We start from the raw sequence: 72,089 nt of genomic DNA on the forward strand, positions 1-72,089 counted from the left end.
TACATCTTGCTTCTTAAGCCCCATTGATCCTCTAATGAACAATTGATTTGTGATCCAATCACTAAATTGAGTCCCTCTCGGGCAAATGAGAGGGTAAAGCCCCTTCTTTAAGACCCAGAGTCAACATTTAAGCGAACAACCTCTCTACTATTCCTAAAAGCGGGTAGGAGTGAATTCCATCTTGCACCTTATGTCCCCAGCTATCTACCCGGTCTTACCCCTGAAATGGGAGGCTTGTTAAGCCAACCCTCACCCATGCAAATTTAAGGATAATCCTGAATAAACAGGAGTTCATAGTTAGCTCAGGATTAAGGTCAAGTTACCTAGGTCATCACTTTGAAATAGCCAATCTTAAATAGTAAATAACGTTATAAAGTAAGAGTGACTTAATTCTTGGTCCGATCTTATGTAAACTCATTGCATAGGTCGCCTCCGCTTCTCATGTCAATACATGAACAATTCATTTGTAGCACTTTACAACCAATTGTAACAACTACAGAGTGGGTCGCATCCGATAGTGTTACCAGAATAAGGTACCCAGCCTTATTCGTATACTATAGACCATTTTGGCTATTTACTGAACTTGATCCACTCTTATGTCTCCACATAAAGTTCATGTATTCATATAATAGTCATGGATCTTTAGTTTATTGGATTTAGACTTTACAAGTGCAATTCACATATTCAATGTCAGTTTTATTGAATAAACTTCAATAACATCTTTATTGATAATAAAATATGCATTACAAACTGTGAGTTTTATAACATACAACCCAATAGATACAATATTAAAACTATAAGTGTGTTATATTTGATATAGCATATAGTTTAATATATACTATATGATAAGGTATAATTTTTTATTTATTAAATTATTTTGAATTAAATTAATTTAATTTTTTTAATTAATTCTCCCCCTATTTTTCTCTCAGTTTTTTATCGTGGTGTGGGAGTGGTTTTTATCATCTTCTTCATCTTCTTCACAGAAGGGTGATCACAGTGTGTGTTAATGTGATTTCGAAGAAGTATTCTTCTGTAAAATTCCTTTCCTCTAAAAAATTCTCTCTCTTTTCCCAAAATATAAAAGAGCCCACACACTCCTGCCAATTCTCAACTCTTACAGAGAATATAGGAGGTTCTCTTATGGTGGTGGTCATTTGGATTGTTGCAGGTTTTTTGGAGATCAAAGTGTTCGTGATTGGATCGATGAGGGTTTTTCGTGAAGGCTTATTTGGCTTCAAGGGTAAGTGTGACTGGGCTCTTTTTCTCTTTTCTATACTGTTTTAAGTATGTTGTAAAATTCCTCCTAATATGCATAATGTGAGTTCTATATTTTAATTACTGTGAAATTTGAAAATTGGGAACGTTGCCCGCTTCTGCATTGGACCTCATGGTTTCTTCATACTTTTATATCCTTAAGTACCAATTCTCCTCTAAGGAACAACTTATTTATGGCCCAACCATCAAACAAAAATCCCTCTCAAGCCAGTGAGAGAATAGGGCCCTTTATTCAAGTTCTAAAGACACCACTTAAGGGAACACTCATCTACTTACCCTGAAGTCGGAAAGAAGTGAAATCCATCTTATATTATTATGTTCCAGCTCCCCACTCATTCTAATCTTCAAAATTATAGGTATATTGAGTCGGCAAATCGGCCACTCTCACCTGTAAAATCAAAGGATAGTCTCTTGTGAACAAGAGTTCATAATATACTTAAGATTAAGACTAAGTTGTCTAGGTCATCCCATTGAAATAGAAACCTAACTAGTCAACAGAGTTACATCTAGTGGTTACTATTTCGTGGTCCGGTCTTATACAAACTCGTTGTATAAGATACCCCCACTCGCATGTCTCCTATAAACGCGTGTGATCATTGTGTTTGTATCAAATACAAATTAGATCGCATCAAGTTTCACCAGGATAAGGTACCCAACCGTATCCCTATACTATAGACCCTTTAGGTTGTATCTTGAACATTGATCTCTGCATGTCTCTACATACTGTTCAAGCCTTATAAGACAACCTAAGATGTTAGCTTATTGGGTTTTAGGGTTAAGAAGACAAAATAAATACAAAACAATCAATAACACTTATTGAGATAACATCAATAACTTTTTATTAATGACGGTCAATTATTTACATTTAATATCAACAAGTTTTATGGCATAAAACCCAACCGACCATTTACTGGAAAAGGTTATAGAACCAAAGATACTTTGGAGCTTATACATTCAGATCTCTATATTCCGATTAATGTAAAAGCAAGAGAAGGGTATGAATATTTCATCTTTTTCATAGATGATTATTCAAGATACGAGTATCTTTACCTAATGCAACATAAGTTTAAACCACTTGAAAAGTTCAAGGAGTATAAGACTGAGGTTGAAAACTTGTTAGGTAAAAAGATAAAAACACTACGATCTGATCGTGGTGGAGAGTGGATGGACTTAAGATTCCAAAACTATTTGGTAGACCATGGAATTACGTCCCAACTCTCAGCCTCTGGTACACCTCATCTAAATGGTGTATTGAAAAGGAGAAATAGAACCTTGTTAGACTTGGTTCGGACTATGATGAGCTACGTTTTGTTGGGGTTGATGCCCTAAATCTCATGGTCCTATAGTTTGTAAAGCTTGAATGAACAAACATATCTGTGATTAATAATATTTGATATTTTATTCACTCTGTCTATGAAATCTATGATATTTTAGTTACATTAACCACAAACCAATTATCATTGTAACTTAAACATGTATGTGGAGACATACAGGTAGATCATATTTAAGTGATAACCTAAATGGTCTGTAGTATATGGATAAGGCCGAGTACCTTATCCTGGTAACACTACGAGTATGGCCCACTTTATAGATGTTACAAATATTGTAAAGTACTACAAATGATCTGATCCTGATCATTCATATATTAGAAATGCGTGCGGGGATATTCTATACAAAAGAGTTTGTATAAGATCGGATCACGAAATTCCTAGTCTGATTATATAACGTCGTTTATAATATAGACTTTTATTTCACTAGGATGACCATAGATAACATGACTTTAATCCTGAGTGAGTTGTGAACTCCTGCCTATGAGGGTGGTCCTTTGATTTGTATGGGTGAGAATGGCCAAATCTTTGACTCAACAAGCCTATCATTTTGGGGATTCGTCTGATTGGGGAGCTAGGAACACAGCTACATAAGAAGGAATTCACTCTTTTCCCGAAGTTGGGGTAAGTAGATAAATTACTCCCTTAAGGGCTGATTCCAGAGCTTGAACAATGTGGTGTCACACCCTCTCCTGACCCGAGAGGGGTTTAGTCATAGTTATGGTGGAACTCGTTTGACAGAGGACCTATGAGCGGAAGTGGATCGTCCAAATCCCATTTCGATTGAACGCATACATTTACAATAAATAGAATAGATTATGCATAAAACTAAATTACAACATGTTTTCTAATAATAAACAAAGTTCAAGAGATTATACCTTTGAAGAACTCTTCTTCACATTAATCCCTCGAACTGTACGAACACTTCGAACAAGTCACGAACACTCCAAACAACAGCAAACAATAACAAAACTCTCAAACCAAAAGAAGACACAACCACTTGGTGACCTTGGTATTCTCGGTGTGAGAACCCAGGAGTGGTGGACTCTGGCTATTTTGGTTAGGAGGGTGTTTTGGAGTTGGAGGAGGAAGACGATCAACAAGGACAACTCTATCGCATAGATAAGTCTCTTGATCGTTTAGAGAATTGAGTCTATCGTATAGGCTCTCCAAGCAATTGTGTGGTAGATCTCAATCGTGTGCCTCTGATCTTGAATAATAAAAAGTCATGTTTTTATTTATCCCATTTTACCATAAAAACTAAATAACTTCCCATTAAGATGATTAGAGAGAAAAATGGAGTTAATTATCAAATAATTAATAATAAATAAATAAATATGATAACCAACTTAACATATTATATTTATAACCTATAGTTTTAATATTGCATCATATACAATATATAAATCATTGTTCATTTTTCCTATTTTATGGTATTTAATATAAATCATATTTATATTAAATTTAACAACTATGATCTTATTCATAGAAAATATATTTGAATCATATTCAACTATTTGTTTCTCCAATTAAACTATAATATATCAAATACATTATCTCAATTATATCATATATGATTGAATTAATTTAATTATATCATATATAATTAAATTCCCTCTTATTAATTTGAATATTTCAAATTAACCCAAAAACTGATTCTCAACTTTATCCATTGAGCTACCAAGGGGACCTTATGGATATGTATCTTGAAGCTCCAACAATACGTAAATAAATAATTAATCTTTAATTACTTTATCCACCATCCGTTAACTGTCGGGCACTCCATTAAAGACCGACAGCTACACTCTTCTCACTATAGATATATTTTTGTGTCCATTAGATATAACCAATCAAAGTACGATGATCCTTCACAAATTGTTCGTAAGTACAGCTAGGCTATTGTTTTGCCCCTGTAGTTACATCTAACTCCATGAGGTCCCCTTTATAGCTCAATAAGATTAATTGAGAATCGGTTTTTTTATTAATTTGATATGTTCAAATTAATATAGGAATTTAATTATATATGATATAATTAAGTTATTTTAATTATATGTGATATAATTATTATAATGTATTTGATACATTATAGCTTAATTGAGAGGACATAAATATTTGAATAAGACTCAAATATTATTAATATGAATTGGATTCATAATTTTAAATTTAATATAAATGTGATTTATATTAAATTCCATATAAGAGAAAAAAGAAACTATAGGTTATATTGTATGTGATACAATATTAAATCTATAGGTTATATGTTATATTTGATATAACATATAATTTTATATATAATAATAAAAGTTAATTATCATATTTGTATTTATATATATTAAATATCATTTTTTTAATTTTAAATAAAAATGAGGGTGGAAGTTACAACTCCTTCCCCCTCTTTTCTCTCCACCCACGTAAGTGGGTGGTTGTGCTATTTTATTTTTAGAAAGACATGAGAGAGTCTCCTTCTTCAAGATTCTATTCTTCGTTTTTGACAGTGGAGAAAACAACAGAAGAGTTCTGTGTGTGAGTTTGAGTTATTGGTGAACAATTTCAAACCTTCTTCCTTACGACTAAAATTTCCTCATTCCAAAATAGCCAAAGCCCATCACTCCTAGGTTCTCTACCTGAGAATACCAAGGAAGCCTTTGTGGTAGTGTTCGTGCTCTTGATTGAAGTTTTCTTGAAGAGAATCTTCAAGACGTTCGTGTGTTGTTCGAGGGATTCTTGAAGAAAAGTCTTCAAATGTAAGGTTTCTAAAACTTTTTAATAGCATGCTATAATTTATATAAATGCATATCTAGTTCTTTATTTACTTTAAAATTTACATCCAATGAGAAATGGGATTTGGGACGATCTATCTTCCACTCACAATTCCCTTCAAGGATCCTTCAATTGGTATCAAAGCCAAGTTGCTGGTTTGTTGATCCCAAATTCCTTTTTTTTTTTTTTTTGTTGAATTGATTTTACAGTGATGGTGGGTTTTACACTCTCTACATTCTATTTAAAGTTTATACGCTGAATGGTTTTGAATATGATTTTGTTGATGGATGTTACAAGATAGGATACTTAGGTTTAATACTTTTTTTCGTTTACAAATTTGGTTTGTAAAAGCCCATGTTTTGGGCATAATTTTTGCTATAGAGTTTGTAATTCATTGTTTTGAGTCGCTCGTGTTGTTCCTGGGAAGCTTTAAAGAAGAAAAGAAGAAGACAAAGCATTTCTATAAGATCATGTAGGTTTTGCTACACGATTGTGTAGCATTTGCTAAAAGATCGCACAACAAATTTTTCTACACGATCACTACAGAAAGTTCGTTGAAGTGTAGTTCGGTTCGAGCGATTCAAGGCCTGGTTCACCTATTTAGAACCGGATGACTCTTACTCATGTAACAATTAGCCTTTTAGTTTTTCTTTTAGGTGTTCTATCTTGGTCCATCAACTTTTTATATTAAATATACATGTGATGTATGTTTTATTAATTTATATGTCATATTGTATGTCACATAGATTTAAAATCTCACCATAGGTTTTGCATTTATATTCATGCATCATTTTATGTTATAAGTGTTATAATATATATGAATATGCATGGTTTAAATTATAAAGCATGCTCATGCATCATATAGTATAAATATTATAGTATATGTATGCTTGCATTATAGCATTTTCATGCATCATTTATATTATAATTGTTATAATATACGGTTGAATGAATGTATGGAAATTGCTATAGTATGATTCGTTACCTAGTTATATAATTGTTATATATATTAGTAATGAATGGAGATTGCATGAAGCATGACATTATCTTAGGTTAATTTATAAATGTTATGATTAACTGAAGTATGTCAAGCATGCAATGGATGTTTGAATTGTTTCATTTATTTATAAACGAAACTAAATGAAATTAGAATTAAAATCAATAATTAAGAGTTGCATGCAAACCTTAGGCTATAATCATTTTTTAAAGTTGTTTTAAAATATGATTGAGATAGACCTAAGATCACATTTCTAATGAGATTAGAAATCTTAGTTTAATCTTTTAATCGATTTAATAGGGTTAAAATGATTCTTAATAAAAGATTAAATATGTAACAAATGTATCTATAAGAGACCTTTTGTCTAAGGCAGGTTCTGGCTAGGTTGGGGTACTTAAGTTGATGGAAACGTCGCATCCCTACCTGGGAACCTTCCTGGAAAGGTGAATTAGATAGATTTGTTACATGCATGCAAGTTTGATCAATGTCTATTAAAGAATTTAATGAGACTTCAATTAAAATTGTTTAATCATCAAAGACAAGCGTTGTCTTTTAGCAAATTAAACAAACACTTAGATAAAATCAGTAGCCAAATTTTTCCTAAGTTAATTAACCCTAGATAAAACACTCAGTGGGAGGAAAATGGGGATGATACTTCATTTTATCTTCTACATGTTCCTCCCTATAAGTTCACAACGTGAGATCTACTCTCGGTCTCGAGGCACCATGGGTGTCCCCCTATGGGTGGCATTTGGGTAGATCAATACAAGGTGAATGGAGAGAGTGTTTATAGTAAGTGGGAGCAGGGCGTGTGACAGCACATCGCTCGGTCTCTCTCATTAGGTTAAATAAAGTTTCATGCAACGTCTCGTGGCATCGTGGGTGTCTCCCTAAAGGATGGCAATATCGCATGACGCTTTATCAATCTCTAGAAATGGATAGGGTTTTTTTAGTTTCATGACGCAATCGGTTTTTTTCCTATGGTTGGCTCATTGGGGCAGAACTCTAGAACCTAAAATGAGGGGTTACACTTATACATAATTGTTAAGGATGTTAACAAATTTTGGACCAAACAATGGTGACTGTTAGTTGCAGTGACAATATGTTATTTCTGTCTAATGGTTGAGAATGTCTCATTTCAGTGAAGGGGCACTTGATCACCCTACGGTGACTTTTGTCCTACCTCACTGAAATATCATTTTAAAATAGATGTAACTTGGGGTACACTAGACTATTTTGCTAAAAATCTGATTGGTTGTCATAAGTGGTTTAATGCAAGTTGACTAAATGTAAATAGTTTGTTCTTTTTCAACAAATTCTTAAACATGACTACCGCTACTTTAAGTTTACGTTGTGGATAAGTTAATGGGAGAGAATTACGCTAGTTGGAAAATATAATCAATACAATACTGATCACCAATGATCTTCGTTTTGTCCTGATGGAGGATCATCCTCCCATTCTAGCTCACAATGCTCATCAAAACGTTCGAAAAGCATACAAACATTGGACACAGGCAAACAAAAAGACTCGAGTGTATATCTTGGCTAGTCTTAACGAAGTCTTGGCCAAGAAGTATGAGCCCATGCTCACAGCTCATGAGATCATGGAGTCCCTAAGGGGAATGTTCAGACAACCGTCTACACAGCTCAGGCATGACGCTCTTAAACATATCTTCGGCCCGCATGCAAGAAGGGGCATCTTTCATATTTGGCATTTTTCTAATATTTTCCATATGTGGCGTTTCATATTCCCTTTATTGTTAAAAAAAATAATCAAAATTATGCAGGGTTGTTTTAACAATTATAATAATAATAAGGGCAAAATACACTTTTAATTCCTGAGGTTTGAAGTTGAATTCTATTTGGTACTTGAAGTTTCAGAAGTTACATTTTTAGTCCCAAGATTTGGAAATTAGTTCTAAATGGTTCTTGAATACAAATTGACCGTTATTCAACTAATAAAAAATTGATGTGGGAGTTGCTTATTGATAGGACTTGATGATTGGGCAAATTATATGAATATTATATTAAATTTTGATGACTGGATAACATTTCAACTTTTTCTTGCTTTTGTTGTTCTTCCTTATTCGTCTCTCCTTGTCTGGCTATTCATCCACGTCACCTTCTCCTCGCAACGCTCTTGTTTTCTCAAAAAGTTTGAACCTAATCCTTTAGAGGACTAAAATTTGACCATGCCCTCCAATTTTCTTGTCTAACCCCTAAATTTCTAGATTTTTTTTTTTTAATTTCCAACAACCAAATAGGAATATAGTCTCCCATTCAAGCCTTTTCTCTTCGTTCATCCGACTTTATCGTGGTCTTCTGGATTTTCCGTTCAGTTTGAATGGTCTGCTTTGTGCATACGTATGCACATTACTTATAAATTGCATCGAGTACTTCAGAAGAGAGGCTGAAAACCATAGTTGCAGTCCTTCCCTCCTTATTTTCTTTTATCCTTTCCTTTCACGTTTTTCGAGCACATTTTTTAGGGGTGTGACATTTTCGATTGACTTTTAATGCCGTTTCAATAGAGAAAGGTTTTTATCTGGATTATTTTTTCTTAAGGATGATGTGGCATCCTCGACGAACTGCCTGCATAAAAAGGCAAAACCCTATTAATAATTCCTCAACTTTGAGGGGCCTTACATCCTCAATCCTAGTCGAACTCGTATCATTCACAAACTTCATTAGTTAATAACAACAGTGAAACCAAGATCATCATTGTTAAACTGCAAGACCTGAAGGAACTCTAAACAGAGATCCAGTGAGCGGAAGCGGATCATTTCAAATTTCATTAAGAAATAACACAAACAATTACAGTCTAAAAGAACAGATTATGCATAATAAGTAAATTACAAGCATGCTTCTTAAAAAAATGGACAAGGGAATCGAAAAAAATACCTTTGAAGAACTCCTTCTTCTAGTATTCCCTCGATCAATCTCCAACGCGTCCAAAGAAGAACTCAAATGCAACTATCAGAATAGTCAACAACACAAACTGAAGAATCCTCGATCACTATCGAGTGCAACTCGATCCTCGACCCTCGAACGGAACAAGAACACCGCCGCAAGAGTTACCTTGGTATTCTCGGTGTGAGAATCCATGAGTTGTGGGCTCTATGTGACATTGGATAGAGGAATGAAGGAGGTAGACGATCGAGTAAGTGGGAGATGGAAGAAGTCTATCGTATAGACTAGATACTCGATCGTGTAGTAAGAAGAAGCCTATCGTATAGACTTGCTACTCGATCGGTTAGCAACGAATAAATGAGTAACTATCGTATAGTAAACTCAGTATTCGATCGTGTAGTCTCTCTATGCTATCGTTTCATAAAACACTTTTACTCGATAACCTTTCTATGAGATCAATCCGAATGAATACATCAACCTCTTAATTTTGGAAAACCATTTTCCTTTTCTCTCACAATTACCATAAAACTTTCAATAACCTCCATTCAATTCGGTTATTAAAGAAAAATATTAATTAATTATCACATAATTAATATATTATAAATAAATACAATAACCAACTTATCATATTATATTTATAACATAGAATTTTAATATTTCATCATATGAAACATATAAACTATAGTTCTTTTTTCATTTTATGGTATTTAATATAAATCATATTTATCTTAATTAATGTATCTAATAAATCAAATCAATTATATCACATATAATTGAATCAATTTAATTATATCACATATAATCAAATTTCCTTTTGTTAATTTGAATACTTTAAACTAACCCAAAATTTGATTCTCAACTTGAATCCATTGAGCTACCAAGGGAACCTTATGAACCTGTAGCTTGAAGCTTCAGCGCTACGTGAATAACTGACTAAACTCTTTAATCACGAGATTCACCATCCGTTAACTGTTGGTCACTCCACTAAAGACCGATAGTTGCACTCTTCGCACTACAGATATATTTCCATGTCCATTAAATATAACCAATCAACAGTGTGATGAACCTTCACAAATTGCTCGTAAGTATAGCTGGGCTAATTTACCGTTTTGCCTCTAGTTACATCTAACTCACTAATTCCTTTAATGAACAATAAGTCATGGTCCTACTATAACTCAGTCCTTTCTTCCCAAGAGAGGATAAGAGAGGGTGTGACCATTATGTTCAAGACCCAAAATCAGCCCTTAAGGGAGCAATTTATCTACTTACCCCTGCTTCAGGGAATGAGTGAATTCCGTCTGGTGTAGCTGAGTTCCCAGCTCCCCAATCAGACGAATCCTCAAAATGGCAGGCTTGTAGAATTGGCAATCTGCCCACTCTCACCCATACAAATCAAAGGACCGCCCTTATGAGCAAGAATTCCCAACTCACTCAGAATTAAGGTCATGTCACTTATGGTCATCCTAGTAAAATGTAAGCCACAATTATGAATAGCGTTATATAAAGAGACTCATCATTTCGCAGTCCGGTCTTATACAAACTCTTTGTATAGGATACCCCTGCTCACATGTCTCCATATGAATGGTCAGGATCAGACCATTTGTTACACTTTACAACACTTGTAACATCTACAAAGCGGGTCGTATCCGTAGTGTCACCAGGATAAGATATCCTTCCTTTATCCTTATACTACAGACCATTTAGGTTATTACTTATGGCATGATCCACTTGTATGTCTCCACATACATGCTTAAGTTACATAAAATAACCACGGATCTTAGTTTATTGGATTGAGTAAATGCTTATAAAATAACACTTATTTTATTAATAACAATATGTTTATAGAGTGTTTATAAACTACAAGACTACCAGGAGAATTAGGACACCAATTTCAATAAGATCCTGTTATTACAGCTAAATACAGTACCCTTAAGAAGTAAAATAATAATATAATAATATAATAATATAATCGTAAGAAAATATGGTGGCACCCATGAAGGTCACGAAAGAATGAGAAGAATAAAAGAAGTAGAGGAGAGAGCAAAATGGAGAAAGCTAACTTTTTTGATCGGGTGAAGGTCAGGAGAACCCGTTATCCCCTCCTCCATCGCCGGAAGCGTGAAGGTCAAGCTGCTCTGTTAAAAAGCCAGCTAACTTTTTTGGGCTTTTGCTCAAAGCTCAATCCCAACTTCTTTAATGTTGGAAGGGGAGGGTCCTGGTCAGTTTGAAGTACTTTTAATAAACGCCCGTTGGGCCGGCCGAGAGCTCAAAAAAAAAAAGAAAAAGGTGTTTGTTAAGCTGAGGCCTACCCAGTGGGTAAAGACTGAAACACAGGAGAACCGGACCGTCATCCTTCCACCGACAGAAGTGGGAGGTAACCGCTGTGCTCTGTGATACCAGCCTTACGCGGTGTCCTCCAACCATTAGCATCACAACCAAGAATCTCAGCAAGTAAGTGGAGCAGAATCTCTTAGTTGAAATTGAAGCATTTCAGATGTTCTTTCTTCTAAAGAATTACAAGCTGTTACTTTGCCAAAGGTGAATTGATGAATCTTTTACCTCATTGAAGAGCGTAACTAAATTAAAAAATGCAAGCTTTAGTGGCTAAAAGAAGGGATGCCAATTCTGGTTTCTTTCATCGTTATTTGGCAACAAAGAAATGGCAAGTCTTGCTCTCTGAACTTCAATTAGTTTTGGGTGCACCTTTATCAACTTATGATGATATAGAGGAAGAGATACTAGGTTTTTTCTCAACATTATACACAAGAATTCCAAGGTCATCGAGCTTTTCCTTTCAACCTTTGCTGGTCTTGGTCTCTCACAGTGATAACAGAATGTTAGTGGTAGGTTCTTTGTCCAATTAACACTCGGCTTTCGCCGAGAGTCAAAGGCCCAACTTCCTACTTCGAACGGGCGGCCCGGTGGAATTCTCTAGTTGTTCAACCCACTCGGTCGGGCCCAATTTCAACCACTTTAATGCCCTCATTTGAGTTACAAGCCCACATTAACGAGCTCAGCGGCGGTTGGTGTTGCCAGCCGCATTATCAATGCTATGCTCAATATTAATTCTAGCAATGTGGGACTGGGATTTCGTTAATTTGAATTCTACGAAAAATCTATTGCGTATTATTATGCACATACCTCTTTAAGATTTTTTTTACTTTAATGCTCTTCTTCCATATCCTGTTTATGAGCATACGTTGAAACTTAAATCATTAATCAAATTTGTTATTTGTGTGTATATATATATATTTTCTTTTTTTATACCCATGAGTATTGGAAATTAGTTACACTCATCTCAATTAATCTCACAGGCAATCTGCATTTCCCTATAACATTTGGTTTCCAAAGAAACTTGTAGGATATTAAATCCTATAGGTATTCGCCATGAAATTTAATCTTATTTATAAGATATTGTAGATGAAATTTTATTTATAAAGAATAATATGGGGAAAATTCAAATTTTAATATAAAACTTTGGGATTGTATTACTCAAAATTCCAGACTGAAAATTATATCAGACCTAAATTTTTATAATTGAATCGATTACTGCAAATTTTAGGAGTTTTAAGTAATACTGACGGAGTTGGGGTGTATTATTTGGAACTCCAACAAATTCTAGTTGGGATAACCATTAATATATTATTATTACACATAAGACCCTTTTTTTTATTAAAAAAAAAAAAAAAATGAAGTGGTGTCTATTAGATAGGAAATGTTGAAATCAAATGTACACTAGCAACTGTTAATGTTTTTCATCTTTGTGTCTCCGATATTTTTTTTCTCAAGTTATTTAAGAATTAAATAAATATGTAATAACTTTTTTCGTCGCAACTTTGATTGAATTGTTTAGAGAATAATAATTTAATCATATGATTTTGGGTTGATTTACCTAAAAGAATAAAGCAAAAATAGTTATAAATCAATATCAAATTATCTAAATTGATTAATTATAGATAATGAAGACTAAATTCTAATTTTCTTCTTACAATTTGTTAGCAGTCCATTTTTTTTTAAAATTAAAGTTCCCAGAGATGTTTTCAAGATTCTTTTACAAATTTATTAAAATTCCTCAAGAGAACTAATACCAATTACCATCCATTGCACACTATTTAAAAAATACTATGTAAAAATGTAGATTAGAAAATGAAGAAATCAGTAGAGCCAACCACTAATAATATTCAACTGAAAATAATATCCCCTCTTTAAAGCTCTTTTTGGGAGGTTCCCATTTATATTGTGATTACAACTACAAACATAAGAGTACAGAGCAATGAAACTGGAAAATCTAAGATCTGAGTACCAAATTTTAACTTGGATTTCCTAACACTGATGGTCTTAGTAATATGAGTTTGAAGAAAATTGTATAAAAGGTCAAGGAAGAAGATTGAAAAAAAAAAAAGAAGCGAATCTGTACAATAAACATCACATTCAAATTCACATTAAAAACAGGCGCAGTGTAATAAACCGGGGACTCGAGGTGCCAGATTATCATGTTCTTAGCCGCTTTTTTGCTTGTTCTGAGTCATCTCCGCTGCCTAAGTCCCCTACATTTGCCATTGCTGGGTGGCTGGAGGGAGGATTCCCAGTTTCCTGGTAAGAAATTGAAGAGCTTAGAACAATACAAAAGACACAACATTTGGTGGTTTAAGGTTCTATGTTTTCAAAATCATGGGTGATTGTTTTCATGTCAACAATTTTTGTGACAGCAAGTTTCTCAGATTGAATTTTAGTTTATTTTTCCTGCATTTGAAGTTATTACTATGATCTCTAATCTTTTGCTCAATTCTACTAGGATGAGGAAAATATTAAAAAAAAATATGCAAAACAAGAATAGTCTACCTAATCATCATGGGTTGGCCTAATGGTAAATAAAGGTTATGGATTTGATAAAAGGGCTAAGAGGGAATGAATTCAATCCATGGGTGACCTACCTAGGATTTAATATCCCATAAGTTTCCTTGCACTCAAATGTAGTAAGGTCAAGTGAATTGTTCCGCGAGATTATTTGAGGTGACACATAAGTTCGCCCCAATACTCACGGATATAAAAATATATAAAAATAGAAATAGCCCGCCTTATCAACCATACACCAGAAAAATAACTGAGATTTCAACTTCATACCTTAAAAATAGGCGTTCCAAACGGCATTCCCTTATTTGCTCTCTTGCCCAGATCAATCTGAACGGAGATACTAGCTTGTGACAAATCCAGTCCAGTACTCTGCAGAGCTTGAGCCAAGCTGTTCATAAACCTGCTCAGCACCAAGGTCCAGAGCTGTTACCAAATCCTAGGAAGAGACCATGCAAATGAACGCCTCCAAAAGAAACTATGCAGACATCCTATACATGCTGGGACTTGAACAAGCTCTACTAAAGGTTAAATCATTATTGTTACTATATTTATAAAATAGGAAGAAGAATAAAACCTTCAGCTCATTGAATCTCCATAGCCTACCAAAATACTTGAAGCAAAAATAAGTATTAAATATCTTACAACTGACCCTTCTGAATAAACACTTGAAACGCTTATTGTCCCCCCTTCAATAGCCATCTCTTCCGGTTGGTTTGATGCATTGTTGGTGATGGGACATTCTGTTGTCTGTGCATCAGAAATTGGAATGTGGAGCGATTGATCGAGAACGGTGTCACTACGGATAGAAGCATGCATATTTCCTTCCAGAGACATGGGATGTGGAACTTTATTTGTTATGTCGGCGTCCTGTAGAATATCTCTGCCTGAGTGGGAGTCAAGAGGATTTTGTGAGCTTGCAAGCATGGCTGGTGAAATCGAAATGTTGTTATCATCAAACTTCCCAGAATACGTTGGTCCTGAAGCAGAACCATTTTTTACAGATTGTGGATGGCCAACAAAAGTCTGCATGCGCCAATGACTATTTCTCTGCATGATACAGTAAAGTTTAAAATACTAAATAGAGAAGATCCTCAGCAGAACAAAATTCCTGATTCAAGGAAATATACAAATCCTATAAGAGATTAAGAATCCACCATTCTCCAAAGCAAGCAAATAAGGTCGAAAAAGGTAAGATCATAATCAAGCAATCTGTTAAAATTTATTAACTTGCGTTATAAATGTTGAACTCAAATCCTAGAGTAGAAACAAATATTACTGCATCAAAAAGAAAAAGGAAAAACAAAAAACAAAAACTACTAAGACCTTAGTGTAGTTAGGGAGCCCCGAATTCCCCTCTGATGTAGCATTTAGTTGGTTTAATAGGTTTCCAGTTGCTTTGTTTAGTCACTGTGGGAGTTCTTGGTAATTCTTGCAGCAATCTTGTCGATTCTTGAATGGGTCTTTGATGAAGATGTTGCTCCTCTTCTCTGTAGTAATTTGGAATTGGTTGGTTAGGAGGTGGTTGAAGGTTTCTTGCTCGTTCTTGTTGTCTTCTTGGATTGTGCAGTTGCTGTCTTTCAGTGTGCAAGCAGGTACTGCTGCGTCAGAGCCTTGCTGTGGGATATAAATTGGCTGAGTGAACATTCTGTCCATCTTCTTGGATAAAGCCAGCACCATTTCGTGAACCACCAATAGGTTATTTCCCAATTTTAACATGGATTCTTCCATACAATGGAATCCTTGAGAGATTTCTTGTGGGGTGAGAGTTTCAGCCCCTTCGCAGGTCTGATCTGCGCCACTGCTGGAGATGGTGAGATTCTTTTGCTCAGCCATGACAGTCCCTTCATCAAAGGGCTCTGATATCCCAGTCTGATCTGCACCACTGCTGGAGGTGGTGAGATTCTTTTGCTCAGCCATGATAGTCCCTTCGTCAAGGGGCTCTGATACCCCAGTCTGATCTGCACCACTGCTGGAGGTGGTGAGATTCTTTTGATCGGCCATGATAGTCCCTTCGTCAAGGGGCTCTAATACCAAAACTAGTGTATAACAAATCTTGGAGAAATCTTGAAATGAAATTTGATTGAATAATACCTCTTACAACCTAGATACCACTAATAAAGGCTACAAACAAGCCTTGAAAAACAAAGTAACCCATGGTAAAATGGGTTTACCAAAAGGTAACTATTTATAGACAAAATAAACAGCCACGGTAAAACTAATACAATCACCACAGTGACTACTATAAAAATAAAGAACTCCCACGGTGAATAAACAAAGCAACTGGAAACCAATTAAACCAAGTAATGCTACATCACTCTCAACATTTTTATTGATTTCCCAGAAATCATCCAAACTATTCTAGGTCAAAAGGGAGCCTACTATCTAATATGACTAAGGGGACGTTTGACGTGCAGAGTTGAGTTGAGTTAAGTTGATAATTATTATAGGAGAAGAGTAATTGGGAGAGTTGATGCGAATAACGAGGTAATAAACCTCTTTAATAATTGGTGAACCAAATAGTGGGTGGATTTTTTTTATTCACCCAACCCAACCCAACCCAACTTGGGGGGGCCAAACACCCCCTAACAGTTTATCGCCGAGATATAGGCAAGATATTTGCAGTTTAATGGCTTTGAAGGATTTTGAACCCAGTGACCCCTAGGCATGCATAGTACGAAGTCTTTTAGCTTTATACCCAAACTTCTTTTTCCCTAGAAGTTTATGAGATATCAAAATTCCAGTTCACCCCACTAGAAGTTTATGAGCAGGTCCTCCAGACTGAATTAAATGGGGTATAAAGTATATCTATTTCTCTAATAAAAGTTACTGAGAAGCATTAACTCTAGACTTCTCTACCCTACCACCTTGGTCTCCATCCAAGGCCTTACCGTTAAATATCCTATGATATCTTTACAACCACAGCTCCCACGTCACTGTGGATAGGTTGACACCAACCATCTCTGTCTTCCGACTTAAATCACCTCCATACAGTAATGATGGGACACTCCGTCTAATAGAGGGATGAAAGACCCATTGTAGATTAGATGATCCTATAACTACATCTACATTCAAATACTCTTTTACCATCATTGCAGTGAAAGCACATGCGGATAAATCTCATTCATTTTCTTGCATAGAACTAACCTAATCAAAGAAATTATCCAGTGGGGTCATCGCCTTCGCAAATTCACCCACCCCACCAAAACAACCTCCACAGACAACATTTAATGCTTCAAACTTCAAAATTCGATTCAGGTGGTCCAAGGGAAAGTTTTAGTTTTCTTCTAGATTTTTTCCTTTGGCACCAACTTAATTGCATTCTTATCAAGATCAAACTCTATATTTGTGAGCTTAATAAGTAAAACTTTTGGTTGAGAAAGTTCCATAATGGCATATCGTCCAAACCTTTACATCTTCAATATCTCTGGTCATTGGGGGTAGATAGTTTTTACTAAGACTAACATAATTAATTTCCTCTTCGACAGACTTCTTTGGCAACTCTCCACCTCCTTATATATTCATCCCCAAAATCCTTCTCACAACCAACTTAGTCCATATTTTATGAGCTGAGGAATGTGCTTTTTAGAGGATAATCATCTACCAATGCATCATCCCAAAACAACATTTTGCTTCCATTTCCCACCTCCAGTTACAATCTAGTGAATGTGGCTTATGCCCAGCCCCAGCCTAACACTGGAAACTAAGTTATAGGAAGAGAATAGAACAGAACAGGTCATATGAAATATATAGGAACAGAGAGGAATAAAGTGAGTTACAAGTAGCTCCACAATTTAAGATATGAGGGACACAGCTCCCATGTCTAATCTTATGCAATGTTATTACACAAATAAAGCTGACAACCAAGTTAGTGAATGATAACTCCTAAACAAAATAAAGGAAGAGCATTTGGTACTCACCCATGGGATTAACTTAGTAGGTTCCCCACTCCAATTCTGATATGAACCCTCGTATTTCTGCACCTTCTCCTGTAAATACTGAACATACTCAATCACCTGCATCAAAAAACTAATTTTAGTCAATGGATGGTGAAAAATTTTACCATGTAGCACAAGAAGAATAGATACTTTACAGATTCGATTCAACATTGTCTCATTTTCAATAAGCGACAGTATACCTCCAATAAAAATGAAGCAGTATCTCTCTTTTGATCGCTATGAGGTATAAGATCTCTCAAAATCTGGAATCTGAAATGAGATAGAGGTTGGTCAGGGGCTACACATTTAATGTTGACAGATGTAAGACAGAAATTTAATTGCATCATTCAGGCGGGGGGACTGGTTCCTTTAAGGCTTAAGAACAAATGACACCCATAACGCAAAACTCCAGTTATAAAGGAAAATCCTTCTCAGATCATAGATAGGATGTTCATATTCTCTACAATATGTTAATAACCAGAGAGAAAAAAATCATTATGCAGCATGGTTCACGAACAATAGAACAAATGGACCTGCAAGTTGTGATCACAATAAGCTCTCTAACAATCTTGAAACTCCTGAATGACTTTTTGTGGACATTACCTCTCATTTATTTTGCTTCTTCTGCGCTGCTCCGTGACAGAGTGCTTCGACCGTATGGCATTAGCCTTATCGTTGTTCTTCGCATCTGGTTCCATGTTCAGTTGCATTTAAAATAAATAAATAACTTAAATAAAAATAAATCAATCCCTTGAAACGAAGCTTCCCTGATGATCAAAATTCTAAATAACAGATGCTAGAATAAGAAGTTGCTAATTGATTTACCCGTTGGAGTTTCATAGATATGATCAAAGGATAGAACTTGTATACAGGGAGAACAAAATGGTCAACTGAAATTCACAGCTGATAACAGAATCGAAACCAGAACACGAGGTAGCAGCATAAGAAATAAACACCGAAATAAGAAGCGCAAACTATGGGCATGTCAGCATGATATCGCACTGCATCAGTAATGGGAAAATTGGATCTAGTATAGAAAGAAATAGGTCAGCGAGCAAAAAACAAGATACCTTTGCTGTTTCCGATGTTACTAATAGCGTTGGAAGTAGAAGAAGGCCCCTCTCTTTTGGCAACTAGCTCATCCTCCTCGTACTCTTCGTCTTCCTGATTGCTTTTTCCCGTTCTCATACTTAGATTTTATTCAGGTCGGCCGGTCCAAGCCTCCAATCCTTCTGTACGGAGACTTCAACTTCCTGTACAGCTCCGGAAACAGAATACTTACGGAATTGCACCAATTCGAAGACGCTGCCAAGCACCAAAATCGAAGTGCAATGTTGTTTGAGGAGGTCGAACGAAAAGAGTAGGGAAGCGAAGGGAAGGTTGTGGAACTTGGCTGATATTTGATGTTAAGGAATGGCAGATGTAAAAGCCATGGCTGAGCAGCAGAGCTGCCGCCGCACAGGGGCAGTTATCGGTGAACGGAGCCGCCGTGGGGGCGCTTTAGACGGCCGGATTGCCTGGTGCCGAACACGAGCGAGTTTCAGTGGGATGCATCCGTCAGAAGAATCCCATACGACTGACCTCATGCTTTGCTCGTGACTTCATTCATTTTAGGCCGATCCATTTTGAGGAATTTATTGGGCCGGCCCAAATTAATGAGTTCGGGCTCTCTATTGGGCCTTTGTTTTGTCCATGAAACCCGTATTCTCATCCTTCCATCTGATAGGGTGTTTATGGTTGAATTGGGCTGGGTTGAAACATTTTTTACACTTAACTCAATTGTTTGAGTTGTAAGTTTTTTCAACTCAATTGTTTGAGTTGTAAGTTTTTTCAACTCAAATAAACTTATCAAATAATGAACTCAATCCAACTATGAAACATTTAGATTTGATTGGTTCAGGTTGTTCGGGTTTTTTATTTAAATTTTTGTTTTAAAGATAACTAAAATTTTTAAATGTAAAAATTTTATTTAATTATTTTCATATATTGCATTAAGATTAACGACTTGCTTCCAATTTATAATATGAATTTTTTTTCGAAATGCTACAAAATTATTTTGAGGAGTTGTTATAGAATAAATCATCCAAGAAAAACATGAAATTAAATAAATTAAAATAAATATATGCATATAATGGTATCATAAGTAAAAAAAAATACTTTTTTGAAAATTATAAGTTCGGGCTGGTTTGAGTTATTTTATGTAAACTCATGAACCAGTCCAACTCATAAAATTTGCATTTATTTGAACCCAACCCAAATTGTGCGAGTTGGATTGGGTTGATCCTATTTGTTTGGGTCAACAGGTTTTTTGAACACTCCTACCATCAGAGCCATCTACATATATTGCATCTACATAAGAGAGAAGTCACGTTAGAATAATTAGATAACCTACACGGCCGAGGCCAAACATCTCTTCTTAGACCCATTATACTTTGGGTTAGGGCATGCCCCTTTAGTTACTTTGTTAAAAGATATTGTCCACGGCGTGATTTTGTTTTTGGTTTTTTTTTTAAAAGTTTCATATTGATGTGGATAATTGTGCTCACTTGTATATTCATGATCACTTCATTTTTAACCAATATGAGACTTTGTTTGCACTTCTGACAATACCTATGCTATAATCCCAATTATAAGGATGTTTGGTTTTTATTTTTATTTTGGAGGGGAAAAAGTCATTTTGAAAGGAAAAAATGGAGTATTGGACAACCATACAAAATAACATTTTGAAAAAATGTGTATATGAAATAAGTTGTTTTAGAATAAATACCTAAAATCAACTTTTAGAAAGATTGAATTTTGAATATTTAATAATTAATCTCTCCATAATTTGTACATTTCTTAAAATTATCAAAATACCCTCGAAAGTCGTTTACTCACTTCCATTATGTTGTCGTGGCAACCACCACCCTCTACCAACCAACTCCGACCACCATCACTACTCAGCTTCGAAAACCACCTCTTACTACTGTCGCTAACCAACTTTGGCCACCAGCTCTGATAACCACCTCACGTCACCATCAGTCACCTCCAACGGCCACCTCCGCCCATTAACACTGACGATCACCACCAATTATCTTGACAACCATTATTTTAAATTACTAGTTTACGTTATTTTATAGTCATTCTTTATTGTAATTCGACATTAATTAAAAAATATTTTTAATATATAAAAAATTATAAAAAAAAGGTTGCAAAACACATGAGAATTTTCATTTTAAATAGTTTTTATCAAAAGTATTTTGATGGGAATGAATTAAAAATAATAATAATAAGCGAATCTAAACAACCCTTAAAAATTATGTCAAATTAGGTTTAGTGTTGTTTCCTCTTTCCACAAGAAAAACCATTGTTTGTATTTGTGTTTCCTTATTTAATAAAACCACTAATTCTCTCCTCATTCCACCATTTCTTTCTTCACTATACTCTCTTCCCATTCTTATATTTTTAGCTATCACTCTTCAAAAGCTTACAACCGATATTTTCACCTTTAGCTCTCCTCTTATTTCATGTCCATCAAGTTTGGGCACTATTCGAATTACCATTAAAATTCATAGTGAGTTTTAGAATTAAAATTTAGGTAGGTTCCAAATTGTCAAGAATTTTTCCCAAAATCCAAATTATTTAAATTTGGATTTTTATTCTCAAGTCAAATTAAATTGTAAACAACATCTCAAACTCTTCCGAAATTAAACTTTGAACATATTCAAATTTGTCTCTTATCTAAATCATCCAAGTTTGGATTTTTATCCTCAAACCAAATAAAGTTATGATAACATTCCAAATTTATTTCGGCATATTTTAATTTTTTATCCTAAATAAATTTATGGTACATTTGATTTATGTCTCAAATAATAAAGTTTTGGAGTATATTTCCAAATTTTATTTCAAATTCAAGCCGTACATCAAAACTTATGCCAAGAAAATAAAATCAAAACTTTGACACCAAATTCATGTTTTGAGAAGCTGGCATAAAAAATGTGTGTCGAATATGTAAAGTTCAAAACAACAAATTTATAATTTGATTAAATCCATACATTAAATCGAGTCAAAATCAATAACATATCACTTGTATTTTGATTGTTAGTCTATCTTTTTCAAAATTCATCCATCCATGCATATATGTACATAAATCTAAAACCTGATGCATTTGTTGAATACGAAATTTTAATCAATCATAAATTGTCACGTCAGTTCTTAAATTGACGACGAAATTACAAATGAACTAATTTGGTTAAATTTGAGATTAATATTTGGGTCATATTCAATTGAGTCAAAAAAAAAAGTTTAATTTGGACCAAGGTCTAACTGGACCAAAAAATCTAATTAGTTAAACATAAGGGTCGGATCCATGGACAAATCAAACCAAGTCCACATGATCCTGCGGGACGCTATAGATACAGATGTTTCTCTTCAATTTAGGGTTCATAAATTAGAAGTCTAAAGACAGCCTAGAGACAATTCTCCAACTATCATAGGTCGTTTGATTTGAGGGAATAAATAGTGGGAATGGACATGAATATATAAAATACTTATTTGGTTGGAAAATTTGATGTATTTACTTGAGAAAATATTTCGCTGTTTTTTATTCCCACCATAATTGATGAGTTTTTTTAATAAATCTCCACTTTTGTTTCTTCTTTTTTCTTTCATTTTTATTAATTTTTCCATATGTTTTTTCTCTTCTTTTATTTGTTATTTTTCTCTTCTTTTTATATTTATTATTTGAACTTTTTTTAATCATTGTTGTACTTTATGTGATATTTTTACATGTTTTCCTTTTCTATTTTTTATTTAATATATTTATTTTTCCTTCTTCATTCTATTTATTATTCAACTTTTTATATTTTATTTTTCTTTTCTTTTATTATTTTATTTCCTTTCATTCTTATCATTTTATTCTCATACTTTTCCGTTCAATGAATTAAGATTAAATTAAATTATTTTGTTTTAAATTATTATGGTATAAATTAATTATTGAAATGTAAATTTGGTTTAATTTAATACTTGATAATTGCCTGTTATTCTAATAACTTTAGTTATAAATTACTCATTTTACAAATACTTGTAATTAATAATTTTATTATTATTATTATTTGATTGTTAAATAAATATTTTTATCAAAATTTTGAATTGAATTTATTGTATATCAACTAATATATAAAATTTTAATTTATCAATTAAATACAAAAATAATTTGTTCTCATAAAATTCAAATAGCATGTTTATGCACAACCAAACACAATCATCATTGATTCTCATCAATCTTATTTTCAGGTTTATAATTCTTAATTATCCTTAATTCCTGGACATCTAAAAACTTTAGATCAAACGACCCCTCAAAAGGCTCCCTAAACTTCTAAAGAGTCAATAATCCTTGAAGACTCAAACTCAAGACTTCGATCTAGTGTACAAGATCAACAAACCAAAGGTTGATTTAACGTACAAGATCTAAAATACGAGATTAACTAATCAAGTTTCATCGTACAAGATCAACATAACGTACTTTGCTCTAAAATAAATGTTTTCCATCGAGTCAAGTACATGTATGAGAGAGAGAATTGGATGATAAATATTAGAGATTATTCAACACTCACATACAAATAAGTAAAATTCAAGTTCATTCCACGTACTAATTTATTTATGAAAATTTTGTGTGAACAAATTTAATGAGTATTATTAGTTACATTATTTTAAAATATTTATCTCTATAAAAATGAATTAAGAAAATATTTTAATTAAAAACTATATGAATATTTATTTACTAATGACATATTATTTAATTGTATTATAAATATAATCTAAATTTAATATAAACCAATATTAATTAAATAGTATGAGGAAATATATTTTAATAAATAAGATAAAAAAAAATGATTATACGTTGACAATGAATCTGTTGGATTTTATGTCCTAAAACTCGTCGTTTGTAAAATGATAAACATTTTCTATAATTAATAAACTTATTATTGATTTCATAAATTTTATGAAAGTTCAATAAACTAAGACCCATGACTATTGCATGAGTACTTGGATTTTATGTGGAGACATAAAAATGGATCATGTTTGAGTAAATTGTCAGAATGATTCATGGTCGGTGAATAAGGTTGGATACCTTATTCTGGTAACATTATTGGATGCGGCCTACTCTATAGTTGTTACAAAGAGTTGTAAAGTACTATATACGATGTGATCCTGATTTGTATATGTTATAAAATGAGGAGTGGGGGCGTCCTATGCAATGAGTTTGCATAAGATCATACCAGAAATAAGTCACTCTTACTTTATAACGCTATTTACTATATAAGACTGACTATTTCAACTAGATGACCTAGGTAACTCGATCTTAATCCTCAGTTAACCACAAACTTCTGTTTATTCGGGATTATCCTTATTAAATAGGTGAGGGTTAGCTCAACAGCGCTGACTCAATAAGACTCCCATTTCAGGGGAAATACCGAATAGATAGCTGGGGAATAGGGTGTAAGACGGAGTTCACGCCTACCCGATTTAGGGATAGGAGAAAGGTTGTTCTCTCAAGTACTGAATCCAGGTCTTGAACAAGGGCCTCGCCCTCTCACTGGGCTGAGAGAGTTTGGTTTAGTGATTAGATCACGAACCAATTGTTCATTAGAGGATCAGTAGGAACTTGAGGAATAAGACGTAATCTTGGGGGTAAAACAAATATTTGACCCAACCGTTATTACAAACAACCTGTGAATGGTCGACTTGCTGAATATGGTTAAATCATGTGGACACGATATATGTACGGGGAGTGCAACTATGGGCTTTAGTGAAGTGACTCATTAGTTAACTAATCAGGATTAATTTGGTCTAATGAGTTTAGCCAATTAATCTTGCATTATTAGAGCCCAGGATTTGTAGGTTCACGAGGTCTTCCTACTAGCTCGTAATGGACTAGCTCTAGAATAAGGTGATAAATTAATTTGAAACGTTCAAATTAGAATTAAGGGAATTAGTAATTATATGAGATATAATTACGTGTTTAATTTGAAAATTAAATGGAATAGGATAATTTATATTTAAACATGATTTAAATATATAAGGATGGATATGTCATATGTGTAAAAATTAATTTAATATTTGATATAAATTAATTAAGTTTTATTTAAAAATTAATTTATGAAATTAATTTTATTTTTCAGTTTTTAAAATCAAAATAGACTTTGGAGATATCAAATTTTGATTTTGAGATAAAGTTAGAAAATTGGAAAATGCAAAACACAAATGGAAATACATGATATTCCATTATTCATCTTCTATTTCCTCACACAAAAGCCATCATTATTGCCTTGTGATGGTCGGCAATATATTGAAGAGTTTGGAGTGAATTTCGGGCATGCAATCAAGAGAGAATTTTAGAGAAAATTCGTGCGGAAGAAAGAGTTCTTCAACCAGATTGCTGCTGTGAGCAATTCTCCTTCATCTCCTGATTCAAGCTTGTTTTGAATCCCACAACTCAATCTAGAGCACAAAGTAGGGAAGATCTTGAGGTAGTCTACAACAAGATTTGGAGAAGATTGCAACTGGAGATTAAGCTTTGAAGAGATTCTACAAAGGTATGTCATGAAACTCATTGTTTTTTACAAGAACATACTTCATATTTTGTCAGAATTAATGAATTAGAGTGCTTAAATGATCTTTGTTGCTTCTGTTGTTGCTGATACAATCCTACAGAATCTTAACAAAAAAAAAAAAAAAAAAAAAAAAAACACCCAAAACAAAGTTTTAATTATGATCTATTAATTAAAAATAAAACTATTAAATTGATCTAAACAAATAATTGATGATGATTCTTAATCAATAAATTAATTAGTTATTAATGATTGAAAATTAAATTTATACACTGGCTTAATTTAACTAATTAAATTCAAGATATTGTTAACTAATTAACAAACATTCTAGTGATTTAATACATTTTTTTTGTTAAATTGAATTTAATTGTATATTTTAATAAAATATTGTTGAATTATTATAATTAAACCAAAGAGAAAATTCATACTTTTGTGAGCTTATGTTTAACATATATACTAGCGCGCAAAAAAAAAAAAAAAAAACTCATTACTCCAAGAGTACCTACTTTCTATGTTCTAATAGAACTTGTTGTTTCCTAAGTAATTATTTAATGTTGCTTAAAATAAAAATAATGATATATCATCTATTTGATCTTGAGGTAACATATATATCACTCAAAATTTTCTATAACTAGAATTTTTTTATTTCTTGAGTAATTTTTTTAATGTTATTTATCCCATATGATTATTAAAGGATGTTGATGTGGCAACCAATTAATGAAAATATTAACTAAACTTAATGACTAAAATATTGATGTATCCATAAATGGAAATGCTTAACATCAATATTAAGGTTTAAGAAAATTCTTTCTTATATCTCAAAAGAAAAATAAATAAATATCTTTGATAAATACCCATAATTCATATACCGTCGGTAATTAAGTTTGGAAGTAGCTACAATATTATTTTAAATAAATTGTCATATTTGAGGAAAAAACAATTTATATAATATTTTTATTTTAAAAATATTTTTTCGATATTCATGTTTTTATTTGTTGATACCAGAAAATGGATTTAATGGTAATAGAGAGGAGTATGAAGTGTTTTTGACATACCTTTAACGATGGATTTTGATGATTTATATAATCGGTATTATGTAATAGACACCTATAGTCTCATAACGAAGCATAATTTATCCACAAAATTGTTGGGTCATTACACTTGGGGCAATTGCAATTCCACCCCTCCTAAACACTCGGGTTAATTCTTTCGTGGATTGTATGTTATGACTTTGTACCACTACCACGAGACTTCCATTAAGCTCTCCATGAGTTCTCTAATATCACTCCAAATTCCTTCATAAATTATTTGAACTCAACTCCTCTAGAATTCTCGACAAATCTATCCATAATATTATAAACATATTCATCTATCTTTAAAATTAAAATCTCAACATCAATATTTTCTATATCTTACTCCTATTGTAGTATGGGAAAATTTTCAACCTAACATTTATGAAATGGTTAAATTTAGTTGTGTGAATTAACAATTTCGTGGATTTGCGAACTGGGATTTTTGCATATTCTGACGTGGCGGTGGGTCCCAATCATAACAAATATACAAAATGAAAATCTCTCGCCGCAACAGTGGAGCTTATGCACGTCGATTATCGTACGTGCGGCCACACGTGATAAGACAAATCCGCCACGAAAACCGGAGGCTCGGCCCCCGGAGAAGAATCCCATGTGCGCGCACCCACTGGAATTGGAATGACGTGTCTTAATGTCCGTACATTCACAAGTTGCAGAATCTTTTCTTGTCCCTTCCCCCATTATTTCGGTACAATGAATATGCTATTTGCTTTCACTTCTTTTTTCCCTTTTTTTTTTCTTTCTTTCTTTTTGTTAATTGTTTTCCCTTCCACTATATTTTTATTTATTTCATCATTACAATATTCGAATTGTCTTTCGTAACATAATGACACTTTTTTTTATAAAAGTTTAATAATTAAAAATTAAGTTATTAACATTCTCATTTACAAATAATTTTGATTAGTTAAAATATTATATTATCAAACTAAAAATCAGATCTATGTGATTGTGAATGACTTAGTTTCAAACATATATATTGAAATAATCAAATTTCTCGCAGAAGTGTGAGAATGTCGTACAATTTGAATTCAATTTATATATAGTGAATAAATTGAGAAGAATGCAAACATACTCTAAATAAAATGATAAACATACCAGAAGTCTAAGCATGCTTTCTACAAGGAAATTAAAGAAGAGGAAACTTACCCTTGTCGAACAAGAATTCTTCATAAAATTTCCCTCCGAGATCACGAGCAAACTCTTTGTAGAACCACAGGAACTCTTCCTCTAAGAAGGACACCACCAAGCAACAACCTTGTTATTCTCAAAGGAACGGGAAATTTGGATGTGTGGACTTCAAACGCTTTTGGCATCGAAAATTTTTCTAGGGATGTTGAAAGAGCATACATCTGTGAGTTTTCCTGCCAAACTGTTGTCATAGTGATTTTCCAAAAAATCACAGATAAGAGAAGAGGGAGGGCCTCTCACGATATATCATCATAATTTTCCTTAAGTGGGGAGTTATCATTTACATTATTAAAATAATATAATATGTATATAAATAATATTTGAATCTCATTCAAAAATTTTCTCTCGCATATTATATAGTTTAATTATAAATCATATTTTATAATTAACTATGTATCATAATGTGTCAATATATATTATACATTATATTAAACATAATATAATCAATTACTTAAATTTATTCCAAAAACAATTATTCCTTGCTTTTATCGAGCTAACAATGGGACCTTATGAGTCTACAAATTAGATGCTCCAATGATAGAGATTAATCAACTAAACTCTTTAATTGGATTAATCGACATTCATTAACTGTCGTTCACTTCACTAAAGACTGTCAACTGCATTATTCGCACTGTAAATATATTTTTTTGTTCATTGTATATAACCAATCAATAATAAGTTGACCATTTACAAATTGCTCGTGATTACTACAACTGGTCAAAATTACTATTTTACCCATGTAGTTACATTTAACTCTTTAAATATCACAGATTCATCTAATGAATAAATAGTTTATAATCCAACTATAAACTAACCCTATTGAGCCAATGAGAGGGTAAGACCTCATTTTTCAAGATCCAGAATCAACTATTAAGGGAGCAATTTATCTACTTTTCCTATGTACGAGAAGGGGTGAATTTCATCTTGTGTAGTTGTGTTCCAGCTCCCCACTCAAACAAATCCCCAAAAAGGTAGGTGTATTGAGTCGGCGAAACAAACCACTTTTACCTATATAGATCAAATGATTATCCTCATAGCCAGAAGTTCATAACTCAGATAGAATTAAGGTCAAAGTCACCTATGGTCATCCTAGTGAAAAGTTAGTTTCTATAAGCAACGGTGTTAAACTAAGAAACCAATCATCTCGTGGTCCGGTCTTATATAAACTTTGTATACAGGATACCCCCACTCACATGTCTCCACATGAACAATATGGATCATATCGTCTGTAACACTTACCACTCATGTAATAATTACAAAGCGGGTCATATCTATAGTGGCACTAGGATAAGGAACCCAACCTTAACCATATACTGTAGACCTTTTAGGTTATTACTTGAACATGATCCACTTGTATGTCTACCACATACTATTCATATTACATTAAACAACCTCAGATCTTAGTATAATGGATTGAGTTAATTCTATCTAAATGTCAAATAAAATACTTTTTATTTTATTAAACAAATAACAAGATCCATGAGATTTACTAAATCCAACATATATCAGAGGGTATGTATTGAAATTACATATATACCTTAGTTGAAGTATGTATTATATAAAAGATATTATTTTAAAAAACACTTTTGGTCCTGAACTAACAATTTAGTCATTGAACTATAATTAGTAATAATTTACTTTCAAACTGGTAACAATTTAGTCACTAAACTTTATTGAGTAACAATTTAGTCTTTACACTTTGAAATTCATAACAATTTAATCCTTGTCGTGAACAAGATATATTAAAATTAAGTGTTAATTTTATAGTGTAATAACTTATTATTTATAGTTCATAAAAAATTACTCTTGGATTAGTTTATTGATCTACAAATATAATTTTTTTTATTAAATCAAACAAAAAATTTCACGATAAAAATTAAATCGTTATAAATTATAAATGTAGAGATTAAATTGTTATTTATTAAACTTCATAGACTAAATTGTTACAAATCTAACAGTATATAGATTAACTCATTACCAACTAAAGGTTAGGGACAAAATTGTTACTTCTATAAAAGTTTCAGAAACAAAAAGTATTCTTTAACCAAAATATTATGTGACCAAATTAAGGGAGGACCAAAATGGTTATTTTGTTTCTCCAAGATGTAATGACTAAAATACATGTTTTGAAATCTTAAAAGACTAACATGGATCGACCAAATATAGTCGAATAGATGATACATTTATTATCCATCAGAAGGAAGCAAGGATCGAGAGAAGTCAGTTTCGTTTATCAACCCCTTTATCATGAGAAGCAAGTCTAGAGGGCCATGCCTTAACCTATCCTCAGACAATAAGCCCTCAACATGTTGCTGTGATAGATTCGGAAGTGGCTAAAGAAGTTGGATGAAGAAAGAGTAGTTTGGGTAACTGTATGTACAAGGGTACATTTTACCTCTCATTCACGTTTATTGAACTTAATAAAATAAAATTGATGTTTTAACGAGGTAAAAAATTAACATTAGCAAAATTTTAAACTATTTGTTAATAGACTTTTAAACTATTTTTTATTTTAAAATCCAAACAATCTTATATTCTTTTCGACATATGAAATAAAATTCAAATTACTGGTAGACTTTTCACATTCAACTTTATTTTGGTGTTGAAAACTTCTCTTCTTGATAACAATATTTTTTCTCTGGGACGTTATTTAAGAATCATATATAACTTTGTTGTAGGTAGATTTTGTTGAAGTTTATGTCTTAAATCTTGTAGTTTGTAATCTTGTAAACTTTATTATTTAATGACAAAATAAATAGGTATTTTTTTCATTTATTAGTTTTGCACAACTTAATCCAATAAACTAAGATACATTGTTATTTAATGTAACTTGAATAGTATGTGGTAGACATACAGTCGGATCATGTTCAAGTAATAATCTATAAGGTCTATAGTATATGGATGGATTTAGGTTTCTCATTCTGGTAACATTATAGATACGGTCCATTTTGTAAATGTTACAGGTATTGTGAGTGTTACAAACGATTTGATTCAAGTTGTTCATGTAATAGACATGCGAGTGGGGTACCTACTGTAAATAAAAGATGCAATGATTTCGTAGCTCAAAATTGCTATGAGATAATGAGTCTATGCGATCAATCTTCATAAACATACACCAATGACAAGTTTTCTCATTCACCGGCCAAGTGAAACCTAATCACGAATTTCTTAGGATAACCTAAGGTCGAACACAGGGATTTGAAATGATTGCACTGAACAACAATGATTCATGCACGAGAATCAAAAGATGCAATTTGTTTATGTTAAAGCTTAAATAAGTGCGATAAGGAAATTCTAAGTAACCAAAAACCTGATAAGAGTCACAAGTGCGTAAATGTGTGATGTTGCAAACTAAACGAGGGAAAGATATGGATATGAAAGGGCTTGAGGGAAAGTGACTATTGACTCAATAAATCTTACTTGAGACACAATCATGGTTCATACTCCTGATTGGTGCATACCTCCTGATGATTGCCTCTACTAGTCTTATTTCTATGACGCACGGGAGGGAGTACTGAGAACGAATGGTTGTTTCTATCTCTATAAATACTTCTTGCTTCACTTAACAAGTTCTACTACCATTTATCTATTGAGACGGTGGTTATATTACTTGTCTCTGCTTTCACAAGCAAATATAACTTCAAAATATGTTAAGCAGTGATGATAGAACCTTGAAACTTGATTTAAATCGTGAGAGTGGCTTTCCCCCTTGCGCTGTGGAATTTAGTGATTCATGGGGAAGATAATAACAAATGAATAAAAATGAAATGAGATAGAGATGAACATGATGATGATATTAAGATAGTAGAAGAATTCGAATACAAGCTGTCTAATGTCTTAGTTAAGCAAGTACTACAACACGTTAAAAAAAGAAAAATGAAATGGACTCGCGGTTGATAGCAATAGATAATGGTAAAGACTGATGGATTTAATGTAGTGGATGAAGTGGCGACAGTCCTCTCGGAATCTTTATCCTTCGATGATGAAATGGGATAGAAAGTGAAAGTGGAATATTCTCTACGACTTTCGGCTTTTGGCTCCTCTCTTTCTTCTAGCACCGAGACTCTATTTATAAAGCCTTGGTCTGCTTTGCTTTGGGATCCTCACTCTGATTGGTTGTTATCATTCGTCAAGGTAGGTAAAAATGTCAGCGCTGCATCATGGTCAATGGTCAGGAAATTTGTCAGAGTATAAGCTTATACGACTTTAGAAATCCTGAGGCATGTGTCCTCTGCATACTTCTTAAAGGATCAGCGCATGCGATGTTCCTGAGTTTTCCTGCAAAATAAAAGCTTTGGTGCACTTTGCCCATGAAATACGGTTAGCGAATGTGTTTTAAGTACCTTAACACAACTTTGATTTTTACACATAAATTCACTCATGCTTGGCTCATTTTCTTCCTTCTTATTATCACATACCCTAAATCTCGTAGAGTTCTATAGTTTGTAAACTTTGTATGAACAAACTCTTTATGTGATTAATAATATATGATATTATATTCATTTTGTTATAAAATATGCGATATTTTAGTTAATGCAACCACAAACTAATAAACTAACATCTAAGATTATCGTTGTAACTTAAACATGTATGTGGAGACATACAAGTGAATCATGTTTAAGTGATAACCTAAATAGTTTGTAGTAGATGAATAATGTTGGGTACCTTATTCTGGTGACACTACGAGTATGGCCCACTTTGTAGGTGTTACAATTGTTGTAAAGTGCTACAAATGATTTGATCTTGATCATATATGTATTAGACATGCGAGCGGGGCTATTCTGTACAGAGGAGTTTGTATAAGACCATACCACGAAATGTTAGTCTCATTATATAACACCTTTCATAATAGAGACTTACATTTCACCAAGATGGCCATAGGTAACATGACCTCAATCCTGAGTGAGTTGTGAACTCTTGCCTACCATTTTAGGGATTCATCTGATTGGGGAGCTGAGAATACAGCTACACGAGATGGAATTCACTCCTTCCCCGAAACAAGGGTAAGTAGATAAATTGCTCCCTTAAAGGTTGATTCTAGGTCTTAAACAATGTGACGCCACACCTTCTCCTAGCCCGACAAAGGTTTTAGTCATAGTAGGACTATGATCTATTGTTCATTAGAGGGATCAGTGGTACTTGAGGAGTTAAATGTAACTACAGGGGCAAAATGGTAATTTGGCTAAGTTGTACTTATGAGCAATTTGTAAAGACTCATCAAACTGTTGATTGGTTATATCTAATAGACACAAAAATATATTTGTAGTGTGAATAGTGCAGTTGTCGGTCTTTAGTGGAGTATTCGACAGTTAATAGATGATGGATAATGTAATTAAATAGTTCAATTAGTTATTCATGTACCATTAGAACTTCAAGCTACAGGTCCATAAGGTCCTCTTGGTAGCTAAAAAAGATTTAGTTGAGAATCAATTTTTTAGTTAATTTGAATTGTTCAAATTAATAGGAGAGGTTTAATTATATATAATATAATTAAATTATTTCAATTATATATGATATAATTGTCATAATGTATTTGATACATTATTGTTTAATGGGAGGAAATAAATATTTGAATGAGATTCAAATATTTTGTTTTCTATGAATATGATTCATAGTTGTTAAATTTAGTATAAATATGATTTATATTAAATGCCATAAAATAGAGAAATATATTAAATGCCATAAAATAGAGAAAATAAACTATAGTTTGTATTGTATGTAGCGACCCGACCCCCTAGGACTTAGGTAAGGTCGTTACTAAAATAAATGCATGCAAAGAATTTAAAACGACGCTCTAAATGCTAATTAAAACAAGAGAAGTTCAAAAGACATTTATTAAATGCAATTGTTAAAACAAATAATAGGGTACCCAAAATTCTTAAAGACCAACAAAAGTATACGAAAGAAATAATCCTAAGAAATAAATTTTTAACAGTAAAACTAAATATTAAGAGGAAAATAAGGACTCAAATTTCAAGGTGCGGAAGTGTAAAAACTAGTCCCAGTGGCACGATCACGAATTCCACTGCGTCATTGCCGATGCATCTCTACCCTTACCTGAAACATCAACATAAGAAAGAATGAGCATGAAATACTCAGTAAGTAACCCCACCACTGGGGTCAAGCTAGGCATCTATGTCCTCTAGATACCCACCTATGGCACATAAGCACATGAAACAGACAAGAAACTGAGTCCTATCCTATTGTAGTTAAGTATGCTCACAAAAGTGGTGAATCCCGAAGGAAACACAAAACTGATGAATCCCGGAGGAAACACAAAACTGGTGAATCCCGGAGGAAACACAAAACTGGTGAATCCCGGAGGAAACACAAAACTGGTGAATCCTGAGGAAACACAAACTGGTGAATCCCGAATGAAACACAAACTGGTGAATCCCGAATGAAACACAAACTGGTGAATCCCGAATGAAACACAAACTGGTGAATCCCGAAGAAAACACAAAAATGGTGAGCATCTAACCAATCAATGAGGATATTCACACAGTCTCAACATTCTACGAATCAACACCGTACAATTCTAAAACATACATGAAATCCTTGGTACCATGGCTCCATCATATACACGTAATCCTCAACAACATATTATACAACATTCATGTAAACCTTACATCATAATTCTACAACATACAAGTATGCCTCAACACCAACACATCAGACGTCGACATATGAAAACACATACCATTACATACTAACGATTGTGTATTTAAACAATTTAGAACTCGTGCCAGAACAAACTTTGATTCAAGTCATACTATCAATGAACATGCTAACAATTTACTATAACATACACTCACCATGCTGCATACAACTAAAGCCTAGCTCGTGGACAGTTCCAGTAGTAAGATTACTTACCTCAAAAATTGGTCGCAAATTCTACTCCACACAACTAATCTTCTCACAGCCTTTGGAAGGCTTAAATCAACCCAAAAAATGTGGCTTGGTTCCAAAGGTAGTTCCACCACTCCCAAGCAAAAGTTCCAATATAAACAAATTCAATGATAATAGTTAGGGTCTATATTCCAACAATCTCAAATAGTTCAATAATCTTAGACCAAATATATGTTCTTTGAATCCAATGACAACCTCACTAACACACAAAGATTCAACATCAAACCAAACAACAAGGGGGGAGGGAGTCTCTCCAAGCCTTGAAACTTACCAAAAATCTCCGCAAAAGAAACTTCAATAGTCGCTGGACAGCGCACGAAATCTCCTTCAAACTCCAATCCTAGCATCCAACCAAAAATCAAGTAGATGATCCTAAAATTAACCGATACGTTAAACAACTTACCCAAACATAAAACCAGCAGCAATCGAAGGCAGCAAGGGCTGGGCAGTGCCTTAGATGAAAAAGGTCGTTGGCCCAATCGAAGAACGGCACGGGCAGACGGTTGGAGGAACGAATCGGCGGCTAAGGCGCGACGACTGAGTTGGGTCGTCGTTCGGCTTCATCCCTTGGCGGACGGAGTGGCGGGATGTAGGTCTGACCGGCTGGAGGCTTGACTGCTGACTAGACCGTTCGGCGGAGGGCGCGCACAAAGGAGAGGCCAGACGATTTTTAGGCAGGCGGTGGCTGAGGAGTGGCAGTAGAAGAAAAGAAAGTGGCGGCTGGAAGAATGGGGGTTTCTTCAAAACTTGCTATGGAGAGGTGAGGGTTTCCCTCTTTTTTATTTTTAAAAATAAATAAATAATAATAATAATAAGAGAAAAAGTTAAATTTTAAATAATACTAATAAAGGAAAAGACTATATTTTAAATAAATCTTTTCCCTTAATCCGCTTAACCACCCAAAATTTTCTCCCTTTTAAATAATAAAAATGAAAAGCAAGTGTGCCCAACAACTAAGGATAAATTCCAAAAAGGAAAAGAAATACATTTTCAACAAGCAAATAACGCGGGATGTTATATTGTATATGATACAATATTAAAACTATAGGTTATATGTTATATTTGATCTAACATATAATTTAATATAAATATAATATAATAAGTTAGTTATCACATTTATTTATATTATTTTATTATTATTTGAATAATAACTTCCCTCTTTTCTCTCCAACCACCTTAGTGGGTGGTTACTGATTTTGTGGCAAGAGGAATAAAAGAACTTTTTTTTTCTTCTTCCTCTACAGCTAAAGTTGGTTTTTTGCTGAATGATTGAGTGACAGAAAAGTTCTGTATTCTTGTTTGTGAGAGAACTGTCAATCTTCTACTTCCTCCACCTAAACTATCCTTCCTAACCAAAATAGTTAGAATCCACCACTCCTGGAATCTCACCCCGAGAATACCAAATGCTCATTATGGTAATGTCCAGCTTGTATTGTACAAGAAAATCTTGAAGAAGGACTTCAAGAGTTTTGTTTCTGTTTGAGGGAGTTTCGTGAAAAAAAGTTCTTCAAGGGTAGTGTATCTTGAACCCTTTATTTCTTGTAAAAGCATGTTGTGGTTTAACTTTAAATGCACATCTACTGTAGGTTTACTGTAAATTTAGTTTTCAATAATTAATAGAATTTAGAAAATCTGCTTTCGCTCGAGGATCTCTTCAATACAAGTTCCTTCATAAATAACTTGTATCTCTACACGTTATCAGCACCCTATACAAAGATTTTGTATAAGACTAAACTGCAAAATAATTAATCTTTCACTATAACACTGTTGGTAATTTGATCTCAATCCTAAGTGAGTTATAGACTCCTGCCTATGAGGGTATGTCCTTTGATTTATATGGGTGAAAGTGGCACAAGTCACCGACTCAATATGTCTTCCATTTTGAGGACAGGACTGAGTGGGGAGCTAGGACATAACTACACGAGACGGAATTTACTTTTTCTCGTCTTTAGGGAAAGTAGTGGCATTGTTCTATTAAGTGCCAACTTCGGGTCTTGAATAGTGGGGCTCCTTCCCTCTCATTAGTTCGAGAGGAATTTTGTTTATGGTAAGACTATAAACAGACTGTTCATTAGAAGATCAGTGGGACTTAAGTAACTAGAGGTAATTAAATGAGTAAAACAATAATTTGACCCAGCTGTAATTATAAACGATTCATGAAGAATTGACTTATCGGTAACAGTTATATCCATAAACACATAAATATAACTGTAGTGCGAAAGGTGCAGTTGTGGGTCTTTAGTGGAGTGACCCCCAGTTAATGAATGTTAATTAATTTAATTAAAGAGTTTAATTAATTAATCTCGTATCATTGGAGCTTCTAATCTGCAGATCCACTAGGTCTTCCCACTAGCTCAATAAGGCTAAAAATAGAAGTGTTAAAGTTTTTGGATGAATTGGAATTGTTCAAATTATTTAGGGAATATAATTATATACGATACAATTAATATAATGTATATGAATGCATTATATTATAAAGTTAATTTTGAATTAGATTAAAAGTTAAAGTTTATTATATGAGAAAAATAAAATATTTGAATAAAGTTCAAATATTGAATAATATGAATTAGATTTATGTCACAACTATAGGTTAAAAATTAATAAGAATAATATTTGTACTAAAACTATAGATTACGAGAGGAAAAAATATTTAATGGGATTTAAATATAATATTAATTAAATATATGATATTTAATTAATCAACTTTATTAAATATCAATTAATTAATTTAAAAATTAAATTTTGATTTAATTTATATTAATAATAATAATTTTAAAAAATAACTCCCATGTAGAGAGTTTTTCAGTGTTAGTGGGAGAGTGGTAACTCTCTTCCCTTAATTCGATGTGAAATAAAGAAAGAGATAAGAAATATATATATATATAATATATAATATATATATATATATATATATATATATATTATTTATTTATCTTGGTTTTTTGGTTTTATTTATTTACTATTATTATTATTATTATTATTATTTGCATATTCTTTTTTCTATCTAGTTTTAACCCTCTCATTCTCTCAAAAAATTCTATCATTTCTTCATACTTCCAAAAAGGGCTCCCACAACCATGATTCTACTAGGGAATAGCATAGATACATTAATGATGGTGTTCGGAACATCTTGACGGGAGAATCGCTCGAAGAACAATCTTCAAAAGTGGATATTTCTACATTTTTTAAATTAAATTACAACATGCTTATTTGTTTTATGTTCTTGTTTTCTTCAACGGATATTGAAGCACGAGCATTCACATGATTTCGCGCAAGATTCAATTCCTTCAAATTTGAACCAGAGGATACTCAAATTTAAGCGAATTCGTAGGCTATCAAATAAAAAGGGCGAAGCTCGATTTGAAAACCATATTACGGGTTCGATTATACATGGGAAAAAGGAGAGTTCGGGCTGCAAGCCCAAAAAAAATTGCTCTTACTTGACCAAATGTCAAGGTCGAGCCTGCTTTTACGGTGAATAGGGCATGCATCTGAATCCACTTGTTGTTGTCACATGAAAGTAAGATACATTTTCTCCGTCCGTATTTCAACATCAACCTATATAAAGATAAATCAAATTTTTTTTTGCTAAAATTAATCTTAAGAAATGATTTTTTTTTTTTTTTTTGAAATGGGGTTTTACCATGTTATTTATTTTAATAAACAAAACATATTAGACAGAAGTAAAATAATAATAAAACAATTTGTCAAAGTTAATGTAACTCAACTATCATACAAATGTCTTATCGATTATGAAATCTATGATTTAAATCTTACTAAAACAAATAATTAAAAAAAATTAAGAGTCAATAAAATGGCGTCTGGGGTAAGAAATTGGTTATTATAGTCCTAGATTATTATTGTTGGGCTATAATAGTTTGTGTTTAGAGTATCGATTATTTTAATCTGGGTTATAATAATATGTATTTGTGGTGAAACTATTTTAATTTGAGAAGGAAATAGTAAACACTGTAGTAAAGAATAAAAAATGATGAATGTAAGATAGTAAAAATTATAGCAAATAGTAAATACTGTAGCAAATGAGATTTTGAAATAGTATTGACTGTAACTAATTAGGGAATACAAAATAGTATTTACTGTAGCAAGATGTGGTTATCATAGTATTGGGTTTTGTTGGTATTTATGTGTTAAATCCTGTAGTTTGTAATCTTATAGACATTATTATTTATTAATAAAATAAAGAGGTATTTTATTCATTTATTAGTCTTGCACAACTTAATAAACTAAGATACGTGATTATTTAATGTAATTTGAACAATATGTGGTAGACATACAATTGGATCTAATATCCTAAAATGTCTATGGTATATGGATAAGGTTGGATACCTTATTTTAGTTACACTACAGATACGGTCCACTTTGTAAATGTTATACATGTTGTAAGTGTTACAAGTGATTTGATTTAAGTTGTTCATACAGTAGACATGCGAGTGGAGGTACCCTATACAAAGAGTTTGTATAAAACTAGACCGCAAAATAATTAATCTTTCACTATAATGCCGCTAGTAACTCAATCTTAATCTTGAGTGAGTTATGAACTCCCGCCTATGAGGGATTGGTCTTTGATTTGTATAGGTAAAAGTGACTCGAGTTACCGCCTCAATATGTCTACCATTTTGGGGACAGGACCGAGAAGGGAGCTGGGACATAACTACATAAGATAAAATTTACTTATTCTTGTCTTTAGGGAAAGTAGAGAAGTTATTCCATCCAGATTCCAGGTCTTGAATAGTGAGACCCCTTCCCTCTTATTGGCCCGAGAGGGATTTTTTTATGGTAGAGCCAAAAATTAGAGGACCAGTAAGACTTAAGAAACTAAAGGTAATTACATGGATAAAATGGTAACGATTATATCCATGGACACAGAAATATATATACGGTGCGAAGAGTGCAATTGTGGGTCTTTAGTGGATGAGCAGAAGTTAATGAATGTTGATTAATTTAACTAAAGAGTTCAATTGATTAATCTCATATCATGGAAGCTTCTAATCTACATGTCCATTAAGTCTCCCCGCTAGCTCACTAAAGGTAAAAATAGATTTGTTAAAGTTTTTTCAATGAATTGAATTGTTCAAATTATTTAGAAAATATAATTGTATATGGTACGATTAATATAATCAGATTCAAACTTTTAATAATATAAATTAGATTTATGTTACAACTATAGGCTAAAAATCAATATGAATAAGATTCACATTAAAATACAGGTTATGAGAGGAAAATATATTTGAATAGGATTTAAATATAATATTTAATAAATTAAATTTAATAACTATTAATTAATTAACTAAATTTAATAAATTATATTTATTACTTGATTAATGTAAATAAAATTTGAAATTTATAATAATAATAATAAATAAAAATTAACTCCCATGTGGAGAGTTATTGAGAGTTAATGGGAGAGTAGCAACTCCTTTCCTTTAACTTTATGTGAAATGAAGAAAGAGAAAAGATTTTTTTTTTTTTTTTCATGTTCTCCTTCTACGTAATCTTAACTTTCTCATTCTCTTAAGAAATTATTTCATTCCCCTATACTTTCAAAAAAAGCTCCCACAAGCCATGATTCTATAAGGGAATAACAAAGATACATTAGTGGAGCTGTTCATAACATCTTGACAAGAGAATTGCTCAAAGAATGGTCTTCAAAAGTGAGTATTTCTATATTTTTTTAATTAAATTGCGACATGCTTATTTGTTTCCTATTCTTATTTTCTTCAACGGATATTGAAGCAGGACATTCACACGAGATTTAATCGCGTTAGATTTGAACTAGAGGATATACTCAAATTTAAGTAGATTTGCAGGCTATCATTTTTCTAAAAGAAAAAAAAAAAAAAAAAGACAAAGTTCGAGTAGAAAACCATATTACGGGCCCAATTAGACATGAGAAAAGGAGAGTTTGGGTCAAAGTCCAAAAAAAATTGCTTTGACTCAACCAAGGTCAAGAGCCTCGTTTTCTAATGAAATGGCATGCATTTGAATCCACTTATTATTATCATGTGAAAGTCGGATGCATTTTCTCCGTCCGTATTTTGACATCAACCTATACAAAGATAAATCAAATTTGTCTTTGCTAAAATCAATCTTGACGTGGAGAAATGATTTTTTTTTGTATGTTTGTTTGTTTTTGGTTCAGTTTGATTATCACTTTATAAATGGATTTTGACCATGTTATTTATTTTAATAAACAAAACATATTAGACACAAGTAAAATAATAATAATAAAAGAAAATTATGATAAAGTTAAAGTAACTCAATTGTCATACAAATTAAGGGCGGATCAAGGGTCAGGGGGCAATGTGTCTCCCTCACATCGTATCGTATTACATATACATATATCGTTTTTTTTTATTAGATATAAAATGTTTCTTTATATATTGAACATATATCGACGTGCTTAGTAAGCTGACCACCAGGGTCGACTCCATTATGAGATAGTTTTATTATCTTTTTTATTTTAGCCAATTTTTGTTACGCATGCTCGCGCACACGCACATACACGTGCATCACACACGCACACACATACGCACTACAATCACACTTATTGAGATATTAGTCGTCTAGTATAAACTTTTTAAACTTTTTTAAAGTTCAAGAACTATATATGACACAAATTTAGACGTTAATGAGCTAAAATTTTAATCTTATATAAAGTCGTGTCCCCTAACATGTAATTATGGATCTAACACTGACCGTATATTAGTTGGTTATGATCATTTTGACGATATTATATGAGTTGAATATTATATTGATGCATCCAAAATTATATTTAGCTAAACTTGTGTCTCTTACATAATATCCTGGCTCTATCACTGATACAATATTTTAGTGACTACAAGATTTATGATTAAAATCTTACCAAAACAAATAATTAAAACAAACAAAATTTAAGAGTCAGGTTACAAATACAGAAAGTACATAAATTTAGAAACTAAGGGACGTTTGGGACAATGAGTTAGTTATTATAGTCCTAAGTTATTATTGTTGGGTTATGATAGTTTGTGTTTAGGTTGTAGATTATTTTAGTTTGGATTATAATAGTATGTATTTGAAGTGTAAACTATTTTAATTTGAGAAGGAAATTGTAAACACTTTAACGAATAATTAAAAAAATGAAGAATGTAAAATAATAAATAATGTAGTAAATGAGGGTTTTGAAATAATGTTCACGGTAGCTAATTGGAAGTTTTGAAATAATTTCTACTGCAGTAATGGTGGTTATTATATTTTGATGATAACCCTTAGCCCTAAATTATTACCTAGACCAAAAAGTGAATTTGAATAAACAAAAAAGGGGTCAGATTTAAGAATCAGTTCAAAAACAAATCTGAAAAATGTGAGGAGGAATATTAACAAAGGAATATTTATACAAATAATAATTGGATGGCTATAATAACCTATGTCTCCATCTCAATTCGTAACAGTCAAATAGAAAAGCAAAAGCGTAGTGCGGTGGACCAATGACCTAATGCCACGTCAACCTTCATTATATTCAAACCCACAACATTAGTTAGGAGGCTTGTCCCATCATTTTTCACAGAAGTGACACTGCTCATGGTAAAAGTCGAGTAACTTCAAGAAAAAAAAATTAACCCCAGATGATAAAAGACACAGTTATAAGTATTTGGAAAAATTTACATTTTAGTTGATTTTAAAGAGTAAGTGCTTTTGTTCTATTACATACATTTTTAATCCCATATTTTTAAGAATAAATTTAAAAGATTTCTAAATAATTATTTTATTATTTTATATAAAATATTTTTAAATTCATCTCCTCTCTATCCTTTTCCACCTCCTTGTTTCGATTTTTTTTTCGTCTCCACCTTCTTTTATATTCTTCTTCAATCTTTTATTCAAATCAGCATCTGGAAACTATAGTTGGGTTAATATAAGAAGAAAAGGCATAAGGAAAAGACCCCATTTTTTTTTATTTTATTATTTAGCCCATATTCTAAGCTCATCAACATTGAAAAAAAAGTCATATTTAATCATTTTCCATTTTTCAGATGACCCGTGAACGACTTCGGGGGACCTCGAAGTGATTAAGATTGGAAATGTGTTAGATCCTTTCATAAAGGAACCATTGAGAAGTTGTGTAGGAAATGTAATCAAACATTGTTTACAATCTAAAGTGGTGACAGTGTAACCGCCTAATGAATAATGGTTCAACGATTTCAAAAGTTTAAGTTCGAGGGATAATCGTGAGTTCGATTGCCAATTACGTATCTTTATAGCTTGTGTGCGACTAAAGTCATTGTTTTCAATTGTCAAGCAACTCATAAATCTGAGAGTACTTTGAGTATTAGAGTTTATATGTTTGACACCATGTTAGTGTTCAAATTCCTTTGTCTTTGGAAGTATTTGGTCTATTTTTTTTTTAAAAAAAATACAAACTTATCGTTAATCTAGTTTTTCAATCATAGATGAATAAGAAAGAAGTAAAAGGACTCCATTTTTAATTTCATGTTTAGCCGAGTTGGAAAAAAAATATTTAAGCCTTCATTGAAGCAAGACGGTCTGAATTGAAAATGTATAATTGTAAGCAATGGTTAGGAGAAGAGAGATTTGAGAATTTGGGATGTGTTTGGGGCAAGGATTATCCTAAACTAGAATAATCATCATCTTAAATACTATTTTGCATTCCCCAATTAGTTATAGTCAATATTATTTCAAAACTTCTATTTGCTACCATATTTACTATTTGCTATGGTTTTTACTATTTACATTTATTATTTACTAAAATAGTTTACACCCTAAACACGTATTATATAATCCAATTAAAATAATCAACATCCTAAACACAAACTATATAACTCAATTATAATAACTAGGATTATAATAATCAATTTTTTGTCCCAAACGCGATGTGATATTTAAAATAGGAGATGAGCACGTGCAAGGATTGAGGTGTGGAGTCAGGTCACGTGCAGTTGCCAGATGGCAGGATTTGATTGGGTGTAAGAATAGAATAAACGAAAATGAAGGGACCCGGACCTGACACGGATAAAGCTTCTTCAAAACGCAACACAAATCTTAACCGACCACCGGCTTTTGTCCCCCTCTTGTCAAATTTCTGATATTTATCTACCTCCCATGGGCCCAAGTTTGTGTTTTTATGAATTCTTTTTTTTTTTTTTTTCTTTTGTCTAATAAGTAATTATATTTTAAAAATGATTATTACCTCCCCTAACATCTCTATTATATATATATATATTAATCAAGTGATGTATAATGTAATTTTTTAACTTTTAAATTTGAGTATTGGATAGGTCTACGAGTTTTGAAAGACGTCAAATAAGTCATTGACTTGTTAAACATAAAACTGAAAAATTCAATGGTTAATTGAATATATATTTGAAAGTTTAAAAACATATTAAACAATATCTAAAGTTCATGATTTATAAAGACACAAATCTTAAAATTCATAAATATATTAGACACTTTTTTAACATTCAAATTTGTAACTCCTAAAAGATTTTTCTTTTCTTTTTTTAAATCTGGTGTTAACATTATCTTTTAAAAATAACGTGATCTTACATTTCATTAACTTTTTTTTTTTTTTTTTTTTTGACAAATACGTGTGATTAGCCTTACAAAGTTTTAGTACAATTCAATACTTTCTAGACCTACCATTAATACATATACATGATCCTTTAACTACAAATCTCATTAATCTCATCCTTCTGTTTATGATATGTGTAACTTTTTTTTAGAAAGAAATCTATTACTAGGGCAATTTTGAGATAGTTATCCAACAACATTTGGTTTGTGATCCACCTAGGAAATGTGGGAGACTAATCAACATTTAGTTCACATAATCTGACATTTTTAGCTATACATACAGGAATTTTATTACATTTACAAGAGAAAAATTAAAGGAAATGGAATGATTTTTTTTTCGAAGTTGAAAAAGATTTCGTCAATCCAGCAACCCACAATGCTTGACCTAGCTTATTTGCCTACCATTTGTTTGATAGCCTATAAGCAATCAGATTTGTGCACCAACATAAGGCTACGAGTTTCATTCTCGAATAGCTAAGATTTTAGCTAACGGTGCATCAAAATCAAGTTCAAAGAACCGGATAGCTACTCATTCGAGGTCTCCTTGTGAATCTCTCATTATCACGCGTAGTTTATGTAGAAGGTGGGTTAGATTTTCAAGCCACATCAACATTCCATTTGAAAAAAATGGTTGGTAGTTCGACCCATTTGTGCCGGTTAGTTCTGGAATTAGACTTGGACAAAGATTTATCTTTCTCGATATTTGTAACTTTGTTGAGGAGATTTCTTTTATAGACAAATTTGTTAATGCCTCGTGTTTTTGTCATGTCCCTCATGAGAAGAACAAAATGACTCATGTCTTGGCATCTTTGGCATCTTTTCAAAGACGTTCTTTGATATGTAAAGATGTTTTTTCAGATAGCATTTCCCCCATCATTTGTGATGAGAATTGAGAAAGTTGTGTTGCAATTGTAGCATTTTATGTATGCTATATCTAAAAAAAACAAAACAAAACTACAAATCTAATCTGATTTTAGGGGCATTTAGTGCACACATTCAAAACTAGAAGCGTGAGAATTAATTGTCTACAAATTTATCTAATAGAATTTTGAATTTCAAAAATCATAAATGTCTATGTTCCGAAATTAGAAATCGAAATTTTTAAAACTTGTATTTAAAATGTAAGCTGGTTCACAATAGATTTCACAATCTCATTTAATTTTTTAAGGGATAAAATTCTCAACATATTAAAAAAACCAGTGTTAATCTAATAAATGTTTCAAACCCAAGTACCTAATAAACGAAATTATTGATTAAACGAACCAAATAGACATAATATTCATAATACATAGCCAAAGTAGACATTTACAGTCATACCCTCCACTTTCTCTTTTCTTATTGGTCAAACATTCGTGTTTGACTAAAAAGGTCAAGATGTGAATTAAATACTGACGCTTCTTTGCTATTTCATATTTATTAACAACATTATTTTTTTTTTTAATAATATTGTCAGAAACAGTGAAGAAAATAATTTAAAAAAACAAGTTAAAAATTATATGACACGTAGATAACAATCTCTATCTTATTGCATTTAAAAAATACCTCTTGATTTCAAGATATTGTTGCATTTAAAAATTCAACTTAAAACTATCTGAAGAATATTTATTTTTCTCTCTCTCGAAATCATATTAAAATATATGCAACTTTTCTTAAAGAAGTAGAGAAAAATAGGAAGGAAGAAGAAGAGAAAAAACTGCAGATTGATGAAAGAACATAGGTAAGATTTGGTAATCAACCCGTTTTTTGTTATTTATTTTTAAAAATAAAGTCTATTTTTTTTTTTTATAAATGTTGAATTTTTAATCAAATTAAAAAAAACAAAAATAGATTTTTAAAATCTATTTCCTTTTTTTAATTTGGTTTGATTTTTAAAAGTATTAATTAAAAGTAAATAATAAAAAAATTAGAGACGGAAGAAATATTATTGATAGACTTAATTATTTAAAATTTAAAACTAAATGATTACCCATTTAACATTTTGTGTTTTGTGTTTTTAAAAGCCAGGTCGCTTTCCCACAATTTTTTTATTATACATTTTTCAGTTATCCTAAAAAATAATTGTTAACTAAATTACAAAACTCAAAAACAAGTTATATTTTCATACATATATACGTGTGTCTTGAATTTTGAAAAAAATTATATTTGAAATAGTATTTACAAATTTAATTTTTAAAAATAAATTATCAATTTGAAATTGATTCGATTAAAGTTCGGAGTATAAATTAGATTTTAAAAAGTTTAAAGATGTAGTGGCTTATCATTTGTATTACTCATCGAAAGAACCACTTGAAATTTTAACTTAAATTATAAATTTAGTTAAATTTAAACTTGCATGTTTGTGTCTGTTCGATTTTTAAATATTAAAAAATAATTTATGGATTTCAATTTTTTTAAATTTTATATCTAATTGATTTATGAATTTTTGAATTTATGTTTAATATATTATTAACCTATTCAACCTATCTACTACAAAGAAAATTGAAAGTTTAAAATTGTATTATTTTTTTATTTAACAGATTAGTTAATTTTTAAATATATATTAGAGATTTATTACATATAAAACTAAAAAAATCGATGACTTATTAAATATTTTAAAATCTAAGAACTAGTTAGATATTTTTAAAGTTTAAGAAGCAGGTAGACAAAAATTTAAAAGTTTAGGCATTGTTTGGTAACAATTTTTTTTAATTTATTTTTAAAAATTAAGACAATTTCCTCATCATTCTTATAGTGATTTAAATATTCATTGAGTACAATGGTTAAATTCTTAGCCAAATTTTGAAAATAAAAGCACGTTTTTAAAAGTCCATTTTTTAGTTTTCAAATTTTTGCTTAATTTTTTAAATTAGTGGCAAAAAAATAGATTACCAATGAGGAATTTTGAAGGTTCTAGTAATGTTTATATGCTCAATTTTTAAAATAAAAAAAATATTAATCTTAAAAATTTAATTTTTAATTGGTCTCAAAACCGAAAGTTGAAGGAATCACCGTTTTACACATTTTTCTATTGAATATGTATTTGATTTTGCTATAAGTTTTTGATTGAGAGAAAAAATATATTGGCTTAGCCTTTTTTTTTTTTGGGGAACAAAAATAGAAAAATGATTATAAAAACCCACACACAAATAAACCAGTAGCTGTTATGGCATTTTGTATGGTAGAAAGTTTATAAATCTAGGGGCAGATGCAATTAAATGTCTCATAAAGTAACAAAACCAACCCCACAAAAGTCAAGCCATTACGCTTTACTCATTTTGTTTCTATTTTTTCTTGTGTAAGATTTTTAAATGGGCTCCACTCCTTCAATTTCCCTTATAATTATTTTGGAAAAATCACCTTTCACGATACTTGTATTTAGTTTCTAAATTTTAAAATATAACCTTTAATCATTGATTTTTTTTAATATATATAAATTGTACATTTGGTTCTTAAATTTTCAAAATGAATTTTTTTAATCTCATCAGATATTCCAAAATTTTTAAATTAATAGACATAAACTTAAAAAAATTAGAGACCTAACTTGTAATTTAAAAAATAAATTACTTATAATCAACTTTGTCCACGAGTTTTTCACTGAAGATGGGAGTCGTTTTATAAAAGAAAATTAGTCATCACTTAGATTGTCCAGAGTAAAGGTCTTAAAAGATCTTAATATTAACCATTAATTAAAGAATATATCAATCAATTTTTATTACAATAAAATGGTTGAACGAGCAAGTAAAATACTAATAGTGGTTTGGAAGATTGAACGGAGTAATTGGTGATGGCAAGAGCCATAGAAGATGCTAACAGATTTGGATAATTTTCAAAAATGATATTAAACTCTGTTATGTTGTTTAATAATTGAATTTAAAATGGTCATAAATTTAATGGTCAATATGATTATAATTCAATTAACTAGTTAGAAGTTTGAATTCTTTCATTTGAATAATGCATAGAATAAAAAAAAAATCATAAATTTGGTTGATTTGGTTCGAGAGTATGAAATTTTTAATATTTTTACTTTACACTTATTGTTGATTTCGTGATTTTGTAATGGATTTGAAGAACATGTTTAAATAGTAAATATAATCAAAATGTCAAGAATAAAAAAAAAATAAAAGGAAAAAAAAAAAAAGTTAAAGCAAAGTCAAGTCTAAGAAAGAAACATCACATATTAAAAAAGAAAAGAGAGAGAGAGAGAAAAAAAATCAAGGATGAAGAAAAACCTTCATTTTCCAACTTAATTTGTTATAATATTTTCAAATCCTGAAATCTAGTAAAAGTTATTTGACCGTTATCATGCAAAACGACTTTTGTTTTTATTTATTTATTATTACTAAAATGTATTATTAAAATCTTATAAACTAAAATGTAAATTCTGAAACATTAAGGGAGTATTTGGGGCAAAAATTATCATGAGATTAAAATAATCACCTCTGGATAAATACTATTTCAAACCCCTATTTGATATAATATTTACTATTTGCTACTATATTTACTATTTTATATTCATCAATTTTTTTTCTAATATTTACTATTTCTTTCTAAAACTAAAATAGTCAACCACATGTTATTATAACCCAAACTAAAACAATTTATGCCCAAATGTAAATTATTAAAATCTAACTATAATAATCTTGAGTATAATAATCAATTTATTATCCTAAACGCCCATTTGAAGACCAAGTGTATCAATTCTTAGAAATTTGAAAACATAAAAGCACATATTTAAAAAATCCAGCCAAACACACATTTTCCAAACTCAGAGACTGGTAAGGTAATTTTGTAATTAACTTAAAATATATATTCATTTATTTATTATTTTTTTTTTTTGTTAAAGCAACATATATAATATATTCAACTTGAAATCTAAACATAAAATAATATAGATTTGAATGACGGTGCAAAATTCAGATAAAATTAGACTAATATCCTTGTTTTTAAAAGTATTTATAAAAATATTGTTACTTTCAAACTATTTATAAAAATATTGTAGTTTTTTTTTTAAGTTATCGAGTCTTCAAAATTCGACCAACCTATGTCGAATTTTGAAGATTCGACCTTCATTCTATTTTTTTCCCATTAATTTGACCTCCATTTTTTCTATTTTTTAATTTTCCATTATGTTATTATTTAGTATATTCCACTTTACATTTTTTAAATTTTTTATTATTATTTTTTAAACCATATTAACTTAACTCTAAAAAAAAAATTTTAAAAAAATAACAATATCTCATAAAAACAATAAAGTGTAAATTAAAATATGTCATTTATATAAAAATAATTACAAAAATCAATGTGCCCCACAAGGCGGACGTCGTCCAACTTCGAGCTGGTTGTCGGTTATCATCGTCGACTTCGAACTTGAGATTGCTCTGGTACCTCTATATGGCGCTTCATAATATAAAATATTCATTATGCTCTCCACGACCCCGACCATGCCGTGCACATATGAAGACGATGGACTACCCTCTGAGTCATAATGTCCTGAACCAATATGCTGACATCATCATCATCGACTAACATAATCAGTTTGACTCTACGTCTACATCATAGGGGCAACTCTTCACATTGTGGGCAACCCTCATCGTACTCATCCTCTTCCCGAACATGTCCTCTACGTCTAGGAGCTGGTGGAGGAATAATAGGTATATCGTACATATAATGTGATCGTTTCCTCCATATAGCTTTGGTTGTCACTACATATAGCAAGAACCTGGTTCGGATTATTCGCAACCTCACGGATCTACTGTTGTTCGATCTCTATGAATTATAAAACAATTAGACAATATTTAAAATAAATTTAAATTAAAAATAATTAGATAATACTAATTTATTTACCCGATGACCCACAACTGCTCTCGGATGAGTGACACAGTGCCTTGTGATATTATTATGCCATCGCACTACCAAATGTGCAACTTTTTGGACCAATCTCCAGTCAAGTCAATATCATGCAGTTCAATATTACAAGGCGATGGGACATTCTGCTGAAAACCGAATTGTCTCATCACTGAAAATGTCATTCACCAATGTGAAAACATGTGAGAGGACTTATCGTTCGCCATATGTTTTGACCATTTGTACAAAAATTGGGCAAAGTGTGTATAGAAATTTTGTAGGGCTCCTAAATAACCTGAAACACAAAATATCATATTGGAAAACATTAAAGACAAATACAATAAAATTGTGTAAAAAATAATCTATTTGGTTTAGTGTTAATGTACCTGATCAGGTTGAAGCAAATCAAACATGTATCTATCCTGGCTGACTATATGTATGACTGTCTTAGTCACACAAAAGTTCTCTCCACTAAAAATTTTAAATTGATAATTTAGATTCAAAATTAATTAGATCATTCATATAAAAATTAAATTGAATTAAAATAACATACCGAGAACCGTAGGCTTGTCCAACTAACTGAGCGTCATTTACATGTTGTAGTTGTTGAGCCATTGTTGGAAACCGCTCTCAAGCCCATAGTTTCAAAAGTATGAGAGACCTAGCTATGTCGCGAACTTTCAGGTCTTGCTTTGCATAGTTGTCCATACAACCATGCCAAACATGCTCCACCCCACGAATACCGCCCTACATCATAGAGGTTAGCTAATAGTGGCAGGAACATCAAGTAAACAAAATGACTTGATTTGTAGGAAAACAGATTTCCACCCATCATTTGTAGTAAATATGCTCGCGCATATCTTATGACGGTTTCCTCGTCTGCATCATCCGCGAGCTCACGGAATTGCGTCCTTAACTATATCAAACTTAACCTTGATTCTTTAATTTTCTCGGCAGGTGGGGTCACACCGAGGTACAGTTGACAAACTTGTGATCAGTCATCATACATCACTCCGGTGACCAACTCATCGTCAAAAAATAACCCCAACAACACTTATATGTTTTATAGAGTGATAGTGCACCATTCAACAGACATATGAAATGTATGCATCTCAAGCCTCCATCTCTCAACCAAGACTGTGATTAGATGTCCGTCCAACTGAATAAATCCCAATCTCGACCATGCTATCTAGTACATTTATATCAAAATCACTAAATGTATCTGAAGGTAACTCATGTTCACGACCATCGAAATCCAACTCTTCAAATTCGTCGTCCCTTTATGTTCTGAAATCTCTATATTGATTGTTAGCCGTCATATCTTTATTATCACATGACAATGCAATTGACTCTGGATCAAGATCAATATATTGGGTTGGATCTTGACTAAATTATGCATTCAAGTTTATATAAAACCCTGTCTTATTTACATTTACATACAAATGCACTAAATTCGAGAGTGGCATCGCGATTGAGAACATTAAGTTCGTAGCCCGTGCATTTGGAACAGGGAATGACATAGACCTTACTTATCGCGATGGTTCTAAGCTATGATGTCTATATATTATTTCTAACTAATTTGTTCTCATATCTACACTAAGTGACATCCAATTGTTCAAATATAATTTCACTGTTCACATTTATACTAAAACCCTAATTGGTGGTTGGTCATAGTCAACTCTATCAATACTATCAATCATATTACCATTTTTAAATAACATAAATCCCAAACATTTGTCCGCCATTTTCTAAAAAAAAAAAAAAAAAAAAAGACAAACAATACATTACTAATTGTTCTACTAATTATCAATCTTAAACAAAAACAAATCACAATAGGAAATATATTTTAAAAATCACAATAAGGTAAACTTTTTAAAACTATTTTTAAACCTAACAATAATTTGAACTTTTTATAACTATTTTTAAACATAATAATAAATTAAACTTTTCAAATATCATAAGAAAAATATACAAAAAAATCACAATAATTTTGAATTAAACTAAAAACATTAGAGTTTTTTAAACTATAAACATCAACTTTTTAAACATAACAATAAAGTAAACTTTTTAAAATGTTTTTTTCAAATTTAATACAATATATATATATAAGAAATATATACAAAAAATCACAATAATTTTGTACTAAACTAAAAATATCAAACTTTTTAAACATCACAATAAAATAAACTTTTTAAAATTATTTTTTCAAATTTAATACAATAAAATAAAATAAAATATTATAAGAAATATATTAAAAAAATCATGTTAATTTTGTATTAAACTAAAAATATTAAACTTTTCAAATTATAAGCATCAACTTTCCAAACATAACAATAAAGTAACTTTTTAAAACTATTTTTTCAAATTTAATACAAATAAAATAAAATAAAATATTATAAGAAATATATTAAAAAAATCACAATAATCTTGTATTAAACTAAAAATATTAAACTATCTAAATTATAAACATCAACTTTCTAAACATAACGATAAGATAAAATTTTTAAAACTATTTTTTTCAAATTTAATACTAAAAAAATAAAATATCATGAGAAATATATTTTAAAAAATCACAATAATTTTGTATTAAACTATAAATATCAACTTTTAAACATAACAATAAATTAAACTTTTTAAAACTATTTTAAATTATATTTTCAAAGTAAATATTAAAAAAATAAAATATCATAAGAAATATAGTTAAAAAAATCACAATAATTTTGTATTAAACTATAAATATCAACTTTTAAACATAACAATAAATTAAACTTTTTAAAACTATTTTAAATTATATTTTCAAAGTAAATATTAAAAAAATAAAATATCATAAGAAATATAGTTAAAAAAATCACAATAATTTTGTATTAAACTAAAAATATTAAAGCATAAACATTAACTTTTTAAACACAACAATAAACCGTACTTGAATACAAACAAAAAACAAACAAAATATAAATAAGATTAGCATGTTGGTATAACATAATATAAATAAATTAACACTAATAATAACTACTAAGACTAACACTAATAGAGCAATAACTACTAATATCAATAGGTAAATATTATTGAATTCAACAACTACTAACAAAATTAATATGATAGATTTACTAAATATAAAAAAGTTAGTAATAAATAAACAGTAAACTCACGATTTTAATAATGGTTTTACTTTTTTTCCCCAAAGTGACAATGATCTCTCTTTTATTTGCTATTTCCTATCTGGCAACAAAAATTATGAAAAAACAAAATATTATGAGAATATGGATCTACAATGAAAACTATGAAAAAAAACAAAATATTATGAGAATATAAGAATATTGTTAATGTTATGTCGTTTTTGTTCTTTATTTTCCAAACAGCAACAAAAACTATAAAAATAATATAATAGTATGAGAATAGGAATAAAATTTACAATCATTTAAAAAAAATGAAATTTTATATAGTAAATGTACAAACATCACGATTTAATGGACGAATGTGGGAGAATAAGAAGATTTAGAACAAAAAATGGAGTGATAAAGAAGGCAGAAAAAAAAAGGTAGAAGCAAACTTGTGGAAGTAAATGAAATAAGGCAGAAGCAAAACGAAAGAAGGTAGAGGCAGAGAGGTTTTGATGTGGGAAATGAGAAGGGGGAAGGGATTAAAAACTTGTAGGTCAAGTTTTCACCACGGGCTTGACCCACGTTGGGAATTAAAGACGAATGGGATGATTCACTACAGTCCCATTTGCTGCATGCTGCTGATTCACTGCCATGAGCGCAACTTTATTAGGTCTAGGGTTGAACCATCGACATGGAATAAGTAGATTTGCATTTATTAAGGTCGATGGTTTAACCCTCGATATCCTCTTTCAAATTTTAAGGTCGATGGTTCAACCCTCGACATTTATTTATTTATTTTTAGTCGAGAGTTCGACCATCGACTTCTTTTTTTAATTTTTCTAGGTCAAGGCTTCAGCCTTCGACCTATGAAGCACAAATACTTCACATGAGACAAATAATCAGTATCAGACACGTATCGGATACTGATACTTTCAGATACTTTCTAGATACATATTTGACACGCGATTTGACGTATCTATACTTCCAGATACTTTTCAGATACATAACTGATACGCAATTTGGTGTATCTATTTCTATGCATATTTTTTTTAAGAAAAAAGACAAGTAACTATCTAATTTTTCCCAATCTAAAATTATGCAACCTATTTAAAAAGCTCACTACTCGAGTCAGAAACTAAAAGAAAAATAAATAAATAACGGACCAAACCCTAAACTAAAATCATTTAATCTCCATATTCACATTTGAGTCCCTACAAAGTTCACAAAAATATAAACCATTTGGATATCTTCAACAATAAGTTATTTGTTTATCTTCATACTTCTCCCTTTAATCTTCTTCTTTGCAATATGAGTAACTTTTTTATTGCATTTTATTAAATATTGTACTTCAACATCTTAAATGTTGTTTTTTTTTTTGTATTGTATTTATGTGTGTGTATTATATTTTGTAATATTGTTATTAACTTGTATGCTAAATTTATTTATATCCTAGATTTTTTCTAAAGAAAAATAAAATGTATATTCAACGTAACATCGTTTTAATAGAAATATATATATTAAAAAAATAGCATCCTTAGACGTATCCGATTGTATCCGTTCATGACCGTATCTATATTGGTGCTTCATAACTTTCGACATATATTTTTTTATTTTTTTTAGATAACCTTATACAAAATCCTAACATTGAAATCTCTAAAACAACTATATTTTCCTAAATACTTTTTATTACCACAATATTAAAAAAAAAAACTCCCAAAATTCACGGTACGACGGGGTCAAATCGGTAAAAGAGCTGAAAGAGAAAAAACAAAACATAAAGAAAACTTCCCTAATATTAAATTGATTAATACGTGTATTTACCTGATTCATCGAACAATAAACATAAAGAAAAAAAATCCCGTGCTATTCGCTGACACCCAACATACTGAAGAACCATTCGCCAATGGGGCCCATGACCACTTCACTCTTCCAATCCACTTGCCCCACGTGTCTATCTCCCCATATTTTCTTCGGTCCCATAACCGATTAATCCGACGGCCCAGATTCTCCATCCCTGCTCCGGCGGCCCCATTTTTTCTTGTTCTCGAGTCTTCGAATCTCAGTTTCTAACTAGAGTTTGTGGATTTAACCCTAGCTTTGCCGTGTTAGGTTAAAGAGACGACCGTGAAGAAGAAGAAGAAGAAGAAGAAGAAGAAGAAGAAGAAGAAGAAGGTATAGGACTGACTACCGAGCTTCTTTCAACCAGTGAAACAGAGAACGAAGAATTGGGAGGGTTCTGTTTCTGTTGTGAACGAAGAAATTTTCCCCCATTTTTGAGGACTGGACCTTCTTATTATTCTTCTTGGCCTTTCTTTGATTGAATCAGACTCATTCATTGCTATGCGTTACGTTCTTTGATTTTTCCCTTCGTTTCTCTCAGATCTCTACTTTCAGTGAGTTTCTCCTTCTGATTATGGTTTTTTTGTTTGTTTGATCTATTAATGGAATCTGAGGATTTATGTTCGTGGTCATTTCTCTTGTAATTTTTGCGGAATTTGGGGATCTGAGGATAATGGAATGGGGAATAATTGTTTTTCTTTTTTTCGTTCGTTTGTTTTTTTTTCTGCATTGCGTGTGAGATGATATACTGGCATCATGGTTGTTTTTAATTCTTTTCTTCTTCAGTCTTCAGAGAACAATCTGGACTGAAGACCAATTTATTGAAAAAGTGAGCCGCAATTTATGCGTTTTCTATACTCTGTCTTCATTACATTTAATTTTGAAGTAGAGGACTTGCTATCGTGTGTGTTAACTACCAGGGGATCTAAAAATGAAAAGAAAATACTGATCTATGAAATTTTATATAGACTAATTCAATGGAACTTTGGTTGAGTTGTTCTTGATTCTTGCCTCTGAGTTTTGAAGCAATCCATTTAGACATGTTACTGTTTTGCTTTCTTTCCTGGAAAACAGTCGGAAAATCCATACTTTTAGTCGATACTAATTTAATTTAATTATTATTTTTTTTTATTGCTTCACTGTTGTAAATACAAGGGGCTTGCGCCGTACCACAATTTATACATGGTTGGGTCTAGTTGCCATGAATTATCTTCTTTTATTTGGTTATTTTCTTAAATAAATCTAATATTGGGTTTCTTTGACAGATTGGGCTCTTCATATCCTGTTCAATGGGTAAGTGGGTATAATATAAAGTCTTTCAGCCTCTTCTGTTGCTGGTTTATTGTGGGTATTCCTTCACTGAGAATCTTTAGTGGGATTTCCTTACTGCGTCGACCGATTAATGATTGTTCGGGTACAAGCATTTGTTGTAGCTCATTCAGCATCGGCTATAGAGTTGGGCATTTCTTTGGGGGAGAAGGAACTCTCTTCCATTGCCTCCTCTTTTGCCTGCTGCCGACACTGTCTGTGCACATTTGTAATTAATGCATCGTAAATTGGATAGCCCTGTCCAGACTCAGATGGCAGTGGCAGCAGCCTTTAAGAGTCCACTCAGTGGAGAGTATGGGGGGAGCAAGAGGATGGAAGGAAAACAGCCTACAGGGCGGAGAAGGGTCTTTGTGCAAACCGACACTGGTTGTGTCCTTGGGATGGAATTGGATCGGAGTGATAATGCTCATACCGTGAAGAGGAGGTTGCAGATTGCACTTAATGTACCAACTGATGAGAGCTCTTTGACATTTGGAGATATGGTACTCAAGAATGACCTCAGTGCTGTACGTAACGATTCTCCCCTCCTTCTTACACGAAACATTTTGCACAGAAGCTCGTCGACTCCTTGTCTCTCACCTACTGGAAGGGATATTCAGCAAAGGGATCAAAGTGGTCCTATTGAGATATTGGGGCATTCTGATCGCTTTGTTAGGACAAAACAACTGGTTGGTGAGATTATAAAAGCTATTAAAATTGGTGTAGATCCTATTCCTGTTCATAGTGGACTTGGTGGTGCATACTATTTCAGAAATAACAGAGGTGAGAGCGTTGCGATTGTGAAGCCTACGGATGAAGAACCTTTTGCACCAAACAATCCAAAAGGGTTTGTTGGTAAAGCTCTTGGTCAACCTGGGTTAAAAAGATCAGTGCGTGTCGGGGAGACTGGATTTCGTGAGGTTGCAGCTTATCTTCTTGACTATGATCACTTTGCTAATGTGCCTCCCACTGCCTTGGTGAAGATTACCCACTCCATCTTCAATGTCAATGATGGAGTAAATGGTAACATGCCAAGTAAGAAGAAGCTGGTTAGCAAGATTGCATCGTTTCAAGAATTCATACCGCACGATTTTGATGCCAGTGATCACGGAACTTCCAGCTTCCCAGTAGTGGCTGTGCATCGTATAGGCATTCTAGACATTAGAGTTTTTAACACAGATAGGCATGCTGGAAATCTTTTAGTTAGGAAACTTGATGGTGTTGGGAGGTTTGGTCAAGTGGAGCTTATTCCTATTGATCATGGACTCTGTCTGCCCGAAACGCTAGAGGATCCATATTTTGAGTGGATTCATTGGCCGCAGGCGTCGATTCCGTTTTCAGATGATGAGCTCAAGTATATCAAAAACCTCAATCCATTTGAAGACAGTGAGATGCTGAGGATGGAGCTTCCCATGATTCGTGAGGCTTGTCTCAGGGTTCTGATTCTCTGCACTATCTTCCTGAAGGAGGCTGCTGCATTTGGTCTCTGTCTTGCTGAGATCGGCGAGATGATGACTCGAGAGTTTCGTAGCGGAGAGGAGGATCCCAGTGAACTGGAACTTATATGCATGGAAGCTAGGCAGCTGATCGAAGAGAAGGAGGTCTTATCCCCTCGGATTGATTTAGGCGATGAGGAATTTCAATTTGATATTGACTGCGATGTCGAAGAGTCGGATTGTAGCGAAGAGATAGAAGCAGATGATTTTTACCCAACACCACCATTCCACTTCAGCGTCGGTGGTGGTATACATGGTCGTTTTCCTCTTTGTAAACTGGAGGAAAGCATCGAGGAAGAAAATGGCGAGGAAGATGAGCGAGGGGGCTTCTCCGATCCGTTTTCTTCTGATAGAATTCCAACTATTTCAAAGCTTTCCATGTCACTGAAGAATTCCAGTCTAGGTGAGAAGAAAAAGAAACATAGCAACTACTTTGGAACAAGACCTGAGAATGGATACATGATGACAAATACATCTTCTGGGCACAGGAGTGCAAATGAACAGCTTCCAGCTAGTGTAACCTTTGTGAAGCTAGCTGACATGAATGAGGATTCGTGGTCATTGTTCTTAGACAAGTTTCAAGAGCTACTTCACCCGGCATTTGCGAAGCGAAAATCTGCTACTCTAGGTCAGAGGCAGAGGCAGAGGCTTGGTACATCTTGCCAATTTTGAAATCGAGCAACCAACCTTGTTATCATTAGATTGAGCCAAGAAAGAAGGGCAGAAGAGTTGTTGATCGATGATGATAGCTCTGATAATGCAAGGGGTTTTTTTCTGATTTATCTCTCAGAGATTACATTTAGAAGATCAGGGTCAGTACTACTACTACTTAGGTTCTCTATTGTAAATATTGTAGCATCAACTTAGTAGATTTGGTTTTAGTATTTTCTTTTTCTTTCTTCAAAATTACTTTGTTCTTCTTAGCTGCTCTACCACCTTGTTATATAAATAACTTTTTGAACAATAAATGTTAAGAGAAAATTATGTAAACAGGAAGATGTGCCAGTTTTTATTTATATAGAACTGTCTAATGGATTTTCACTGCTTAACAAATGTGAGTTTTGGTAAAGCTGTGGATTGGTTGTAATATGTAAAGCTTTCAATATGTTTATTTCAGGCTATTATTTGAAATTGATTCTGATGTTGGTTAAATCCAACAAAATCTCATAAAAGATTCCATATCACATGCAGAAACATTAAAAAAGAAGCAAAATATTTGAGGAGATCAGCCAAAATGGTGGTTGGAAATGATTGGAATGCATCATCAACCGACGTGCTGATTACGGACATATAGAAAATATAATATAATAATATATTTATATAACAATATTAAATATATAAAATATAATATAACATAATATAAGTAAAATTATAAATTTGGATAATATGAAAATTAGTAAATTTTAAAAGTGAAATTCTCACGTCTATGACTTATATGGACATCAAACATGAATAATTACAAGACACATGACAACATAAAAGTGACATATGAATACTAAACCATAGACATCTATTTATTATTATAATATTCATAATAGAAACTAAATTATTATCAACACCAAAAAGTGAATTTGAATAAACAAAAGAGGGGCAAGATTTAAGAGTCAGTCCAAAAACAAATCTGAAAACTGTGAGGAGGAATATTAACGAAGGAATATTTATACGGATAATAATTGGATGGCTATAATAACCTATGTTTCCACCTCAATTCGTAACAGTCAAATAGAAAAGCAAAAGCGTAGTGCGGTGGACCAATGACCTAATGCCACGTCAACCCTCATTATATTCAAACCCACAACATTAGTTAGGAGGCTTGTCCCATCATTTTTCACAGAAGTGAAATGTCATGCTCATGGTAAAAGTCGAGTAACTTCGAGAAAAAAAAATTAACCCCAGATGATAAAAGACACAGTTATAAGGATTTGGAAAATTTTACATTTTAGTTGATTGTAAAGAGTAAGTGCTTTTGTTCTATTACATACATTTTTAATCCCATATTTTTAAGAATAAATTTAAAAGATTTCTAAATAATTATTTTAAATTTTTTATATAAATAATTTTTAATGTCATCTCCTCTCTATCCTTTTTCCCCACCTCCTTGTTTCGATTTTTTTTTCGTCTCCACCTTCTTTATGATATCTCTTCAAATCTTTTATTCAAATCAGCCATCTGGAAACTATAGTTGGTTTAATATAAGAAGAAAAGGCATAAGGAAAGACCCGCATTTTTTTTTATTTAATTATTTAGCCCATATTCTAAGCTCATCAACATTGAAAAAAAAGTCATATTTAATCATTTTTCCATTTTTCAGATGACCCGTGAAGACGACTTCGGGGACCTCGAAGTGATTAAGATTGGAAATGTGTAGATCCTTCATAAAGGGAACCATTGAAAGGTTGTGTAGGAAATGTAATCAAACATTGTTTTACAATCTAAATGTGGTGACAGTGTAACCGCCTAATGATAATGGTTCAAACGATTCTTCAAAATGTTAAGTTCGAGGGATTAATCGTGAGTTCGATTGCCAATTACGTATCTTTATAGTTTGTTGTGCCGACTAAAGTCACTTTTGTTTTCAATTGTCAAGCAACTCATGAAATCTGAGAGTACTTGGAGTATTAGAGTTTATATGGTTTGACAACCATGTTAGTGTTTCAAATTCCTTTGTCTTTGGAAGTATTTGGTCTATTTTTTTTTTTTTAAAAAATACAAACTTATCGTTAATCTAGTTTTTCAAATCAAAGTAATGAATAAGAAAGAAGTAAAAGGACTCCATTTTTAATTTCATTGTTTAGCCGAGTTGGAAAAAAAAAAAATTAGCCCTTCATTGAAGGCAAGATGGTATGATTGAAATGTAATAATTTGTAGCAATGGTTAGGAGAGAGAAGATTGGAGAATTTTGGGAATGTGTTTTGGGGCAAGATTATCCAAACTAGAATAATCATCATCTAAATTACTATTTTGCATTCCCCAATTAGCTATAAGTCATATTATTTCAAAACTCTTATTTGCTACTATTTACTATTTGCTATGGTTTTTAACTATTACATTTATTATTTACTAAAATGCAGTTTACCACCCTAAACACGTATTTATATAATCCAAATTAAAATAATCAACATCCTAACACAAACTAATTATAACTCAATACTAATAACAGGATTTTACTAATAAGTCAATTTTTGTTCCAAACGCCGTGATCATTTAAATGAGGAGATGAAGCAACGTGGCAAGATTGAAGGTGTGGAGTCAGTCACGTGCATTGCCAGATGGCAGAGGTATTTGATTGGGTGTAAAGAATAGAAATACAAAGAAATGAATGGGACCGCCGGCCTAACGCGGATAAAGCTTCTTCAAAACGCAACACAAATCTTAACCGACCACCGGCTTTTGTCCCCCTCTTGTCAAATTTCTGATATTTATCTACCTCCCATGGGCCCAAGTTTGTGTTTTTATGAATTCTTTTTTTTCTTCTTTTGTCTAATAAGTAATTATATTTTAAAAATGATTATTACATTCGTGTTTGACTAAAAAGGTCAAGATTTAACTAGAAATTAAATACGGACTCTTCTTTGTTATTTCTTATTTATCAACAACATTATTATTATTTTTTAATAATGATTGTCAGTAACAGTGAAGAAAATAATTTTAAAAAAACAAGTTAAAAAATTGTATGACACGTAGATAACAATTTGTATCTTGTATTTATTTAGTCCATAATTATTATAAAAATAAAGCAATTTGAAAAAGCAGAAGAAGCTTCCCAAATCCCACCGTCCGTTGCATAAAAATTAATTAAGTAGATAAATCAAGAGAGAGCATTTTATTATTATATTAAAAAAAAGAGCCTAATCCACAATTTATTCTTTTACATTAATCCACAATTAATACGACAAAATCCTTAGCATTGTAATAAAACATAATTTAATCAACACATATTTTAAGTACAAATGTAAGGCTACCCATAACTTTCAATAAATTATTTAATCATATTAAAAAATAGAGGCGGTTAACTTACCAGTTTAGAGTATGAATTTTTATATTTCAATTTATTTTCTCGGTAAATTTTAAATTTTATTTAATTGGTAAAAAAAAAAAAATCAATTTTCTGTCGAGTTTTTAAACTTAGAAAAATATCAATATAATTTTACTTTAGATATTATTCGGTAATCGTTTTGTTTTTTATTTATAGTTTTTAAAAATTAAACTTGTCTCTTCATTTTTTATAATAATTGACATGTTTCTAAAGTACAGTCACTTTTGTGTTGAGTTCTTAAAATTAGAAAATGTCTAATATAATTTTGTTTTAGGCATTATTTAAGAACCATTTTATTTTTTGTTTTTGGTTTTTGAAAATTAAGTTTATCTCCTCATTTCTTATTTAATTTGCATATTTTTTTAAGTACAATAATTGAATTTTTAATCAAATTTCAAAAACAAAAAGAAAATTTAAAAAACCACTTTTTTTAGTTTTTAAATATTGGCTTAGTTTTTCAAATCATTGATAAAAAGTAGATAACAAATGAAGAAAATTTGAGGTGAAAGTAGTGTTCCTAAACTTAATTTAAAAAAAAAATAAAAAAAATAAATGGTTACTAAATGAGGCTTAAACTTTTAATTTTATGTTCAATTATGTTTCTAACTGTTTTTTGAAAAGTTATTAATACATAATGTAATTTTTTTAATATAACATCAAAACATAATTCAAATATCTAATTGAACACAAAATTAAAAGTTAGAGATTTATTGTACATAAAACTTAAAAGCTTATCGACTAAACTTATCGTTTTATCTAGTTGATGACATGATGCACACAGATAATTTAATATTATGCTATTTTTTTAAAACTTCGATACGTCTTAAGGTATCAAGTTTATGACAGGCTTGCACGATACCAATATAAAACCTCTTGATTTCAAGATATTATTTCATTTAAAATCCAACTTGAAACTATCTAAAGAATATTTATTTTTTTCTCTCTCGAAATCATACTAAAATATATGCAACTTTTCTTAAATAAGTAGAGAAAAATAGGCAGGAAGAAGAGGAGAAAAAACTGCAGATTGATGAAAGAATATAGGCACGATTTGGTAATCTCGAAAGAATATATTCAAAATTTAAAACTATTTGTGTTTTTAAAAGCTGTAATTTTTTTATTACACATTTTTCAGTCATCATAAAAAATAATTGTTAACCAAATTACAAAACTCAAAAACAAGTTATAGTTGAAATGGTATTTACAAACTTAATTTTTAAAAATAAAATAATTATCGAATTGGAACGGATTCAATTACAGTTCAGGGTATAAATTAGATTTAAAAAAATTTATGGATGTAGTGGCTTATCACTTGTATTATTCCTTAAAAGAACCACTTGAACCTTTAATCTAAATTATAAATTTAGTTAAATTTAGACTTGCATGTTTGTGTCTCTTCGATTCTTAAATATTAAAATTTATTTTATGTTATTAACCTATTCAACCTATATACTACAAAGAAAATTGAAGGTTTAAAATGGTATCAATTTTTTTTATCTAATAGATTAGTTAATTTTTAAATACATATTAGAGAGCTCTTCCATATTAAATTAAAAACTCCACGACTTATTAAATATTTTAAAATCTAAGAACTAATTAGATATTTTTTAAAGTTTCACTACAAAAAATCGAACTTCTCCTGACATCACAATTCGTCGGGAAAGGGTGAAAAATGCATTGGGAGAGGCTCTCCCAATGAATAATGGATCGTCAGGAGTTTGTTAGGAAAAAACTGTCGGGAGAGGAACTCCCGATGCTTGAAAGGACGACGTCGGGAGTTAGTCAAGGAACTCCTGACGCATGTATAAGGCATCGGGAGTTCCACTAACTGCCGACGCCTTATATACGGCGTCGGCAGTTGGGGAACTCCCAACGCCCTATACATGCATCGGGAGTTCCTCAACTAACTCTCGACAGTGTTTTCTACGCGTCAGGAATTCCCAAACTCCCGACGATTATTTCATGCGTCTGGAGTTACAAGAGCTCCCGATGCAATAATATATGCGTGGGGAGTTCCTTCATTAGTTGAAAATTGTCTTTCAAATATTTTTAATTTATAGTTTATAATTTTTTAAAATTTGATATGAATAACCTATAAGACTTAATTAACCAAATAAAGATTCACATAATAAATAAAACAACGAATGAAGTCCATACTAACAAATAAATAAAAAATTACAATATCCTAAAATAAAACAAAGTCAATACTAGAACTTCATAAACATTCATAACACAAATACATAGAAGAAATAAAATAAAAACAACATCTAGAACACGTCTGGAACACAACATCTTCAACAATCGCCCAAACTCATCTCCGAATAGCATTCTACAATAAAACAAAAACATTCAAATGTCATAATCGGTAAACATCCACAACACATTAGAAATTCGTAAGCATTCATAAACACACAAGAACTCCAAGTTCAACGACAAAACGAGTGTAATGAAACTCTACCCACCCCTACAACAAACATGGAACTTCCTGAACATAAAAAAATACACAAATTTCATAAAAAAGAACCAACATACATAAAACTCAAACCCTGTCTCCAAAATGGTTTAAACCAATCTCAACCCACCCCCTATAAAACATTAGAACTTCATAAACATTCATAAATACACAAAAACTCCAAGTTTAATGACAAGACGAGTATAATGAAACTCTACCCATCCCCCACGACAAACATGGAACCTCCTGAACATAAAAAAACACAAAAATTTCATAAAAAAGAACCAACACACATAAAACTCAAACTTTGTCCCCAAAATGGTTTAAACCAATCTCAACCCACCCCCTATAAAACATTAGAACTTCATAAACATTCATAAACACACAAGAATTCCAAGTTCAACGACAAGATGAGTATAATGAAACTCTACCCACTCCCCACGACAAACATGGAACCTCCCGAACATAAAAAAATACACAAATATCATAAATAAGGACCAACACATATAAAACTCAAACTTTGTCCCCAAAATGGTTTAAACCAATCTCAACCCACCCCCCACAACATATTAGAACTTCGTAAACATTCATAAACACACAAGAACTCCAAGTTCAACGACAAGACGAGTGTAATGAAACTTTACCCACCCCCCACGACAAACATGGAACCTCTCGAACATAAAAAAACACACAAATATCATAAACAAGAATCAACACACATAAAACTCAAACTTTATCCCCAAAATGGTTTAAACCAATCTCAACCCACCCCCATAACATATTAGAACTTCGTAAACATTCATAAACACACAAGAACTCTAAGTTCAACGATAAGATGAGTGTAATGAAACTCTACTCACCCCCACGACAAACATGGAACCTTCGAACATCACAAAACACACAAATATCATAAACAAGGACCAACACATATAAAACTCAAACTTTGTCCCCAAAATGGTTTAAACGAATCTCAATCCACCCCCACAACACATTAGAACTTCGTAAACATTTATAAACACACAAGAACTCCAAGTTCAACGACAAGACAAGTGTAATGAAACTCTACCTACCCCCCACGACAAACATGGAACTTCCCGAACATAAAAAAAATACAAATTTCATAACTACAGGATAACACATCAAAAAACACACAAAACGACAAAAAGCACATCAAAATCCTGTATTTGGCTACAATAACTGCAGGATAACCAACAATTCTTTATCATAAAGCTACGTAAGACATAATTACTTTGCTACCATAATTGTAAGATAGCAACATATTAGACAACTAAATAATGTAGTAATCATACCTAATTCGATGGATCTCCTCTCTATGATCGTATCATGTCTTCAATCATTTTTTTCATTTCTTCCACTTGTCTTGCATGATTCTCTTTCATTTGTTTCTAAACGTCTTCAAGTTTCTTAATCCTCGATCAAGACTATTCGAAATTGGCTTTCAATTCCTCCATTCTCTTCTCCATTCCTTGAGTAGATGACGAGCTTGATGAGATGCTACCCTTTCTCGACTTAGGTTTAGGGCCCCAACCTATGTCTTTTGAATATCCGGGTCGTCTACCCAAAACCGTTTCACAGATTTCATCCCCTGTTAATGGTTGAGAACCTTCTAGAGTGGGGTTGGATTGTAATTCCAACATTTGATTCTAGACATATTAATTAAATGTGTAAGAACGAGCGACTAAAGTTAGAAATGAAAAACAACATGATGGTAAAGCAAAAAATGTTACATGTACATTTTCAGCTGTCTCGTTCACGAACTTGCCACCTTTAGAGTGTGTTTCCCTAAATAGGTGAACACGTCCTATTTCTTGACCTTCCTTTGCCTGCAACTCTACCTAAATTGACAAGAATAACTTCGATCTGACTACGTGGTCGAACGGTAATTTCTCTCTATTCTTCCTGTTCGTCACATACATTTCCTACATTTCAACAAAAAAAAAAAAAAAATGTCAAAAGTGTGATGTATTAGTAAATGCAGCAAATGATACATGCCCTAAATATTATACCCGAAACGCTTCACTCTCGAAGCGGTCACACAAAAAATACCAATCTTCTGGCCTATTTTTAGGCCAGCTAGGCAAGTTGACACGTGCTTGCTGAGGATCTCCACATTTTCTGTAATGTCTGTGCAAATCCGCTCTAAATTCTTTGAAGGAGTTTTGCATTTGATGTTCTATAAAACGGTTAAGTTGTTGACTGGACAGATCAAGTTCGAAATGAGGCTACAAAAGAATGAAGGAAGGATTAGTATAGATAATGTTCATGACTCTTAATCTACAATTGACTCTAAAAGAATAAACTTATAATTACTTACCAACAATTGACTCCTAGCCAATTCTATAAACTCGTTTGGAACCTCAACAAAATTATGACATCGTACTAGAAATGTAGATCTCACAGAGACACCAATCGCATTATTAAATCGTACCGAATGTTGAGATATCGGTTTCGTCTCCCCCTCATTTATCAGATTATAATTTTGCCATATTTTTGGACGTATTTTTCCAATTCGATGTTCCGCGAATGCTCGCGTTTCCTCCGAGTCGATACTGAGCTACTATCTGAGGAATAAAAATTTAAAACAGTTTATGATGAGTTTCAGTTAATAGAATATATTTCAAAATATACTAATATGAAGTATCATCCACAGAAGATCTCATGTTGCCTAGATATATCTCCTGAAATTCTTCATTAGCCTTCTGTTGCCTATTAGGGATTGACATCGTATCTATACAAACACAAAAAAGACAAAACAATATTAAATTAATATGAAATACGTGTAAACAGAGAAAAAGAGAATTGAGTAGATACATCATTACTCATCATTGTAATCTAATTCAAATTATTCATCAATACTTGAATTGTTATTGAGAGAAATTGTTCTTCATCATCATCGTTTATGAAGTCATGATCACCATGTACAATAATTGGTCTTTCCACAACTGTAGGATCAACGTCAACTCTGCATAAAGTAACCTCCTCAACGATTTCATTCACTTGGACTCCACCAACAATTTCTAGTAAATCTAGTTATGCGTTTTCAACAACATCCACTTCTGGTACATCCCATATTCGCTTATTTTGGACTACTTGAACAACTTTCCAATTGTTATCATATTTGATGTCATCAATGTAAAACACTTGTTGTGCTTGGATAAAAAGATGAAAGGCTCATCGACATACCAAAAGTGTGATGTATTGATCGATTTGTATCCTAAATCCACATGTGGATATTACTTTTGTTGTTATCTGTGTCAAACCATCTACTTCAACAAGAAAACACGTCTTCTGTTTGCATATTGGAAATCTAATACTTTGTCTACAACACCGTAGAAATTTTTATCCACACTTACGTTCTCACTGATCTTCCTGGCCACTAGTACTCCACTATTTTGTATAGCTCGACGATTATCACGCTCTACAGTGTGAAACTGTACCCCATTAACAATGTATCCATTGTAAGAGCACACCTCAGACGAAGGTCCCATTGCAAGTGAAAAGAAATCATCGGAGATATCTTCTCTCTCGCGCCCTTGTAGAACCTAATAATTAATTATACATTAAAAATGATTAAAAATGAATTGTGTCTCAACTATTGGCTACAAAATGATATGTATACCTGAGATCTGAACCAATCAGGAAATTTGCGTTGATGTTTTATATATAAGTCAGAGGTGCTTTGAGCTTCACGACGAATTAACCTCAAATGTTGCTTACAAAATTGATCATTTGAATGTTATATCAAAGGATTTACCCTAGAACTTAGAAAAGAAAAAAAGTTTGAAACGTACTTGCAATAGTCTGTTATTTTTTTACAATTGTCGAGAATGTATCAATGTGCAATACGTTTTTCCTCCACTGATAGCATTCGTAAAGTTGACGCCTCTAATGGTCGTACCCTTTGCCTAAATAATTCAAATTCACCAAATATCTCATGATCGGGAATGTTATCATCATTTCGTTCATCTCTATTGAATCTCATTTCAATCCCACTTAGATATCACGAGCAAAAGTTCCATGATTCATTCATTGCATATGCTTCTGCTATAAACCCCTCAGGATGTGTTTTGTTCCGTACAAATTGTTTTAATGTTCGTAAACTTATTTCAATAGGATCATTCAACTGTAACTAACTGGACCCACCACTTTGGTTTCATATGGTAGATGAACTACAAAGTGTACCATTACATCGAAGAAGGCAGGCAAAAATATTTTCTCCAACTTACAAAGTATGACTATGATGTTTGCTTGTAGTCTGTTCAAATCACTTACACATATTGTCTTTGCACATAAGTCGTGAAAGAATGTACACAACTCAACAATAGCAATGGATACGTTCTTCAGTAGGTATGCTAGAATACCAATAGGGAGTAGTCTATAAAGCAACACATGACAGTCGTGTATTTTTAACCCCGATATTTTCCATCTTTGTCATTCACACATTGTGATATGTTAGACATAAATCCATTGGAAAATTTTACCGATTTCAAATACTTACAAAACAAAATTCGTTCACCATTAGTTAATGTGTATGCCGCGTATGGTTTTACAAATCTGTTATTGACCTGTGTCAAGTGTAGGTCCTTTCTTATCTTCAAATCTTATAAGTCTAATCGAGCGTTCGTTGTATCATTTCTTATCTTGTAAGTCTAATCGAACGTTTGTTGCCCACCAAATTGTCGCATATGTTTTTTTCAATATGCATTACATACAATTTATGTTGTAACAATAGTTTGGACCAATATGGAAGTTGGAAAAAAAAAAATACTTTTCTTAGTCCAGTTTAGAATTCGTTTTCTTTTTTTATATTGCTTCAATGGGTGTTTGCTAAGCACAGAAAAGTTTAGCGTATTTATTTGTTGTAAGATATCTTCTCCATTTATTACGACTGAAGGAGGTCTACGTTCAACTTTTCCATCATGTTGCCTACTTCGACGCCAACTATGATTCTCTAGAAGATAACGTCGATGTCCCATAAATGATATTTTCCCTCTTATCCCGAAGGACGAATTATCTTCTTTGCATATTGGACATGCTTGATAACCTTTTGTACTCCACACAGATAGGTCACCGTACGTAGGGAAGTCATTAATCGTCCATAATAAGGTAGTATATAGTTGAAAAAACTCACCAGTAACAGAATCATAAGTTCACACACCAATTGTCCATAACTCTTTCAACTCTTCAATCAATAGCTGCAAGTAAACATCAATTTCCTTTCCAGGAGATTTTAGACTAGGTAAGAGCAAAGACATGAAGAAGTTTGTATTGGATTTTATGTCCTAAAAACTCGCAGTTTGTAAAATGATAAACATTTTCTATCATCAATATACTTGTTATTGATCTAATAAATTGTATGAAAGTCTAAATCCAATAAACTAAGACCCATGACTATTGTATGAGTACTTGAACTTTATGTGGAGACATAAGAGTGGATCAGATTCGAATAAATAGTCAAAATGATCTATGGTACATGAATGAGGTTGGGTACCTTATTTTGGTAATACCATTGGATGCGGCCTACTATGTAGTTATTACAAAGAGTTGTAAAGTAGTACATATGATGTGATCCTAATTCTTACATGTTATGACATGAGGAGTGGGGGCGTCCTATGCAATGAGTTTGCATAAGATCCGGACCAAGAAATAAATCACTCTTACTTTATAACGCTATTTATTGTTTAAGACTGGCTATTTCACTTAGATGACCTAGGTAACTCGATCTTAATCCTAAGCTAACTATGATCTCCTGTTTATTCAGGATTGCTCTTAGATTTGCATAGTTGAGGGTTGGTTCAATAACACTGGCTAAATAAGACTCCCATTTCAGGGGTAACACCAGATAGATAGCTGGGGACATAGGGTGCAAGATGGAGTTCACGCCTACCCGATTTGGGGATAGGAGAAAGGTTGTTATGTCAAGTACTGAATTCAGGTCTTGAACAATGGGCCCCACCCTCTCATTGGGCTGAGAGAGTTTGGTTTAGTGATTGGATCACAAATCAGTTATTCATTAGAGGATTAGTAGAGACTTGAGGAATAAGACGTAATCTCGAGTAAAATAGATATTTGACCCAGCCGTTATTACGAACAACCTGTGAAGGGTCGACTTGCTGATTATGGTTAAATCACGTGGACATAATATATCTACAGTGAGGGGAGTGCAACTATGGGCTTTAGTGGAATGACCCATTAGTTAACTAATGGAGATTAATCTGGTCTAATGAGTTTAGCCAATTAATCTCGGATCGTTGGAGCCTATGATCTATAGGTCCGCGAGATCCCCCTATTAGCTCGTAACAGACTAGCTCTAAAATAGGGTGATAAATTAATTTGAAACATTGAAATTAGAATTAAGGGAATTAATAATTATATGAGATATAATTATGTTTAATTTTAGAATTAAACATTATAAGAGAATTTATATATTTAAATATGATTTAAATATATATAGATGGATATGTGTTAAAATTAATTTAATATTTGATATTAAATTAATTAAGTTTATTTATTAATTAATTTATGAAATTAATTATTATTTTTTCATTTTTAAAATCAAATAGATTTATTAAATCAAATTTTGATTTTTAGATAAAATTGAAAAAGAAAACAAAAACACATTTAAATAGAAAAATGGATTTTTCCATTATCTATCACTTAACTAGCTCATTCATGGAGCAACCATTTGGTCTTGTCTTCTCCAAGCATGAGCTGCAACACATGCAGCTCTTCTCTTTGCATGTTGATCTGCAATATAATGAGAAGATTGGAGTGAAAATCGAGCATGCAATAAAAAGATTTTTGAGAGAAAAATTGGTTTGAAGAAAGGTTCTTCAACCTTGTTGCAACAGTGAGCTTTTCTCATTCATCTCTTGATTCAAGCTTGTTTTGAGTCCAACAACTCAATCTAGAGCACCAAAAGAATAGTGGGGAATATCTTGAGGTAGTCTACAATAAGATATGGAGAAGATTGCAGCTAGAGATGGAGTTTTGAAGAAGTTCTTCAAGAGGTATGTCTTGAAACCCATTTTTCTATAGAAACATGCTTTATATTATGCCAAAATTAGTGAATTTGAATGCTTAGATGATCCTTGTTCTTCCGCTGCAATTGATATAATCCTACAGTTTGTTGCCTTCATGCATTTCCAAGAGGGCAAATTATAAGGAATTATCACCACAGGCCACATACTATAAGAAGTGCTCATATTTCCAAACGGATTGAACCCATTTAAAACTAATCCTAAACGAACATTTCGGGGATCTAAAGCGAAATGAGGAAATTCACGATCAAAATGTTTCCATCCCTCTGCATTAACTGGATGTTGCAATACATCATCTGTTTCAACTCGCTTATCTTTATGCCATCTCATGTCAGAAGTGCCTTCTTTTGATGCAAACAATCGTTTTAATCTCGGTATCAATGGAAAATGACGCAATACCTTATGTGGTATTTTTTTACCCTTGCCATCATTAACTTTGTACCAAGACTGACCACAAATAGGGTATTGTTGCAAATCTGCAAACTCTTTCCAATACAATACACAATCATATTTGTACGCATGAATAGACTCATAACCTAGGCCTAA

General features: G+C 32.0%; 2 protein-coding genes and 1 long non-coding RNA gene across 7 annotated transcripts; 1 reads left to right on the forward strand and 2 right to left on the reverse strand.

The window, feature by feature from the left end:
- Positions 1–13,432: 13,432 nt before the first annotated feature.
- On the reverse strand, positions 13,433–19,647 carry LOC120076367 (transcription factor BIM2). 4 transcript variants are annotated; one of them, XR_005481513.1, is made up of 7 exons: positions 19,133–19,647; positions 18,666–18,750; positions 18,263–18,332; positions 18,045–18,140; positions 14,770–15,174; positions 14,398–14,527; positions 13,433–13,866 (listed from the first exon to the last, which is right to left on the reverse strand). XR_005481513.1 is itself a non-coding variant. In XM_039030180.1 (7 exons), the coding sequence occupies exons 1-7, from the start codon at positions 19,248–19,250 to the stop codon at positions 13,765–13,767; spliced, it is 999 nt and encodes a 332-aa protein (XP_038886108.1). In that variant the 5' UTR covers positions 19,251–19,647; the 3' UTR covers positions 13,433–13,764. The 4 variants fall into 4 exon arrangements, 2 of the variants coding, with proteins under 2 accessions (XP_038886108.1, XP_038886109.1); XR_005481512.1 differs by having other exon boundaries at positions 14,398–14,563; XM_039030180.1 differs by having other exon boundaries at positions 14,777–15,174.
- A 14,094-nt stretch (positions 19,648–33,741) lies between these two features.
- Positions 33,742–35,635, reverse strand: LOC120075125. Of its 2 annotated transcripts, XR_005481196.1 has the most exons (3): positions 35,114–35,633; positions 34,807–34,915; positions 33,742–33,990 (listed from the first exon to the last, which is right to left on the reverse strand). It is a non-coding gene; the product is annotated as an uncharacterized LOC120075125 (long non-coding RNA). The 2 variants fall into 2 exon arrangements; XR_005481195.1 differs by having other exon boundaries at positions 34,807–35,635.
- Positions 35,636–55,428: 19,793 nt separating this feature from the next.
- Positions 55,429–59,012, forward strand: LOC120075390 (phosphatidylinositol 4-kinase gamma 5-like). The gene is made up of 2 exons (XM_039028738.1): positions 55,429–55,744; positions 56,456–59,012. Exon 2 carries the CDS (start codon positions 56,735–56,737, stop codon positions 58,664–58,666), a length of 1,932 nt encoding a protein of 643 aa, XP_038884666.1. The 5' UTR covers positions 55,429–55,744; positions 56,456–56,734; the 3' UTR covers positions 58,667–59,012.
- The last annotated feature ends 13,077 nt before the right edge of the window (positions 59,013–72,089 follow it).

The sequence above is a fragment of the Benincasa hispida genome, chromosome 4 (assembly GCF_009727055.1).
Source record: "Benincasa hispida cultivar B227 chromosome 4, ASM972705v1, whole genome shotgun sequence".
Lineage (NCBI taxonomy): Eukaryota > Viridiplantae > Streptophyta > Magnoliopsida > Cucurbitales > Cucurbitaceae > Benincasa > Benincasa hispida.

Excerpts from the sequence above, each read along its gene's own strand:
- LOC120076367 (XM_039030180.1), bottom strand. The coding sequence starts at position 19,250 with ATGAGAACGGGAAAAAGCAATCAGGAAGACGAAGAGTACGAGGAGGAT. Across the intron at positions 18,333-18,665 it reads AGAAGCAAAATAAATGAGAG|ATTCCAGATTTTGAGAGATC; the intron begins GTAATGTCCACA and ends ATCTCATTTCAG. Across the intron at positions 15,175-18,044 it reads CTACTAAGTTAATCCCATGG|AGAAATAGTCATTGGCGCAT; the intron begins GTGAGTACCAAA and ends TGTATCATGCAG.
- LOC120075390 (XM_039028738.1), top strand. The coding sequence starts at position 56,735 with ATGCATCGTAAATTGGATAGCCCTGTCCAGACTCAGATGGCAGTGGCA.